This window comes from Aulonocara stuartgranti (assembly GCF_965226115.1).
Source record: "Aulonocara stuartgranti genome assembly, chromosome: 9".
In the NCBI taxonomy this organism is placed as follows: domain Eukaryota; kingdom Metazoa; phylum Chordata; class Actinopteri; order Cichliformes; family Cichlidae; genus Aulonocara; species Aulonocara stuartgranti.
Window position 1 is genome coordinate 1,208,141 of NC_138960.1, and position 71,316 is coordinate 1,279,456.

The 71,316-nt window shown below is 40.8% G+C and overlaps 4 protein-coding genes across 10 annotated transcripts; 2 read left to right on the top strand and 2 right to left on the bottom strand.

Moving 5' to 3' along the window:
- Positions 1–16,632: 16,632 nt before the first annotated feature.
- On the top strand, positions 16,633–19,841 carry LOC309713895 (uncharacterized protein). 3 transcript variants are annotated; one of them, XR_014278724.1, is made up of 5 exons: positions 16,633–16,684; positions 17,658–18,210; positions 18,347–18,414; positions 18,925–18,968; positions 19,700–19,841. XR_014278724.1 is itself a non-coding variant. In XM_082545827.1 (4 exons), the coding sequence occupies exons 1-3, from the start codon at positions 16,648–16,650 to the stop codon at positions 18,384–18,386; spliced, it is 630 nt and encodes a 209-aa protein (XP_082401953.1). In that variant the 5' UTR covers positions 16,633–16,647; the 3' UTR covers positions 18,387–18,414; positions 18,925–19,841. The 3 variants fall into 3 exon arrangements, 1 of the variants encoding a protein (XP_082401953.1); XM_082545827.1 differs by having other exon boundaries at positions 18,925–19,841; XR_014278725.1 differs by lacking the exon at positions 16,633–16,684 and adding an exon at positions 16,799–16,822 and having other exon boundaries at positions 18,925–19,841.
- A 2,650-nt stretch (positions 19,842–22,491) lies between these two features.
- Positions 22,492–28,769, bottom strand: LOC309713897 (uncharacterized protein). Its single transcript, XM_082545829.1, has 4 exons — positions 28,681–28,769; positions 23,269–23,318; positions 22,988–23,143; positions 22,492–22,754 (listed from the first exon to the last, which is right to left on the bottom strand). Exons 2-4 carry the CDS (start codon positions 23,306–23,308, stop codon positions 22,540–22,542), a joined length of 411 nt encoding a protein of 136 aa, XP_082401955.1. The 5' UTR covers positions 23,309–23,318; positions 28,681–28,769; the 3' UTR covers positions 22,492–22,539.
- Positions 28,770–28,773: 4 nt separating this feature from the next.
- Positions 28,774–31,998, bottom strand: LOC309713881 (uncharacterized protein). 5 transcript variants are annotated; one of them, XM_082545808.1, is made up of 8 exons: positions 31,462–31,998; positions 30,833–30,871; positions 30,517–30,634; positions 30,359–30,427; positions 29,822–30,196; positions 29,594–29,695; positions 29,143–29,375; positions 28,774–29,045 (listed from the first exon to the last, which is right to left on the bottom strand). In XM_082545808.1, the coding sequence occupies exons 2-8, from the start codon at positions 30,836–30,838 to the stop codon at positions 28,824–28,826; spliced, it is 1,125 nt and encodes a 374-aa protein (XP_082401934.1). In that variant the 5' UTR covers positions 30,839–30,871; positions 31,462–31,998; the 3' UTR covers positions 28,774–28,823. The 5 variants fall into 5 exon arrangements, 3 of the variants coding, with proteins under 3 accessions (XP_082401934.1, XP_082401933.1, XP_082401932.1); XM_082545807.1 differs by lacking the exon at positions 31,462–31,998 and having other exon boundaries at positions 30,538–30,634; positions 30,833–30,911; XM_082545806.1 differs by lacking the exon at positions 31,462–31,998 and having other exon boundaries at positions 30,833–30,911.
- A 1,827-nt stretch (positions 31,999–33,825) lies between these two features.
- LOC309713898 (G2/M phase-specific E3 ubiquitin-protein ligase-like) lies at positions 33,826–38,440 on the top strand. The gene is made up of 8 exons (XM_082545830.1): positions 33,826–33,917; positions 34,123–34,175; positions 34,455–34,497; positions 35,673–35,743; positions 35,946–36,035; positions 36,134–36,444; positions 37,746–37,924; positions 38,210–38,440. Exons 6-8 carry the CDS (start codon positions 36,285–36,287, stop codon positions 38,381–38,383), a joined length of 513 nt encoding a protein of 170 aa, XP_082401956.1. The 5' UTR covers positions 33,826–33,917; positions 34,123–34,175; positions 34,455–34,497; positions 35,673–35,743; positions 35,946–36,035; positions 36,134–36,284; the 3' UTR covers positions 38,384–38,440.
- The last annotated feature ends 32,876 nt before the right edge of the window (positions 38,441–71,316 follow it).

Below are 71,316 nucleotides of genomic sequence, written 5' to 3' on the forward strand. Positions count from 1 at the left end.
TTTGCCAAAGGAAAGGACGTTGCCTAATAATTATGCACACCTGATATAGGGTGTTGATGTCATTAGACCACACCCCTTCTCATTACAGAGATGCACATCACCTAATATGCTTAATTGGTAGTAGGCTTTCGAGCCTATACAGCTTGGAGTAAGACAACATGCATGAAGAGGATGATGTGGACAAAATACTCATTTGCCTAATAATTCTGCACTCCCTGTATTTTTGGGGGGTTTAATAAATTTGTCCATATTTCTAGAAATGAGAGCTGCTCCATCCAAAGTGGGATGGATGCTCTCTCCTAACAAGACCAGGTTTCCTCCAGAAGGTTTGCCAATTATCTATGAAGCCCACTTCGTTTCATGGGACACCACTCAGACAGCCAGCAATTTAAGGAGAACATGCGGCTAAACATGTCACTCCTGGTCTGATTGGGGAGGGGACCAGAGAAAACTACAGAGTCCGACATTGTTTTGGCAAAGTTGCACACCGATTCAATATTGATTTTAGTGACCTCCGATTGGCGTAACCGGGTGTCATTACTGCCGACGTGAATTATGATTTTACGGAATTTACGTTTACCCTTAGCCAGCAGTTTTAAATTTCCTTCAGAATTTGACCCCTGGCGGGTGTGTCGCCGAGTGGGGAAAAACGGTTAGACACATTAACGGGTTGGTGGTGTACCTGGGGCTTCTGTTTAGGACTATGCTTCCTCCTCACCGTGACCCAGCCGCCCTCTTTCCCCAGCTGCTTGGGGTCTGCCGGGGAAAAGCTAGCGGGGCCTACGCTATCTTCGGCTGCACCAGCTACAGGGGCCTGGCCAGCTACGGGTGAATGAAGGGTGCGAAGCAGAGTCTCCAATTCAGTAATCCTGGCCTCCAGAGTTGCAAATATGCTACATTTGTTACAGATATCATTACTGCTAAAGGAGGCCGAGGAGTAACTAAACATCTGACATAATGAGCAAGAAAGTGCAGCAGCGACAGGTGAAGTAGCCACGGTGCTAACGAGTCGGCTACGAGCTAAGCTAAGCTAGCGAAACAGTACAGAGACAGTGAGTGAATACTTTGGCTATAAATTAGGTAGTGAGTACACAGAAAGTGTGCTTCGGATGAAGCACGTGAAGATTATACTATGAAAGAAGAATGTATTTAAAAGTTTTTAATTAAATTGCTAAGCAAATAAGCTACTCAGAAACACCACTGTGTTTGAGCAGGAACAGGAAGTGATACTCTACCGCAGAGAGAGCGAACACCAAGTGACAGCACCACCAAGAGTATCAGTACGGTTTTCAATTCCATGTTCAATGGAACCGATAAAAAGAGTTGTATTCAAGTGGATCTCCGTTGAAAGTTGGAATGGAGATGTCAGGTAATAGAGAAGCTTTGTGATTCTTTACCACATACTGTAGGTGTCAAACTCTGGCCCGCGGGCCAAATTTGGCCCGCAGCCTAATTACATTTGGCCCGCGAAGCCATACCAAAAATACTATCAGAGCTGGCCTACTGGTATTATACAGCTAATATATATATTGTTTAGTATTAAGCTTTGCTTGTTCCATATTCAGTTTTTCAGCAAAACGTGTTTGAGTCCATAAGAAAAGATTCATTCTTATATCTGGAGGAATAAATACAGTATATTTCAATAAATATATTTCAATAAATATTAACGTTAGCCCGCAACTTTGTTCCAGTTTTGAATTTTGGCCCACTGTGTATTTGAGTTTGACACCCCTGCTTTACCAGGTACTCAGTGACATTAACTTGCTGAGAAATGGCTTGACACAAACTATCGAGCATAGGTTCACCAGCCCTTTCAGTGCTTGGCGCAGGCACTGTCCTTTCTTGCATTGGTGTCTGAACATCATTGTCGTCGTAGGGTACAGATGAGACGTATTGCAATGTTGGGTGGAATGTGGTTTTAATTTCAGTTTTGCCATTCTGATCATCATCTGCAAAAATGCTCATGCCTGGCTGTGTATCTTCATATTTTTGCAAAACTTCCAGTTTTGCGTCTGACTCAACAAGGGCAGTCTGCATAGCATGCATTTCCTTTTTAGCCTTTATTGCAGCCTCTCTTTGTTTTTCTTCCACCTGCAATTGAGCCTCTTTTCCTTTCATTTCTGCATACCAATCCGCTTCTTCCTTTTCTATTGCCAAACTCTTCTCCAGAGCTGCAGCCTTTGCCTTTAATGCAGCACGCTCCATTTCTACCTTTAATCTAATAGAGGAAGATGTAGAGGAAAGGTTGTGATCCAGATCTACTGGAGCGTTTGCTTGCCGACTTGATGATATGGACCTATTATCTGCCTGCTTTCCTATGCCGTCCTCTCTGTTCTGTTCAGAGCGTTTCATGACTTCATTCATCCACCCTTCACATTTCCAAAATAAATCATTCAGGGACTTGTTCTTTGGATCAAACCAACTATTTTGATCTTCCAAAAATTCATCTTCACTCATAAGTTGTTGCAGTTCAGAATTTAGGCTTGCAAAGTCTTGCTGCAAAGAGCTAAAGTCAACTCGTAATTTAGTTTTAACGAGGTCAACATTTGCATCATCTTCCATTAATTGCTCAATTTCTTTTTTCATGCCTGTTAATTGAGAGAGCTTATGTCTACGTGTGTTGACATTTCTAGTCTTGCAGTCTTCCATAACCTTCTCAGTCATTTTTACAATCCTTTTTCCACTGCTTTGTTCGTCCATGGGCAGCAAAATTCCAAACTCAATCAATACACATGCACCTCAGCAAATTGAAAAAGGGCAAGGCAATTTAAAACTTACGGTTTTCCATCTTCAGTTTTTCCTCGGTTTGGTATTTCCTTCTTACTTACAGTTTTTTCTGAATGCTTAAACCCTAACTGTGATTCCTGTAGCACAATCTCTAAAACTATTCAGACTTATAGCAAAACCACTCACTGAGTTTGCAAAACTAAAAGCACAAAAACTGCTTTGCACTCAGTTTGCAATTTTGTAACACACACTTTGCAAAACTGTAGGCACAATTCACTGCACAACACTCAATTACCAAATTTCCAACACACTCCTAGCAAAAGTATACACATGTATGGCTATCATTAACACTAACTTGCCAACAGTCTGCCAGACTTTCACACGTGAAAACTTTTTTAGATAATTAGTTCACTTTGCAATCAGCCTAAGCACTATAATACAGGTAAGCTGTGTGTGCGGAGTACAATGGAGGGAGCAGAAAGAGTGAGAAGTAGAGGAGGCCGAGGAAGAGGACGAGGAGGTGAAGAAGTAGGATGAAGAGGACGACAAGGACAAGGAGGAGCAAGAGGAAGACGAGGAGGGGGGAGAGGAAGATGAGGAGGGGGGAGAGGAAGGGTAGGAAGAGTAAGAAATAGAATTGCTGATGACATCAGAGCTACAATAGTGGACCATGTAATCAACCGTGGAATGACCCTGAGGGTAGCTGGCCAACGGGTCCAGCCTAACTCGAGCCGCTACACTGTAGCAAGTACCATAGGGACATCTTGAAATGAGAATCGGTTAGTACAGTCACTTCGCACAAAGATTTGTAGCACTGCCATATGCCAATGAGAAACACACCAATATCATTGATGTAAAAATACTGAAATTGTTACTTTACAGAATTGCTAGATGACCAGATGCTGGGGCAGAGGAAGCATGTTCACTGCAGACCAAGTAACCCATATAGTCATTATGGCGATTGCAAATAATCCTATACTTCGAAATAAACACTTATGTTTGTTTTGATGTGTGTGAATAAACAGCAGTACTTGAAGTTTGGATCCCTCTATGCTTATGGATCTATGACAGAAGTATGAGCTCAAACTGACATAGCCTACCTTGTGCACAGAGAAAGCAAAAGCCAGATGTGTTTTGTATTCATACCATCAGTGTGCAGTTGGCGCATTTTGTGCTTAGTAGATGATGGCTTGTGTGTACTGTTTGATACGGAAACACCATTTTTACGAAGGTGTGAAGAGTTAATCTAGCTGTGTTTGCTTTTGCAAGAGAACTACAATGTTTTGATTATTGGGTGACAGGTTTTCTTATTTGTGTGAAGAGTTTTGCAAAATTAGCCAATAGTTACAAAAAATGTGCTTAAGCAATCAGAAAAAACTGTAATAGTCAGGCATTTTCAAACTCCATTAATCCGTGAAGAGCAGGTTTTTTGACTAATGTAGGTTTCCTTTGAATGGAGCCTTAGCTTGACGCTCCGCTTAGTCCCTCTTTCCATATCCAAAAAACAAAAAACAAAAACAACAGTCCTTGATAGTTTCTCAATATTTATTTCAAAAGTCCAAACAGGTACACAGCAACAGAATTCCAAATTACGAAAACTTATAAAGCTCAATTCAAAATGGATGAAGAGAGATTGCGAGGTCAAAAAACCATGTGGCTCCACTCTCCTCTCGCCCAACTTCCTGTTTTTTCTGCACTATCAAAATAAAAGCATATATTTCAAATTAAACTGCATGTAGGCTTCTACAGTACTCATGGCCAATGATCAGTGGTCTTTGATCAGTGTTGGTGATCAGTGGTCATGACAATTTGCATATTAATGATCAAGATATTGACCTCACAGCCCATTGTTCACCAGTTTCATTCATTGTGCAAATGTTCTGTCTCACTCAGGAGTGGGCACACTTCCATCCTCTCGAAGCCATTCAGTGTGTCCACTCCCAAAGTATGTGGGAAAAAAAAGTATGTGAAAAAGGTATGTGAAAAAAAAATCCATGAATTCACATGGTAGGATTTGTAAAGAATTTATTCGTAAATTAGGGTGGAAAATAAGTATTTGGTCACCTCAAACAAGGAAAATCTCTGGCTCTCACAGACCTGTAACGTCTTCTGTAAGAAGCTTTTCTGTCCCCCACTCGTTACCTGTATGAATGGCACCTGTTTGAAGTCATCATCTGTATAAAAGACACCTGTCCACAGCCTCAAACAGTCAGACTCCAAACTCCGCCATGGCCAAGACCAAAGAGCTTTCGAAGGACACCAGGAAAAGTATTGTAGACCTGCACCAGACTGGGAAGAGTGAATCTACAATAGGCAAGCAGCTTGGTGTGAAAAAATCAACTGTGGGAGCAATCATCAGAAAATGGAAGACATACAAGACCACTGATAATTTCCCTCGATCTGGGGCTCCACGCAAGATCTCATCCCGTGTGGTCAAAATGATCATGAGAACGGTGAGCAAAGATCCCAGAACCACACGGGGGGACCTGGTGAATGACCTGCAGAGAGCTGGGACCAAAGTAACAAAGGTCACCATCAGTAACACACTACAACGGCAGGGAATCAAATCCCGCAGTGCCAGACGTGTTCCGCTGCTGAAGCCAGTGCATGTCCAGGCCCGTCTGAAGTTTGCCAGAGAGCACATGGATGATACAGCAGAGGATTGGGAGAATGTCATGTGGTCAGATGAAACCAAAGTAGAACTTTTTGGTATAAACTCAACTCGTCGTGTTTGGAGGAAGAAGAACACTGAGTTGCATCCCAAGAACACCATACCTACTGTGAAGCATGGGGGTGGAAACATCATGCTATGGGGCTGTTTTTCTGCCAAGGGGACAGGACGACTGATCCGTGTTAAGGACAGAATGAATGGGGCCATGTATCGTGAGATTTTGAGCCAAAACCTCCTTCCATCAGTGAGAACTTTGAAGATGAAACGAGGCTGGGTCTTCCAACATGACAATGATCCAAAACACACCGCCCGGGCAACAAAGGAGTGGCTCCGTAAGAAGCATTTGAAAGTCCTGGAGTGGCCTAGCCAGTCTCCAGACCTCAACCCCATAGAAAATCTGTGGCGGGAGTTGAAAGTCCGTGTTGCTCGGCGACAGCCCCAAAACATCACTGCTCTCGAGAAGATCTGCATGGAGGAATGGGCCAAAATACCAGCTACTGTGTGTGCAAACCTGGTAAAGACCTATAGTAAACGTTTGACCTCTGTTATTGCCAACAAAGGTTATGTTACAAAGTATTGAGTTGTATTTTTGTTATTGACCAAATACTTATTTTCCACCCTGATTTACCAATAAATTCTTTACAAATCCTACCATGTGGATTCATGGATTTTTTTTTCACATTCTGTCTCTCACAGTTGAAGTGTACCTCTGGTGCAAATTACTGACCTCTGTCATCATTTTAGGTGGGGGAACTTGCACAATCGGTGGCTGACTAAATACTTTTTTGCCCCACTGTATGTGTAATGAGAGTGTGAGTAATGTGAATGTCTAAGTTGTGGGATAAATTGAGGCAGAGGCAGCCAGAAGGGGACAAAGGGGGGGATGCCTCATCTGCACCCTGGTGACACACCCCTACTCCAAGGCCCTGCAAAGGCAAGGGCCCCCACAGCAGCAGTGCCACCGAGCCCCACAGAGCTCGAGGCAGCCTACCCGACCCCACTGCACAGGGAAAACTACACCCACCGCAGCATTCAGTCAACTCCCACACAACACAAGTTGTGCTGTCAAAATTAATGCGATAATTTATCAGATTAATGTGAAACATTTAATGCGTTAAAAGAATTTAACATAATTATTGATTAACATTCAAATTCAAATCTCAGTGAAAACAGTGAAAAAAAACAAAAAAAAACCAAACAAACAGTGAAAACAGAACAAAAATCTACCATAAAGAAAGAAAGCATGAGACAAGGCTAATCAAAAGGTATTGGCTGAAGCATTTGCTTATTACGCCAACCCTTTTCACAAAATATCTTTTTGTATGCAGCTCCTGTACACAGGGCTTGAAGAAAATAATAAAACAAAGCAAAAACCAAACAAACAAAGAAAAAAAACAAAAAAAAAAACAAAGAAAAAAAAAAAACTTTCCACCTTAGATAAGTAACTACATCAAAGCAAAAGAATCAAGAGGTTGGTTTTTTTTCTCCTTTTTGCTCTTTTCATTCTTGATTTCTATATTTTTCTATTACTCTATTTTTAAACATGTTTTTAAACAAGGAAAATGAACTACACCTTTTTAAATCACTGTCATAACTATTCCACAGGTTAACTCCTCTAACAGAAACACATCTCTGCTTTATTTTTGTCCTTATCTTGTTTTTTTTTTTTAAAGAAATCTGTTCCCCTTAAGTCATATTGACTCTCTCTGACTTTGAACAGCTTCTGAGTACTGGGGCAAAGCAAGTTATTTTGTGCTTTATACATTATCTGTGCCATTTTATATTCAACTAAATCATAAAATTTCAGGGTATTCAGATTAATAAACAAAATGTTAGTTGGTTCTATATAGTTTGATTGGTTTATAATTCTTATAGCTCTTTTTTGTAACTTGAAAATATGAAGAGTGTTCGTTTTATATGCATTACCCCATATCTCCAGACAGTAAGTCATATATGGAAGCAACAGAGTACAATAAAGTGTGTATAATGATTTTTTGTTCAGGACATGCTTTGTTTTATAGAGAATAGCAATGGTTTTTGACATTTTTGTTTTCACATGGTTTATATGAGACTTCCAACTCAGCTTATCATCAATTATCACTCCAAGAAATTTATTTTCGTACACTCTTTCAATTTCAATTCCATTAACCCTGATTTTAGATACATTTTTCATTTGTCTAGTGCCAAAAATAATCAATTTTGTTTTCTTTATATTTAATGATAACTTATTTACATCAAACCAGTTTTTTAATATATTTAACTCCTTTTCCGCTGTAGTCAGAAGCTGTTCTAAGTTTTTACCTGAGCAGTACAGAGTGGTATCATCAGCAGACAATACACATTTTAACAGTTTGGAAACACTACATATGTCATTTATATATAATATAAATAATTTAGGGCCCAGCACAGAGCCCTGAGGAACACCACAAGTTACCTTCAACTGCTTAGATTTTACATTATTGAATTCGACATATTGATATCTTTCATCCAGGTAACTTTTCATCCACTTGTATGCTATCCCTCTTATGCCATATCTCTCTAGTTTATTCATTAATATAGAATGATCAATTGCATCAAACGCCTTTTTTAAGTCTATAAAAACACCAACAGTATATTCCTTATTATCTATTGCATTAGATATCCCTTCAACAAGTTCCATCACTGCCATTGAAGTGGACCTTTTCACTCTAAAGCCATATTGGTTATCACTTAGGAGATTATGCTTCTCAATATATTTATCAAGTCTATTAACAAATAACTTTTCTAAAATTTTGGAGAACTGTGGGAGTAGTGATATTGGCCTATAATTGGTAAACTGACATCTCTCTCCGTTTTTATGGATTGGAATAACTTTTGCTATTTTCATTTGTGAGGGAAACACACCAGTTTGAAAGGACAGATTACAAATGTATGCGAAAGGTTGCACTATATATTCTATAATACTTTTAACTAATATCATGTCAATACCAAAACAGTCAGTGGACTTTTTATTTTTAAATGTCTTCACAATGTTAATTATTTCTCTATGAGTTACAGCACCAATAAACATGGAGGACACATTCTGAGTAATATGTTTATTTAGGTCGTTATTATTTCTTGACTCTGGAATTTCTTTTGCTAAATTAAAGCCAACATTTACAAAGAAATCATTAAATTCATTTGCAATGTCTTTAGTTTTATCAAGCACAATATCTTTATCTTTTTTAAAATAATCTGGATAATTCTTATTTTTTGAGCCCTTTTTGATTATACTGTTTAATATCCTCCATGTTTCTTGTGTGTTACTTCTACTTTGCTCCAATAATTTGTGGTAATATTCTTTCTTACTTGTTCTTATACTATTTACTAATCTATTTTTATATAACTTGTACTTTATTTCAGCATCTTTTGTCCTCTGTTTTATGAATCTCTTATATAGATTATTTTTCTTTTTACATGCATCTTCTATCCCCTTTGTGATCCATGGCTTATTTGATCTGTGATGCTTTCTAGTGATTTTCATTAAAGGACAGTGTTTTTCATATAGTGAAATTACAGTTGATAAGAATGCATCATACGCACTATTTGAATCTTCATTTGCAAAAACCTCATTCCAATTGTGTTCCTTTAAGTCCACCTGGAGGGCAGCAATGGCTCTTGTTGTTCTATGTCGTATCATATCAAATATTTGATTCTTTTGTTTAGTTTTAATCCCAAAATAATTTTGAAAAATTGCAAAAACAGGAAGATGATCGCTTATATCAGTTATAAGAAGTCCACCTACTATTTCATGGTCAATTTTATTTGTGAATATATTATCTATCAATGTAGCTGTATCAATTGTTATTCTACTTGGTTTTATAATTACAGGGAAAAGGGAGTTACTATACATTGTATTTATGAAATCTGTTGTTTTCTGATGTCCATTTGGGTTTAGCAAATCTATATTAAAATCACCACAAATTATTTGCACTTTTTTATCATTTAGGTTGCTAAACATAGCAGCAAGTTTTTCATTGAATATCTCAAGGCATGAACCTGGTGTCCTATAGATGCAACTTATAATTATATTGTTAGCTTTTTCAACATGAATTTCAATAGTGACACATTCCAATATGTTATCTATGGTGCTTGACATGCATTCAATCAGACTACATTTCAAAACTTTATCTACATATAAAGCAACACCGCCTCCTTTTTTATTCACCCTGTTCATTGTAAATAATTCGTATCCTTCCAGTCCCATTTCACTAACTTTCTCATTATCGAGCCATGTTTCTGATATTGCAATTATATTAAACTTTTTTAACTTACTTAAACATTCTGTAATTTTAGAAACATTTTTATACAGGCTTCTACTATTGAAATGTATGACCGACAATGCATTTGCCATTTTAATATTCACATTGAATTGGTCATCTGTATAGTACTCACAAGTATTATTGGTGTTATTGTAGAAGTGGGTATCTGGGTCAATGTTACTTTCAGGGTCATTCATGTTGTGCTCTGCATAGTTAAACGTTTTGAAGTTCGTTTTCTCAACGTGTGTGGCAAAATAACCACCTTGACAGTCCTTTTCATAATCAAAGTCTTCCTCTTCAATATCTCCGAATGGAAACCTATAATCTGTGTCCAAACTTGTCATTTATGTGTTTTTGTTGTTGTTGTTTCCATTGTTTTTGAGCCATAAGGCCAGAAACACTTTCCATACCCATTGTTCATTATCCAATCGTCACTTTTCCAATAGATTCCATAGCAGATTCCTGATTATTTATATTGCTCTAAGTCTTTGAGTTCTCTTATCATCACAACTTTCGCTTCTTCGGGATTGCCATTTAGTCTTATCATTACTTTGCAGTTCCTCGTCCATGTCGCTTGTATCTTATTTTGTTTTCTCAGGCTGCGTGCCTGTCTTGCAATTTCAGCAGTCTTTTTCGTTAAATGTTCATTTAAATACACACCAGTCCCTTTTAGCTTCTTACCCTGTTTCAGTAACTCAATCTTTGTTTTGCGACTCACAAACCGAAGAATGATTGCTGGCTTTGTTTTACTGTCTTTTCTGGGGAGCGTGTGGCATGCTGCAATATGATGGCTCTGAATACTTACATTCTTCGTTTGAAGGAATTTTATCACTTGCTGTTCAAGCGTTTGCAGCTCCTCTACCGGGGCATCTTCACCGTCTTTACCTCCGCCAGCTGTTACTCTGGCGTAGGTTCGGTGTTGCGTCTCCAGACCACTTATGACTAAATCATCCATTCTTGTGTATTGTTCAATTAATGCAGTTTTCTTGTTTTCCTGTAATCCAAGACCTTTAAACTTGTGAGCAGCTCTGAAGGAGGGGGCAGCATTGCGCTGTACTGGCATTTTGGCTTGCTGGAACAGGTTAGAAGAAGAAGTGATACCATGCTACAGGCTACAGACGCAAGCATGGACAAGAACGGACGGGCTCAGTGGTCCAGCAAGCTTGTGCAAGTGAGGAATGTCGCTCTCAAAGGAGACCACTGGACTTTGGTGAACAACGATAACTACTTGGTAACAATATTGACTCGACTCTACAATCGTTTGCACTAACGGTGAGTAAAACTGAAGAGAGACACTATGCTGAGGCGTGTGCTGGACATTTTTTGACTATTGCAAATGAATGGAAAATCAAGGACAAGTTAACCACCCCTGTCATCGACAGTGCTCGTAACATGGTTGCAGTTGGCAGACTACTTCCATTTGAACACCTGCCCTGCATGGCCCGCATTCTGCAGAGAACAGTCACAGTTTCTCTCATGACAGTGGATTTGAAAGGGTTTTGGCCAAATGTCACAAGACTGTTGGATATTTTAAGCATAGTCCAGCAAACGCTCAGGAATTTAAAGGAACAGCAAGTTGTACATGGACATAAAACAGTGTGAGAGATTATTCTCACTCTCATGTCACATCATTCAAAATAAGCGTACTTCTTTGTCCTCAGATAATGTAAACAAAACAGTCTGCCTCAGTTATTGGCTGAGTGCAAAGGACCAGGTCAAATTACTTCTTTGGAGTGAAAAATTTTCAACATTCTGGGTTTTCAGCTGTGTCTTTTTGTGTTTTAAATATTGACTTTTGTGCATTAGGATGTTACACATTTTGTTGTTTACATTTCTATTGTTGCTAGATTCTATAAGAAAGTATTATTATTAAAACTAAAATCTCATTTTAATGTCCTTTATTGTTATGGTATTCTGCTTCCACTTTTTAGGCGTGGGTTCAGTATTATTTCCTATGAGCAGATACTAGAAAGATGTCTTTAATGTGAGTCACTGTTGATGACCTTGAAGGTTTTTTTTTAAAGTTGTATTTCACAGGAGAGAACCCGTGTTAAAAGATTGAAGAAAACTATTAAAATTCTCTTTGAATTTAAGCGTACATTCTTGTGCGATTAATTAGTTTTTTTTTTTTTCAATTGATTGACAGCCCTATACATAAGACTACAGACACCCAGGTTGAGTTCATCCTCCACCTCTGCTAGATTTCTGCTAGAAGTTTAGAGTCCACCTGCCACTAGGTAACAAAAGGTCAACACTGCCCCCTAGCATCCTGGAGCACTTCCGTTGTGTTTTAGAGTTTGTACGTGTTTTGGAGTTTGTACGTGCTTTGTCTCTAGGGTACGGTAGCCCTGAAGTGCAAATCACAACAACAAATTGCTAAACACAACAAAAAAATTGAGAAGCTCTGAAGCACAAAAACAAATTAAGACGCACAAAAACAAAACTGAGAAGCACAAAAACAAAATTGAGAAGCACAAAAACAAAAGAAGAATCACAAAAACAAATTGAGAAGCACAATTACATTAAGAAAACCGGAAAGGGTAGGTACCAGTCGGCAACAGGAGACATCACTGATTGGATGTCCGATCTGTTCGTCTTTGGAACCGGAAGTTACTCTGCCTGTAGCGCATTTCGTTTGAAGAAGAACGGCGGAATGTTTTGTCCTAGCTGTGGGAAAAAGCTGGTTGAGGAGTCGCCGAACTTTTGCAGCGGCTGTGGCGAGAGGCTTTATCACGCATCTTGCATCGGAGACACTTCACTCCCATTGAGTAAGTTACAGTTTTTTACAGAAGCTAGGACACATTTCCCAATACTTAGGTCACTTTTGCAAAACACTTCACACAATCCTCCTAACTGACCGTCAGCTTGGCAAAGCAGTTCATTTCACATTCAAAATGCACTACAACTACCAAAACACTTCATTCAGGTCTCAAATAAACTCATTCTTCCAGAACACTAGCAAAGGTTGACAGCCGACAAACACACTTTGTCACCCACAAAACAATGACCTAAAAAACACTAACAACATGTAGCATTACACAGTGTTTTCTTGTGTGAAACAAGGACACATCTCTGTTTATAATTTCAATATATGTTCCTGGAATGAATCAGACATCATGCAGAATTTGTTAATATTTGTTTCTGTATTTTTATTTTTTTTGCACTAAGTAATCCCAAAATACAAGAATTTGTATACACACCATCCACTGATACACATACAATAGTAATGCTAATCTACTCGGTCTTCTCCATTTGGCCACAGGTTCTCATCCACATCACATCTTATGTCATCTAGGGCAACACACCTAGGAAAGAATCTTCTGGCTGCCAGAATTGAAGGAGTTGAACAATTGAAGGAGTAACACCTGTGTAGATGTTCATCTACAATGAGAATCAGCTGTGGCTGGTTAAACTGCATTTTTAGATTTAAAATATGTTTCAATAAAATATTGCTGTTGCATTTTGCTGTCTTTTTAAGTTTTGCATTGTGTTATTGTTTTGGCCATACGTTTAACAGTTTTGAAAACAGTATGTAAGCACATGCAAAATGTCCTGTACGTACAAAGATTTTTGGCAGTTGTTGTGTCTGAGTGAGAAGATAATTCATGAAATTTGAGAGATGTAGTCATTGAATGCATTTTGTGCCAAAACAATGATAACTGGTCCTCAGTTTAGCCCACATAGACTTCTGTTGTGCTCACTGTGTGAGGAGTTTTGCAAACGTGACCTAAGTATTGAGAAATGTGTCCTAGCGTCTGTAAAAAACTGTAATAAGCATAATAAAATGTTTATTATTTATTGATTTATTAGCCTAGCGTTAGCTGTTTCCAGACCATAGCAGACCAGAGGGCTGTTCCACTAAGCGAGCTCAGAAAATCGAGGTTCATTTGAAAATGCACGCAGCTGTCAAAATGACTGCTCAAGACCTTTCTAGTAGTGAAGGCTTGAGGGCAGTTCTGGTGTTAACAAACCTCGCAGCTAGGGTGCCACCGACCAGACTTGTCCACAAGCATATTGCATAATGAATGAGCAGAAAGACTGCAGGTTAGCCTCGTTCCTGGAACCAAATTTGGGGCAATCGAGCCTGGATTTTCAGAGTGAGCCTGGCTTTTGGGATTAGCTTGCTTCGTGGAACAGTCCTCTGAGCATTTCCACAACTGAAACGATAATAAATTAGTTCATTTATTATGTTTGGTTAACTTTAGGAACTAACACTATTATGTGTCTATACATTAAAACTTACTGGTGTAGAATTGTATTGGTCAATAGTATCAGTTGCATTGTCATTCCTTGGTAGAAATTTTCTAGTGAGATTATTCAGTGTTGTCCTTATTTGCGTGTTGTGTGGACAATGGAATGTCACATGAATGAATGTCTTTAATGTGTGACATTGTAGTACATTTTTCCTTTGTTTCCCTTTAGCATCACAGACTACCTCAAACTGCCCGACTCCAACCTTCAGCACCTTCATAGAATACAGAAAAAAGAAAAATGAAGAGAGGCAAAAGTTTTCTGAAGGGAGGAAGGGCTTAAAGAAAAAGGAAAAAAGAAAGGTTCAGGTAGTTTGGCTAGCTCAGTCTGAAAACAAGTTGAGGTTAATTTTCTAATGACATTCTTTTGTTATTCCTTAGGGGAGTTGTGTAAAAAATGTTCAGTGTAGTAAAGCTATCCAGAATAAGAACAATTGTTTAGGAGTAATTGTACATTTAGGTTGTCAGGAAGATCCCTCTTTAGCAGTTAATAAATATTCAAGTTTGAATAGATCTGCTTAGAGTCATATTAGTATCTACTTGGCCCATTGTTCATGTCTTTTTCCCAACCCGTTCTCACTCCCGACGCGTAAAATAATGACGATTTGTCACGTCCCTTAACTTCTCATGCTGACGCCTAAGGTACCCTTCCACGTTTTTATGTGACGCTGTGGGTTGTCAATTCATTCCAATATGAACCCGCTCGCAGCGATCAGAGACGCTTCGAGCAGAGGCTCCAGCCATCCATTTACTCCAATAATAACCCCGTCACGGCGAAACATGACGCCGTGAAGCACAATCTAACTGGAGAACCGGGGACCCTCTCCGCGAACGGGTTTTTCTCCCTAATTTAATGCTTTCTTTTAATGACATCGTTAACATTTCTCAACAAAAACACGTGAAAGTATCACTGATAATTCAACAATAAAATCACTTCATGTTGTGGCCATCACACAGTGTTTTCCAAACTGATTCATGATCTGAAAGTGCGCAGATTTAACGTATACATAATCCTTCGTTAGGTTTATTATTTTCATTTCACACGTAAAACACATTTATAGATTCATTCACCACTCCTGCTAGTTTTGGATGCGCTCGGCTCCAACCAATCAGACCAATTTACGCAGACGCACTAATCCCGTAACTGCACACTACCCATAATCCTCAACCGCCGTCGCTATGGAAATGAAGATAACAACAGCTTGGTGCTACCCGTTATTCCTTTATTTACTCTAAAATAATAACCAGCGATAATACGAAATTAAACTGGCCCAGTGTTTAATTATGTAATTAAAAAATGCAAATTGTAGTATTTTATTTTTTACAAATTGCAATATTTATCTACAGCGCGCCTTTAGCGACACGTCAACAGATCTTAAGCAAGGCGATTGGATGGTTTTTACTTCAATGCATCTTGGGAGTCGTAGTAAATGTATCTTTCAACTCACGGTCCTGCAGCGAAGTTTTCGACTGGACACGAGGCAGATCCTAGCTAAGTAAGTTGTGATAAACTGTGGGTAATTTGCATGTTCACTGAAATATTAATTTCAGTGATATTAAACTGATATTAAACTTGAAATGTTTTCACAGAGCAGTCTGTGTACCAAGAGAACTACTTCTGCAAAAGTTTATTTAAATTTTTTTGTGATGTATTCTCATGTGTAAGACACTTGCTTGGCCACCCAGCTAATGTTAGTACTGCTCTATTTTAGCAATGTATCTTTTCTGTAATCAATTCAGGGTTTTTTTTAACCCTATTCACGTAATTAACTCAATATTAATGACTTTAATCTCGTAATTGATTTTTTTTTTCTAAATATGGTGTAATACTGCCTCGTAATATAAGTTATTTCTTTGGTCATAAATTATTTTTGTAATCGTTTCACCAAAACAGACCTGAAATAATCCCTACATGTTCCATTTTCATTTGCAGAAATGACAAAGCCAAAAACCAAACCATGCCCTTCCTGTCAGGCCCCAAACACCTGCAACAGGAAGACATGCAGTGGATGCCTGGGCAGCCTGAACCTAAAGGAGGGATTGAAAAAAAAAACAAGAACAGTTTAAAAACAGTAACTGGGCTGCCTCTGTTAAAAAAAACAGAAATGCGAGCAGGGTGGTTAATTCAGCCCAGTTGTCAGTAAGTTTAAAAGTTCTGATCTAATAAGTGGTTGGTCTGGTAGACAATTCTTTATTAATCACAGTTGTCAATGTTTTCTTGTATATCATGAAGTAAGAAACTAACAAGACATGTATATACACATAAAATATTAATTTATAAAAGAGCATAAATAAAAAAGTTATTCACATCAGAATAACATCATCACACTAAAGACATCCAACTAGAAAAAACTTGTTAAAAACTATTTTTATTCAAGCTACTTCTGATTTTTAATTTAATTGGCTATTAACTGAGAGACAAAACATTTCAAGATGGATTTTATCATACATTTACAGGTTTGGTCACCATAAATACTTTTTAACTATCGACAACAATAAAACAACAAAGATGTGAAACTTAAAGGTTTGTTATACATCAATTTGCTTACATGAAAGACTGGCTGCATGTTTTTCTTTGTTGTTCTTGCAGGTTTCAAAGCTACATGCCCTGGGCTACCAACCAATTCTGTTTCTTGGACAGTTTGACCGTAAGGGCCGTATAGTAGGGGACGTGATCACTCAGATCAAACCAGCGGAAGGTGCTGCACGTGACATCCTCATGAAGATGAGGAAGCTTTATGAACACCTTCTGAGAAGTAAGATATGCTTTGTCCATTATCTGTAACCAGGTGTCCTTATCAGGTAGCCTATCCTAGCTGTCTTTGGGTGATACTCATGGTACACCCTAGATAAGAAGGCAGATCATCACGGGGTACATAGAGACAAACAAGATGGTGAGGATGAGGATAGTTAACAGTCACCAGCTATTCTGTTCTACTCTACTCTATTCTGTTCTGTTCTATTCTATTATTCAGCCAAGGTTCAGACCAGTAACCTTCTTGCTGTGAGGTGACAGCTGCCCTACATGTCCTGTTGCTAACATGAAAATAGTGTTATATCTGCCTTATTACCTCCCCATGTGTCGGTCACATCACCAAAGCTAGCCATACTGAACCTCTGGTGTTACCCACCTGAACAATTTTGTATGTGTGTGTGTGTATAGTATGGTCTTTCACACTCATGTATATACAAATGTAATTTTAAAAATCTTCACGAAAACCAGACCTGATAATTCTCTTTGAGACTTTCTAGTATAACAAATGTTATATAATGTTACCAATATGAACGCCAAGATTCTTAAATAATTTATATACTTCTTAAGAGGTTACCTGATTACCTCCCTGAGGTAGTTAGCATCACCACTGTACAAAACTCCTAAGTCACAGTACTAGCTTGAAGTGTCAAATGTTATTCACTACAAAGTCAGGAAAGTAGTGTCATCAGAGGAAAAAGTCATTATCTATCTGGATTTATAGTCACACTCATTAATTTTTTAATGTACAATGTAGAAAAGCACTACAGATGTCACACTACCCTAGAGGGCACTTGTACTGAATTATTTGGGTCAGTGAGTGTGCGAGATGACTTATTTGATGCCAATATTTACCAGTTGTATCTTTAGTAAAAACTTAACTGAAAACATGCAAATCACTACTTATTATGTGTTTATGTGCACTGTACATTTTTTCAATCCATTTTAATGAATGTTTAATATTTAAAATTTTTCAGAATTACAAGCTTCACCTCCTGCTAAAAGTTCTACACCAGCAGCTGGACCATCCTCTGCTGACAGTGTCGATGCTGGACCAGTCCCAGACCCAGAGGCTCTAAACGAGGAATTTATTCTTCATTTAGAGCCTGTACCAACATCTTCCCTCTGTCAGCCTCCTGCATCCTCCTCTTCATCTCTGCTTCCTCCTGCATATTCCTCTCCGTCTCTGCTTCCTCCTGCATCCTCCTCTCCATCTCTGCTTCCTCCTGCATCCTCCTCTCCATCTCTGCTTCCTCCTGCATCCTCCTCTCCATCTCTGCTTCCTCCTGCATCCTCCTCTTCATCTCTGCTTTCTCCTGCATCCTCCTCTCCATCTCTGCTTCCTCCTGCATCCTCCTCTCCATCTCTGCTTCCTCCTGCATCCTCCTCTCCATCTCTGCTTCCTCCTGCATCCTCCTCTTCATCTCTGCTTTCTCCTGCATCCTCCTCTCCATCTCCACATCCTGCATCTCCCTCAATTTCTACGGTATACACCTCGGATGTCCCAAACAAAAAAAAAGACAAGGAAAGGTTAGACGTTATGGTATTGTAAATGTACGAAACACATGACATGTTCGTTAAGTTTGTTAAGATTTCTTTTTCTTAATTTTTGCATTTTTTCCAGTTTTACAGAACTCATGTAAATATTTCATTTGTTATTTTTCAGAATGCCGAAAACACCGTACACAGAAGATTTTCAAATATGAAGAGATAGTAGACAGGAGAGTTGTAAATGTAAGTAATTTAGCCTGCTGTTGTGCAGATTTGTTTGCGTCTTTGGACTTCCCGGATTTGAACTGTGCCTGACTGAATATCCATAAGCTTTTGTATTTGATGAATCTACACTAATTCAGCCACTGAGTCAGGATTTCACTCCAAATAGGACATTAAATAAGAACAGACCACCTGATACGACCTGGTCGTGCTGCCTTCCTGATGTTTAAGTTCTTTAAAGTCCTCCTGACATCATGCTCAGAAGGAGTGATTGATGTGGAGGTGCTCCTTCCCATTCAGTAACATCTGCTTCAGTTAGTTTTGCTTGTGAGCCACAATGTAAGCAGTGTTGCTTTGCTGACATGCACTCGATGCTGGCAGTACAAGCATTGTAGTGGTTCTTATGTTTTTGTAAACTAATTGTATAATATATTGAGCCATTCAATAGTACACAAATGTTTATAAGCTCCTTTTTGTATGCAACTTGCATGTCTTTCTTAATTAATTGTTTGTTTATATCATGTTTTTCAGGAAAAAGAAGAAGTTAAAGTCAAGTGGAAGCCTTGCTCAACATGGTATGTAGTAACAACTTTGTTGGAGGGGAACAGACATTCATATTGTTGATAAATAGTTATCAACTCAATTTGAATTCATGTATTTGGACTAAAGTAAATTGGGAGCTTTTAGCTATCGAGCTCCTCTTCTGTGAGGAGCTTGATAGCTGTCCACCTCCAAAGTCCATTATGAGTTTTGGAGGTGGACATGGTCAACACTTTTAAGAGTAGGCATAAGACTTTACTTCTTTATAGAGCTTATAGTTAGGGCTGGTTCAGCTCAGCCCTTAGTTATGCTGTAATAGGACCAGACTGCTGGGGGTTAGTGTCCCCCCCCCCCTCTCTCTGTCTCTTTTAGGGTTATGCAGGCTCAGTATTGGTTGGAGATGCAGTCACGTCTCCTTTTACTGAAAACTCTCCCCCTCTTCCTCACCACCATCTGTAAACACACATGTCTCAGTAATGCAGTTCATGCATGTTACTAACTAAACTTCTTCCCTGGAGTTTCTGTGCTCTCTCATCCAGCAGGTTCCAATGGATCGTGGCTGCTGCTGTGGTCCTGCTTGACATCTACTACATATATTAATACTCTCTGACTTGATTTGATTAATTTATATTACAATGAAGGTGTATAAAGCATGACATGAATATAGAAGATATTTCATCCTAAAAAATTGTCATATGTCACAACCTAAATTGTCCTATTTTGTGTGTGGTTGTCGTTGTTGTTTGTTATGTTTTTCTCCTGACAGTGGCAAAGTGTGGGATGACACATGGGAACCTGCGCAGTTTTACACACAGTAAACCAGGCACCACAGGTCGCAGAGATCGCACAGTTCACAGCTTGTAGTTCAGCATAAAAGTTCAAAATAAAATATTTACTATACATTTCAACCAGTGTCAGTCTCTGTTTCACTCTCTAATTGTGGCTTAAGTACCTAACATATTCATGAATCTGATCGATCAATAATATCTTCCCTGCACTCGACATCTCATAGTTTTACATATCAGCCAACATTATTGTCTACATCCTCATAAATATAGAAGTGACTTGCTTATTATAACATATTACTGCACGTATAGTAAGTAACACCTACTGTGTATGGGAGCCTAAAGCAAAGTTAACTGCACCAGTACCAGCTTCAGAACATATTGTATATTATATGTTTCTACCTTTTTGTAATATGTCATGTTTAGATGCAGTGACAATTGCACATTTGGAGTTGTGGTCATATGTGGTCTTTATATACAGGGTATTAAAAAAAATTGACATTTTTTGCTATTTTTCTTGTTTGTTTGCACAATATTATTGTGTACATATTACATATGTAACATTATTGTTAATATTATTATTAGATATCAAAGATACAATTTGATTGAGGGTTTTCCTGTCATAATTTCAATAAAAATGCAATTACACACGTAAACAATAGGATCAAAATAAACTTTTAAAAAGTCTGTTGATCAAATGCTGATTTTCAAAACATTCTAGAGGAAAACAGAGATAAAATAATCTGAACAGTAACAGTGATTGTGGATGATGATGGAGGCTTCAATGGATTATTCTGTTTCAATCAATAGGTTCGTATCTATGACAATAATTTGATAAGTTTAACAGGTTGGTTTAGGCCTGGCAATACAGCAAATATTCACAAACTTTTGTTTTTGAAGAATGTTTATCTTTTTTGGGATGAAGCTATCTGGCAAAATGAGACAACCCTTTTAACCTCATCTTTATGTCTTTTTTGTGGCTATGATACTGGATTTTGGTTTGATGCATATGCAGGTTACAGCTGGGGAATGGCAGTATGTTGTGGATTGATTTGGCATGTTCAACCACTGTTACACCAAACTCTCTCACTTATAACATGATAAAGGCCTCTTACTCAGTGTCATGGATTTTCTATACTTTTGGGGACACAGGGCCAAAGTCTGAGGCAATAAGTCAGATCAAAGAAGGCAATGATTCTAAAATGGGAGTTTACTTATGTCATTATATATATCCAGGAATATGTGCCAGAGGATAGTTGTCATGAAATCAATATTAAATCAAAGTATTCCTTAATTACCACAGCTGACACGAGTTCTCCATAGCTGCCTGCTGTCTCAGGATCTGTCTCCAAAAAGGACCAGGGAGCGCTAACATGTTATGTTCTAAAATGATGAAGAAAATGTACATTAAACATAATATAAACTTACTGAGTGAAGTAATGTCAAGAGGATTCCTTTAGCTCCTATTGGGTTGGTTCCTTGATCAATGCAATACAGAATCATTAATCTGGTTTTATGTAATGTCCTCAAAACATGTCAAAATGAGGCTCACTAGTCTGTGTGGCCTCCACATGCCTGTATGACCTCCCTACAACACCTGGGCATGCTCCTGATGAAGTGGCAGATGCTCTCCTGATGGATCTCCTCCCAGACTCCAGGACTAAAGCATCTGCCCACTCATGGACATTTTGTGGTGCAGTTGGTGGATGGAGCGAGACATAATGTCCCAGTTGTCCTCAATTGGATTCAGTTCTGGGGAATGGGCGGGCCAGTCCACAGCATCAATGCCTTCGTCTTGCAGGAACTGCTGACACACTCCAGCCACATGAGGTCTAGGATTGTCTTGCATTAGGAGGAACCCGGGGCCAACCGCACCAGCATATGGTCTCACAAGGGGTCTGAGGATCTCATCTCAGTACCTAATGGCAGTCAGGCTACCTCTGCCGAACACATGGAGGGCTGTGCAGCTCCCCAAAGAAATGCCACCCCACACCAAAACTGACCCACTGCCAAACTCATGCTGGAGGATGTTGCAGGAAGCAGAAGGTTCTCCACGGCGTCTCCAGACTGTCACAAGTGCTCAGTGTGAACTTGCTTTCATCTGTGAGGAGCACAGGGCGCCAGTGGCAAAGTCGCCAATCTTTGTGTTGTCTGGCAAATGCCAAACATCCGGCACTGTGTTGGGCTGTAAGCACAACCCCACCTGTGGACGTCGGGCCCTCATACCACCCTCATGGAGTCCATTTCTGACCGTTTGAGCAGACGTGCACATTTGTGGCCTGCTGGAGGTCATTTTGCACAGCTCTGGCCTTTCTTTCCTACCCCACAGTACCTTCCCTTACCATTTGTTTCATACTCTTTTACTTCTTCTTTGATGACGGTTGTCTTTCTAGATAAGCAATTTCATTTGCTCTGGGGCGAGTCAATGGCTCGGGTGCATTCTGGGACTGTCAGTTCACCAGTGTGCTGGCATGCTTCTTAACAAACACACCACTACAGCAAACATCTCAGTTGTACTTGTTGATTTCTTCGACAAAACACTGAACAAAAAATTTACTTGTGAGTGTGCTGCCTGGTGCTTTTAAATTTTGTGATAATTTGAGCAGCCCAGAAAGCATCCCATAAATTAAATTATGTTATCGTATCTGAACATGTACACTAGTCATTAAATTAGATGGGAAATAATGATTCAGGGTAAACAACTGCACCAAGGAAATTCCATTTTTCTTATCAAAATGTAAAATGTCTGTTGAAAAATCACATTGAACAGAGATGTGATTAACTTTTTATTTTACCAAACATAACATCAATGATGACACAATCAGTCTTCATCAGAAGTGCTCAAATCACTCTCAGTGGCATCGTCTGGAATGTCCTCCTCCTCCTCCGAGTCCATTTCCAGGAGTGGTTGGTGGCTGACGATTCTCTTGTACACGTCCTTTACTTTGAGCATTTCAGCTTTCAGTTCACTTTGTTTTTTTAAAACCAGGCTACAGAGTCCCTTCTGTGCATCCTCCGACATGCCAACAAAGGAGGCTGTAAAAAGAACAAAACAAATAAATATGAGAAAAGTAAAAAAAACAAACAAAAAAAAACCTCACCTCATAAACACAAGGAATTAGGATGCTGTAATTAAACATTTTTTTAAAAGGGAGAAGGCAGTGTTAGCTAGCAATCTAGATATAGGTAAAAGATCCAGTAAGACTTTAGCATCTGCTCTTATTTTCAATCGATTCATCAAAAAATTAATAAATAAATAAAGTGCTTACAGTCTGAGGAGATTGTCCCCAACACCACAGAACGCATTCGCAACACTGTCCAGTGATGCCGCATCTCCCTGCAAAGGATCATCTCCTCCTCTCTCAGGCGCCTCACAGCCATCACCTTCTCAAAGACCTTTCTCTTTGTCCGGAGGTCAGCAGCAGCTACAGTTTAACAACATCAGATGGGAAAACATAGTAGCATATTATGATTCAAGAACAAAACATTCAACTACTGCTCAGATACTGGGAGTTTGTTTAAAAAGGATATTTATAAATCAAGAGCTTACGTTCACTTGTGCTCTGCCAGGGCCAAATATCGGTCTGCATGAGGGCATCACTGGATACGATTTGCTTTGTTGGTTCAGCGAGCTTGTTGTAGTCGTCAACAGCAGCCGCCAAGCGTTTCTTCTCAACTAAGATGACCTTGCGAATTCTGTGTCGCCTCTTGTTGCTATCTGTAAATAATCATAAAAAATTCACACCTTCACATAATGTATATAGTTTCATTTTAATCTACACTCATCAATTTGTTTGCTAGAACAAATCACATCCAGCTCAAACAAACCTGGATCTGATTTGATTCTGTTTACAAAGTAGCTGCACAAGCTGTACAAACTGAGCATCAAACGGTCCGTTTCAAAGAAACTGGGACGTACCATTTTGTCTGTAAAGACTTTGTGTTCGCACTCTGATGATGACGACAAGCTCCTCTATTCGTGCCTGCAACGCTCCAAGGCTGCCATCAGTTTGATCACTTTCTAAGTGAGAGGAATATTAATCAGAGCACAGGATGAGTAACAGTCACCAAACTACAGTGGACTCTGTAATCACTGACTTGATGACATTCATTATAAGACATCTGGAGCCTTCATGTGCTGCTATCTCATGATAATCATGAGATAACAAGTATGTTGGTGTTCAGGTTTATAAAACCAACTAGTACGACATCATTTCAACCCAGGTTCTATCCAATTTGATGAAACGCAACAACTCTGCCATAAATTTGCTTTTACAAGGCTTATTTTTCATTGTTTGTTGACACTGTCAGAAAGATCTTAACTCTAAGTTCTTTAATGAGGCCATGGTGGGTCCTATTGTTATACATGAGTGCATTATATTGAGACTCACCTTCAGCCCATTTCTGCACATCGGCCACCCATTGCTGCAGTGTGTCGTCATCCACACCCAGCTCATTTCTGATCGCATTCAGGCTCTCCACTTGTTCTCTAAGGATCCTTATGATCTAAGAATGCATTCATAAATGTCATTCATATTGACATTAAAAGAGTACTGGTGTTTTCCCCCCATTACCACACACATTAAAATGGGTGTTGAAAAAATGACCTTTAGATATCGCTGGCTCAAAGTGCGGCCCAGTTGTTCCATTTTCCTTTTGTTCCACCCCAAAGCCAGGAGGGTCAGCATGTCTGTTCGCCCTGCATTTCAGTTAGTATACAAATTAGAATTAATGAGCAGGAGACTGAGTGGAATCTCAGACACGGACACACACCTGCTTTAGACATGTACTTCGTTGTGATGGCCGCCCTAGACAGGAAACTGTTTACTTGTTCCACCTCTTCTCCAACTGTTGAACCGGCCCCATCCTAAAACGCACCTCCCCATTTGATCTATAGAAAGGAGGTCACAATACATGACTGCTGAATTCATTCAACCTTATAACAAAATGTCTCAAACTAATCCAAAACTACAAGCTGCAGTATACCTCGCATTTCCAAGTGTGAGCCTTTGCATGCATGACTGAGAGAAAAGGACGCATTGACAAGAGGTTCCTCAGCTCAGGGCACTGCTGAGCCACCTTGGTTAAATAGGGGAAATATTTACAGGCCACATCGGAGCAAAGGAACGTAATACAGTGGGGCAAAAAAGTATTTAGTCAGCCACCGATTGTGCAAGTTCCCCCACCTAAAATGATGACAGCGGTCAGTAATTTGCACCAGAGGTACACTTCAACTGTGAGAGACAGAATGTGAAAAAAAAAATCCATGAATCCACATGGTAGGATTTGTAAAGAATTTATTCATAAATCAGGGTGGAAAATAAGTATTTGGTCAATAACAAAAATACAACTCAATACTTTGTAACATAACCTTTGTTGGCAATAACAGAGGTCAAACGTTTACTATAGGTCTTTACCAGGTTTGCACACACAGTAGCTGGTATTTTGGCCCATTCCTCCATGCAGATCTTCTCGAGAGCAGTGATGTTTTGGGGCTGTCGCCGAGCAACACGGACTTTCAACTCCCGCCACAGATTTCCTATGGGGTTGAGGTCTGGAGACTGGCTAGGCCACTCCAGGACTTTCAAATGCTTCTTACGGAGCCACTCCTTTGTTGCCCGGGCGGTGTGTTTTGGATCATTGTCATGTTGGAAGACCCAGCCTCGTTTCATCTTCAAAGTTCTCACTGATGGAAGGAGGTTTTGGCTCAAAATCTCACGATACATGGCCCCATTCATTCTGTCCTTAACACGGATCAGTCGTCCTGTCCCCTTGGCAGAAAAACAGCCCCATAGCATGATGTTTCCACCCCCATGCTTCACAGTAGGTATGGTGTTCTTGGGATGCAACTCAGTATTCTTCTTCCTCCAAACACGACGAGTTGAGTTTATACCAAAAAGTTCTACTTTGGTTTCATCTGACCACATGACATTCTCCCAATCCTCTGCTGTATCATCCATGTGCTCTCTGGCAAACTTCAGACGGGCCTGGACATGCACTGGCTTCAGCAGCGGAACACGTCTGGCACTGCGGGATTTGATTCCCTGCCGTTGTAGTGTGTTACTGATGGTGACCTTTGTTACTTTGGTCCCAGCTCTCTGCAGGTCATTCACCAGGTCCCCCCGTGTGGTTCTGGGATCTTTGCTCACCGTTCTCATGATCATTTTGACCCCACGGGATGAGATCTTGCGTGGAGCCCCAGATCGAGGGAGATTATCAGTGGTCTTGTATGTCTTCCATTTTCTGATGATTGCTCCCACAGTTGATTTTTTCACACCAAGCTGCTTGCCTATTGTAGATTCACTCTTCCCAGTCTGGTGCAGGTCTACAATACTTTTCCTGGTGTCCTTCGAAAGCTCTTTGGTCTTGGCCATGGCGGAGTTTGGAGTCTGACTGTTTGAGGCTGTGGACAGGTGTCTTTTATACAGATGATGACTTCAAACAGGTGCCATTCATACAGGTAACGAGTGGGGGACAGAAAAGCTTCTTACAGAAGACGTTACAGGTCTGTGAGAGCCAGAGATTTTCCTTGTTTGAGGTGACCAAATACTTATTTTCCACCCTAATTTACGTATAAATTCTTTACAAATCCTACCATGTGAATTCATGGATTTTTTTTTCACATTCTGTCTCTCACAGTTGAAGTGTACCTCTGGTGCAAATTACTGACCTCTGTCATCATTTTAGGTGAGGAAACTTGCACAATCGGTGGCTGACTAAATACTTTTTTGCCCCACTGTATGTCCTGGGACGTTAGCTGCCAACTTCCTCTGGAGAAAAAGGGGGTAAGCAAAGATCTCCCCTCGAAACATGTTCAATGCAGCTAAGAGGACTCCGTGGCGACAAACAGCTATTTCCATGCCCTCCTCATCCAACTTCCCAGTGGACTTTTTGGACAACTCCTTTGCTGCAGTCCAAGATGAAGATCCGCACAACCCTTTCCCCGGGACCTATACACTCAAAGATTTTAACATAAAAGATATGACATGATTAAGCCCTATCAGGGACAAACTTTTTAAAACAAATGCATAACAATTAGCTGAATTAGCCTCGAGTCACACAAGACCTCATATCTCCCCAGGACAGCACTGATAACACAAAATAAAAATCATGTTGTTTTTTTTAAATACACATGGTGACAAAATTAAGTACACATTAAGATAAAGTAAAGTAAATAGTATTACGACAACACCAAGAGAAAAATAAAAAAAAATATCGACCCATCCATATACAGCGGGGAAAATAAGTATTTGACACATCAGCATTTTTATCAGTAAGGGGATTTCCAAGTGGACTATTGACACAACATTTCCACCAGATGTTGCCATCAAGCCAAATATTGAAGTCATACAATCAAATCAGAACATATAAGTATACAAGTTAAACCATAATAAATAAAGTGAAATGACACAGGGAATAAGTATTGAACACACTTTATTCAATACTTTGTAGAAAAGCCTTTGTTGGTGATTACAGCTTCTAGACGCCTCTTGTATGGATAGACCAGTCGTCTGCATTGCTCAGGAGTGATTCTGGCCCATTCTTCCACACAAACGGTCTTTAAATCTTGAAGGTTCCTTGGGCCTCTTTTATGAACTTTAATCTTCAGTTCTCTCCATAGATTTTCTATGGGATTTAGGTCAGGTGATTGACTGGGCCATTCAAGCAACTTGATTTTCTTTCTTTGAAACCACTTCATTGTTTCCTTGGCCTTGTGTTTGGGATCATTGTCTTGCTGAAATGTCCACCCTCTTTTCATTTTTAGCTTCCTGGTAGATGGCAGCAGATTTTTATCCAGAATGTCCCGGTACATCTCTCCATTCATCCTGCCTTCAATAATATGAAGTCTGCCAGTACCCCTTGCTGAAAAGCAGCCCCAAACCATGATGCTTCCACCCCCAAACTTGACTGTTGGTATGGTGTTCTTGGGGTGGTGAGCAGTGCCATTTCTTCTCCAAACATGGTGTGTAGAATGACTGCCAAAAAGTTCAATTTTGCTTTCATCTGACCATACTATAGTCGTCCAATAATCCACAGGCTTCTCCAAATGCTGTTGCGCAAATTTTAACCGAGCCTTGACATGCTTTTTGTTCAGCAATGGAGTCTTGCGTGGTGAGCGTGCATGGATGCCATGGCGGTTCAGTGCATTGCTTATAGTTTTCTTTGAAACAACAGTACCTGCTGATGCAAGGTCTTCCTGAAGTTCTGTCCGAGTGGTTCTTGGCTCTTGGAGAACCCTCCTGATTATTCTTTGGACTCCTCGGACAGGGATCTTGCGTGGAGCACCTGATCGTGGCAGGTTTATGGTGAACTGATGCACTTTCCATTTCCGGATAATGGCCCCCACAGTGCTCACAGGAACATTCAGCATTCTGGAAATGCACCTATAACCATTCCCATCAAAATGCTTTTCAACGATAAGATTACGAAGATCTTGAGAGAGTTCTTTGCTTTTACCCATCATGAAGTCTTTCCTGTGTGCCTTCTGGGTAATGAGGAGCCTTTATAGGCCATCAATTAGGACTAAAGCAGCTGATATCAATTGGTACTGATAGGGGACAGGATTTCTCTATCAATACTGACAGATTTCAGGTGATCTCCTGGCTTTCTATGTCATTTTGCCCCTTGTTATCTCCATGTATTCAATACTTATTCCCTGTGTCATTTCACTTTATTTATTGTGGTTTAACTTGTATACTTATATGTTCTGATTTGTTTGTATGACGTCAATATTTGGCTTGATGGCAACATCTGGTGGAAATGTTGTGTCAATGGTCCACTTGGAAATCCCCTTACTGATAAAAATGCTGATGTGTCAAATACTTATTTTCCCCGCTGTATGTCCACACACACACACACACACACACACACACACACACACGTATGTGTATATGGTTACGGCATTAACGTCATTTTAACAAGATTAACGCTAACAGCACTAATATATATATGTGTATCTTACATGATTTGTGTGTCTCTGGATGTATTTCACAAACTCAGCAACTTCCTCATCTTTTTCAATGAAGACACCTTCAAAATTCCCCTGCTGTGTGCTGAACGAACACAGTGACAGTTGTTTGAAAAGAAACATTAAAATACATTTTTCTACAAATCCATATTTGACTTATGTACACAATGCATAACGTACCTTGCATTAGACTGAAAGCGATAAAGCTTGCGGTTTCCATCAACTGAGACGGCAAGCATGTCTGGAGTGCAGGCAGGGCAGCTAAAGCATGGCTCCTTGCACATCCTGTCCACCTCAAACTTTACAGCACTCCACTCCAAGAAACTTTTACTGAAGGCATCAGCTGATATTCGGCCATTCTTTTACATAGAGGACATACAACAGAATATTCAAGGACAGTCATCATAAACATTGATTTGCACAATTTCCTTAAACTTAGCAAATTTAGAAACTCACCCTTCCAAAATGGGCTGTTCGTTCATCCAGCATTTTGACAAATGCCTTAAGTGACATCCCTGGTGCAGCCTTCTTAATGTCATAGAAAGACTGAAAGACATCCATTGAAAACAGGGTGCAGAAATTTAAGGTGCCAGGCCAATATCCACTACCCAGGATGTCCTTAACTGAGGGGGACCACATTAGGCCACAGCTGGTGCAGCTCACCACTGGCAGTGCAAGGTTATAACGGCCTTTAGAAAGGATAAGGATAAATTCAGTCATGGCTCAAAGCATTCATTTTTTTCATGTTGTTTTCAAATCGGTCTGGTAAATCCAAATGACCTTTGACAGGTTCCCACATATACTGCGGGCCGAGAGTAATTAAAACCAAGATAGCAATGCACAATTTGCAATAAAACCTCCAAACACATCTATTGTGTATGTAGTGTGTGACAAAAGGGCAACTTACCATTTATGGTTACAAGAGCCACAATTGCACCGGGTGAAACCTCAACGTTACCTGCTGGGCAGTCACACACATGGTCTGGCCTTTGCACAGGCAACAGCCGAACTAACATTAAAACACACAATATATATAAAAAGAATTAGAAATTAACTGATACACAATAAATATACAATAACAGCACCCACTCATACTCATACATAGCAAGAAATGCATAAGACTTAAAAACTGTACCTATTGGCTTGTGAAACTCTGATGAAGGCTGCAAAAACTCTCCTGTTACTGCCTCTCTGTTGTGCAGGACAAAGCGTGTGTGAACTGCAATATCACAGTCAGCACAAAGGAATGGAAGAGGCAGGCAGTCCAGACACCTCACAACTACTTGTTTGCCACACTGACACACACGGTGTGACTGTGGATCCAGAGTAGCTAACATATTGTCTATAAGACAAGGCCTGGCCTCTTTCCACTTTTGCGAGGACACCATATTTCTGATCGCCCAGTGAGTAGCAGCTGACTCAGACGACATCTCACAAGTCATGGCTGTGTCCTCTTCTCCATCCTCCAACAACTGAAGGAGCTCCTGACGAAGCACCTCAGTTCCATACACTAACAGAAAAAAAATAAAGAAAGGAAGAAACTCTTCCACAAAGTGAAAAACACTCTGGGCAGTATGTTTCTTAGGACTGCACAAAAGCCCTGCATAACTCAACTATAACAACAAATATAAAAGTAAACAGAAATCACAATATATACAAGAAGGTAAAGTACCTTTTGTTGGGTTGACACTGGCAACATAACTAGGTTCTTCACGTGGACATTGATGCTGCTCTCTGGACACTGGGGGGGGAATGAAGAATATTTACTTACTGAAATTCTTTGGTGAAAACAAGTTGTGAGATAAAATCAATGGTTGTGTGAACACTGACCACGTGGCATGCAACTAGTACTTCGACTGGTTGATGGTCTTTGAGGAATAAAATCTCCCTGTCTGTCACGTTTTTTCCAGCGCACTGGTCTTGGCTGAGGTTCACTCTGTGCATCATTCTACGCAATTAACAAGGAAAAAAGGGAACACCTAAAATACAGTCTATGGTTAAAGCAAAGATTATCAAACATCTTAAGTTAACCAACTTAATTTGACATAAACTTTAAAAAAAATTCAAATAACATAACGTTTACTCCGTACAAAATATTAGACAAGCGTGTTCCCTCTTTAACAACTGTTTCCACTAAAAATGTTACCTGCATATCTTGAAGGAGTTCGTCAGCAGCCTGAAGCTCTTCCTCCAGCTCGGGATCCTCTAAATCACTCATTTTCAAGCTAAAGAGGAAAGAGATTTTTGCAGAACTCAGTGACATAAACACATAACTAACGCAATTCAAATGATTTTCAGTCTTGGCGCTCCGGTTAATGTTAGCAATTAACGTTAGCATCATCAGTTTGTAAAGAGCTAGCAGAACTCTTAGCGCAAAAACTGCTTTACGCACCATGTGAGGGTATTTTGCAGCACACAAGTCCTTTAACGTTTGTAATAGATTTAATCCATCATCGTTGGATTAAATGGCTAATGCTGCAGTAGCCACGTGTAGTCGTTACCTAGCAAGCATGCTGACGGTAGCTGTAGCCATTTTTAAATACATTACACCGTTTCCGAGATCAGTCACCTCTGTTTGTTTGAAGCTTTTATGAAAAAACAAACTTTGAAACACACATCAAGGTATTACTTTAAATATATGTATTTTTTACATACCTGCATTAGAATCAATCAGTTCCGCCTCATTTTCTTATTCTTATAAATGGGTCTCTCCGTTCTCCCATCAGGCTTTGCTTACACAGGTTGCGTCTGATTGGCTGGAGCCGAGCGCGTCCAAAACTAACAGGAGTGGTGAATGAATCTATAAATGTGTTTTACGTGTGAAATGAAAATAATAAACCTAACAAAGGATTATGTATACGTTAAATCTGCGCACTTTCAGATCGTGAATCAGTTTGGAAAACACTGTGTGATGGCCACAACATGAAGCGATTTTATTGTTGAATTATCAGTGATACTTTCGTGTTTTTGTTGAGAAATGTTAACGATGTCATTAAAAGAAAGCATTAAATTAGGGAGAAAAACCCGTTCGCGGAGAGGGTCCGCGGTTCTCCAGTTAGATTGTGCTTCACGGCGTCATGTTTCGCCGTGACGGGGTTATTATTGGAGTAAATGGATGGCTGGAGCCTCTGCTCGAAGCGTCTCTGATCGCCGCGAGCGGGTTCATATTGGAATGAATTGACAACCCACAGCGTCACATAAAAACGTGGAAGGGTACCTTAGGCGTCAGCATGAGAAGTTAAGGGACGTGACAAATCGTCATTATTTTACGCGTCGGGAGTGAGAACGGGTTGCTTTTTCCTTACAGATAAATGTCGGCTTGATGACCATTAAAAAGGGTGGTTTGAAGCCATACCGTGGAAAAACTATTTTCCTAACAACAGACCCTGACGTTACTGCCACAAGTCTGCTCAATCAAGCTGTTAAAAAAATGAAGGCCTGGGGCTCGGTCACTCAGGCACAGCTGGCTGCCGGCGGAGCTCACGGGCGCGTCACTGCAACTCCCCCTGGCTTCTGCTCCGCGGCTGCTGAGTGAGCCCTCATCTGGGACTCTCCTCAGCTCTTACTGGGACAGTGGCGCGGCTGCCCCTCTGTTGGTCTTCCTTGGTCTCTTGTGTTCTGGGGGCCTCTGGATGTCTGGAGTTTTGATCTCCTCCATACCTGCTTCATACCCTGGAGGACGGGGCTGTGGCTCCCCACACTCCCTAGCAGATCGTTACATGGAGAAACCTTTGGAATGCAAGCATGCTGATCCACACAGGTATGCACACAGGTGTACACACGGGTATTCACAGACGCGGACTACAGCTTTCTTGGCTGCTGCCTCAAAGCACATTGTGCGCTGTCTATCTTGCGTGCTGCACAATATCGTTTATTACTTAGTATCTACTGATATTTACTGCTAGCTAGTTTATTGTGATGGTGCCGTTTTTTTTATTATGTTGCTCTTTGTTGTTTGCTTTCTCTTCTGTTTTTTTTTCTCCATACAGGTGACCCAGGTGTTTTGTTTTTTTTGTTTGTTTGTTTTTTTCTTTCTTCCACCCCTTCTCACCGTCTCTTCTCCCCTTTGGTTTTCTTTCTCTCCCTCTCTTTCTTTCATTCTTTCTCCCTGTCCTATCCCCCAGTCATGTCTGTCCCGTTTGTAGGAACTGAAAATAAAATAAATTCATAATTATAATAAAGGTCAATCAAATGGACCAATATGGCAAGGCCATGATCATCCACTTGGTAAAATAAATCCGCTTGGCATCTTTCTTGGCCTTAAGACAACAATTCTGATGGCTAAAGATCCAAACGGGACACAAAAAAAAAAAAAAAAAATGAAGGACTTTAACAAAGATCTAAAAGATGGACCTTTCCTTCTTCTGTATCCGGATGGCACTGAGGTCATTACTGTCCCTGGAACACAAAGACCATTTGCACTTGAGGCTTATAAGGCTGAAGTTGGCAAGCCTTATCAAAGAATCACTGTTTTCATCTGCTTGAAGAGTGACTTTGAAGATGGTAAGCTGCTAATGTTTGTTTGGATTTTGACACAGATTCCCTTAGTTTCAACAACTGCTAATTTTGAAATTGTGAAATGTTAACATTATGCATAAAGCACCCAAGTCAATAGCATACCTACATTAAAATGGTGAATGGCCTGTATTTGATATAGCACCTTCTAGGGTTCTACAACCCCCAAGGACACTTCACAACAAAAGCAGTCATTCACCCACACACATTCACACACTGCTGGTGATTAGCTACAATGTGGACACAACTGTCCTGGGACTCACTGACTGAAGCAAGGCTGCTGTACACAGATGCCACCTATCCCTCCCACTACCACCACCTGGCATGGAGGGTGAAGTGTCTTGCCCAAGGACACAACAACTGCGACAGACTGAGCAGGGCTCAAACCTTCAACCTTTTGATTACAGGGCGGGCTTTTAACTCCTCTGCCACCATTGCTCCCTAAATTAGCTTGTATATGTTATGTTTCTTCCTGGAAACATGAAATTCAGCCATTTTTGGATCTACTGAGTCATGAGTTTTCAATGCTAACTTTATGCCTTTCGTATTAATCTATTATTGATGATCAAATAAAGTTTCATACATTAGTATGAATTTAGTTAGCTTAGCTTGATTTGTTTTCATGTTTTGTAGTTGGAGAAAACTCAGAGTTGTCTGACTCTGACCCAGAGATTGTTATTAAAAGGCCCTCTGAGTTTAATCTTGCTGATACACTGGTAAGTACAATTTAACATTTTTTATAGAGTTTTCTTGTTGTTTAGCCACCACCATTTGCCTCAGTTCAGTAAAACAGTTAATAGTTATATGTGAAATACATTTTGTGTGTGTGTGTGTGTGTGTGCGTGCTTGCGTGCGTTTGTTTGTTTGTTTGTTTGTTTGTTTGTTTGTTTGTTTGTTTGTTTGTTTGTTTGTTTGTTTCAGCCATGGGAACTTCAACATGAAAGCAGTCCTTTACAGAAAGCGGCAGAATATGAGTAAGTGATATTTTAAGAACATGTAATCTTTTACTGTTTTTTGCCAACACTTTGTATTAATGAGATATACTCTTTTGTCAAGGTTCAAGGTTCTTTATTTGTCACATGCATAGTTATACAAGTATAACACACAGTCATTCAGTCTGTATATGGTTTTTGGAACATGGACTACATAATACTTGTATTGCTTGTTTGTTAATCAAGATGCTTAAATATTTTCAAAGTGTCAATTAATATTTTCACAGTACACAACAATAATGCTTTTCTTTGTTCTCTAAGGAAGGGTGCTGGGGATCTTGTGCTTGCTAATGAAGTACAACAGGTAAAAAACTATTTTATTAGTAAAAGAGTGCAGCAGACAATCTCCACCGCCTTTACTTTGCAATTAGATAACGATTCACTGTTTGCTTATTACATTCATTGTTATTATACAATGCATTTCACATCATCAATTTTCATACTATCAATAGTTTATAACATTCACCCCTTAAAGGTACAATAAGTCATACCGGTACATGAAATAATCACAAAGCAGTCTAATGTCTCAATCATGTTGGAAGGAAGGTTACATTGAAACTAACTGTGTATGACTCGTCTTTGTCATCTAGAATCTTCTGGCGCTGATCCGTAGCCATGAAACTCATGGAACGGGAGGAGGGAGAGTCACTCGTTTGTTTATAAAGATAGACTGCAGTACACAGATTTGACCACAGGATGTTCTTCTTATTTCATTCTTACTTACTTATTGTACCTTTAGATAATCTATTGGGATAGGGAACCTAAGGTACATCCATCTACTTCCGGACCATGGGTCCCCTACTGCTAAAAAAATAGGAGTCTATGAGCCAATAAAAATTATTTTCTGATCCCGTTTGATGTGTGCCATGGATTTAAAATATGATGTCCGTGAAGTATATAAACACATTTTGATGCCAAAAAGTGCTTAAGCGACAGGTGGCAAAGGTTATTTTAGGTTTTGTTTGAAAAGACGTGGCGAAATGTAAATGTTCGTCTCACAAAATTGACATCATTGAACCAGACACAGAGAAGAGGACAAGCTTAGTTTTGTTTAGCGAGCTTCGAATCCTTCTTCCAGGATGATGTGGAGAAAACCACTATAAATCTGGTCATGTGATAATTTGCAGTTATGCTGGGGGAGAAAAGCTTCTGAGGCGACGTCATATTTGCGACATCTGACTTGTAGTCATTTTAATGACGAATTTTTACAAGCTAACAAATCTCAAATTACATTACAGACATAGTCGAAACACAATTATTTATTATTTAAATTGAAGTACAACATATGTGTGATTCAGAGAGTAAGGCAAAGCAGACCAGAAAATAACTTTTATAGCTCCATTCACTTCCATTCATTTTTCTTTTGTTCAGGGACCCACGAGCAGACCAGAAGGGGAGGAGACTTAGGCTCCCTATATTAAAATAATTATCAATTGGTCAAATATGAATTTTCATTCATCCTCATTTCTGTATTTCCAGGTCATAGATTTGGAAGAAGAAAACGATACAGGCACTACTGAATGCCTCACTGTCGAGAGCTCCTGTTACAGGTGCGTTGTATCTTGAGTAATTATTCCAGAGGGTTGCACAAAATATATACACACAATTATTATAAATGTATGTAGTTTGACTCTTTTACATTTGATTCTTCAGAAAAAAAAAATAGTAGAATCGTTCTATAAAACTGGAACTGCATGTTTATGCATTTGTCTTTTTGCATCTACACTTTGTGTACATGTTTTCACTCTGCAGAAACTACACACAGCTGTTTGAACCGATTGTGATTGATGATGAAGATCCTACTCCTAACGAAGCCAAAGCTGAGCCCCCAGAAGAACCTGTGTTAGTAATTTAAACATTTGAATCCAATTAACCGCCATCTTGTTCTGTACAAGACATCATGCAATCATGAGAGAAGTATATACACCCTTTTTTCTTAGAGACACCAATTTGCAGGCACATGAAATTATTGCAAATTTGGCACTGGAACTTGACCACAAGACGGTCAGCAGGTTCAATATATCAAGGTCAGCTGTATGGGATGGAGCTGTTAGAGGATTTCGACGCAGCACATACTCTGACAACTACGACATGTTCATCAAGTTTAATGATGATGCTGGCAGCTTTGAAGAAGGTTTGGATACAGGTGGCCTGGGGTGTGAATTCCTCACACTTCTTATGGGCAGTCTGACAAATCGCCCCATCTTTGATGGACCTCCAGAGAGCCGTTATCTTGTATATAATTCAAGAGGTGGATGTTTTCTCCGTAATTATTACAATGGAAATTTTAATAAAAATTGGCTTATTTTTTTCATTAGCATATTTTTTTTTTTTTTTTCTAAATGACATCAGAAACAGCAGTATGCGACATTACGTGATGGCAGAGCTTCAGTTCATCCTTTGTCTTTTTTTTTTTTTTTTTTTTTAATAAATAGGACAGGGGGAATGAATGAGAGAAAGAGGGGGAGAGAAAGAAAGAAAACCAAAGGGGAGAAGAGACGGTGAGAAGGGGGGGAAGAGAGAGAGAGAAAAAAAAAAGAACTCCTGGGTCACCTGTATGGAGAAAAAAAAAAAAACAAACAAAAAAAACAAACAGAGGAGACAGCAAACAACAAAGAGCAACATAATAATAGAGAAAACAGAGCACCATCACAATAAACTAGCTAGTCATAGATATCAATATTTACTAAATAATAAACGATATTGTGCAGCACGCAAGATAGACAGCGCACAGTGTGCTTTGAGGCAGCAGCCAAGAAAGCTTTAGTCCGCGTCTGTGAATACCCATGTGTGCATACCTGTGTGGATCAGCATGCTTGCATTCCAAAGGTTTCTCCATGTAATGATCTGCTAGGGAGTGTGGGGGGGCCACAGCCCCGTCCTCCAGGGTGTGAAGCGGGTATGGAGGAGATCAAAACTCCAGACATCCAGAGGCCCCCAGAACACAAGAGACCATGGAAGACCAACAGAGGGGCAGCCGCGCCACTGTTCCAGTAAGAGCTGAGGAGAGTCCCAGATGAGGGCTCGCCCAGCAGCCGCGGAGCAGAAGTCAGGGGGAGTTGCAGTGACGCGCCCGTGAGCTCCGCCGGCCCCCAGCTGTGCCTGAGTGACCGAGCCCCAGGCCGAGAGGCCGGGGGCACCCCACCTCCAAAGGGGCCCGAGCGAGCCCCAGGCCCCAGGCCCCGACAAGCGGCCGCCAAGGAGTGAGCCGGTGTGTACCCGGACGCCCACCCCCAGACACAAAGAACCACCAACACACCGACACCTGAGGGAGTCCGCCACCGGCAGGGGAAGTGGTGGTGGGTGGAGATAGGCCTCCAAACCTTGGAGGGCCTGAGGTGTCCCCAGAGAGGTGGCGTCTGATACCCACCCTGACATATAGACACAGACATACAGGCACACACAGACACAAACATCCATTCCCACCCTCATGCTCTCATATGCACTCACTCCACACTCAACCAACGTGGAGACAGACATAAAGAGACGCTGTACACACATTAGCATATTTAATAGCAATTAACCATGATAATTATGTGCCCTGTATAACAGCTGCCAGGCAAGATGAGTACTTTTTAGCAGGAAAGATGATCGCTGTATCCATTGTGCATGGGGGACCAGCACCACATTTCCTCTCCAAGAACCTGGTCAACCACATCACAGGGAATCAGAGTTTCAGCGCCACTGTAGAAGATGTGCAAGATGAGGAGATCACAAAAGTTCTACATCAGGTAGAAAATTACCTAGGCTCAGGGAATGGGTTTACTTAGAAGACACTTGGGGCCAGTTTAAAAGATTTAATCAGGATAAAAGTTATCCGGGTTGGATCATATCTTGAAAGTAGGTTCAAGGCAGATTCTGTAATCTGAAAGGACAGATTTCCACCTCCCAACAACACAAGTGAAATAACAAATTGATTATTTTTTTAATCCAATGTTTGAATGAATCGTAAAAGTAGTGAAAATTATTTTTGCTTTTCTTACAGTAAATCTTTTTTTTTTTTTTTTTTTTTATAGGTCCTGAAAGCTGAATCAGAGGAGTCTTTGCATAATCTTATTTTGCAAAACAGCACAATCTTCCAAACTGCTGGATGCCTCAGAAACGTCAAGCCTTGTGAGAAACAAGCATTTGTGGAGGAGTACCTCAGATGGTACATCCTTGAAAGAAACCAAAGTGTCATTCATTGGTAAACTCATTACTCCTTTTAAATTCAGGATGGCCAGATGCTCATCACAGCAGCCACTGACATTTTCAGACCTTCAGATGTATATGAAAAAACTGATTCGGTAGCATCTGTGTGATCTGATGAACAACAAGTTAATTCCTGAGCCACTGTCGCACGCTATTAACCTTTTGACACTAGAACTCTAATTTAGTATACATTTATTGTTCACAATGACCCATAATAATCATAGTCATGCAACATGATTAATTTTTAGTTATTTATAAAAAGAGGTGATCCCTTGTTTGACACACTTGTTTATTCCAGTGTGAAAGCACTGATTTTTTTTTAAAAGCTGAAATCCCAATGAGCTCTTCTTTTTTTGCTGTCACAGTTAATTTCTGAGCACTATGAATTGTTTTTGTGTATGCATTTGAAATCTGTCCAAATTTATAATGAAAGATCTAGTAGGTAAAGACATTTAAACACAATTTAGAAGACTGCAATAGTTATAGCTATAAACCAATTATTAGTTATTTGTCTATCCTTTGCAGATTTAAAGATGGACTGGAAAGTCTGAATTTTTTAAGTGCACTGCAAAAACATTCCAGTGTGCTGGCCCCACTCCTATGCTTCTCTGCCAAGGCCCTGACTGCTTCAGAACTGGAGAGCATGTTCAGACCAGATCTCAGCCCAGCAGGAAGCAACAAGCGGCATAAGGAGGTCCTAACACTTGGCTTTTGGGCAGATTATCTCCTTGATTGTGAAGGTTTGAATGGCCGTTTTTAATTGTTTATAGTTTTATGAAAGGAGAGGTAAGGAAATTAATTTTCTGTAATGTACTACAGTGTTTACTTTCTTCTTTCAGAGAAGGCAACAGCAGTGTGTCTGGAAGATTTGATGATGTTTGCCACAGGGCTGATGGCAGTTCCACCGGCAGGAATGACACCACCACCATGCATCCAGTTTTTAAGTGATTCGCCTTTTCCAGTTGCAAACACCTGTGCAAATACTCTGAAGCTACCCATCTGTGACTCATATGGCATCTTTAAGGCCAACATGGACTTTGGAATTCAAAATGCTCCAGGATTTGGATGTTCTTAAATCAGCAAGGTCATCAAGTTACAGTTACTGAGTTACCCTGTTAGGTTCAGCTGCCGTTGGCACACTACTTAACACATTCATGTGACAAGCAACTTCCATATTGTTAAACATTTAGTTGTTTTTTCTGAATATTGTGTATGTTGGAAAAGTGACAGAAATGCTGGACACTATTTGTAAATGGTTTTATTAAAGAAAATTTTAAATGTTTCCTTGTGGTTAAATGTTAATATTTAAATCCATGCCAGTTCCTGTATATTATGAACAATATTATATTCAATTTAGCAAGAGGGAAAGGAAACACTACTAACATTAAAAAATGAAGGAAAAACAGAAGGGCTGGAGCACTCAAGTAAGTCCAAAGGTTTTATTAGGTGCAAAAAAAGGAAAGAAACTAACGTTTCGACACCGTGTGTGTCTTCGTCAGAGTAACTCTGACAAATGTCATTACAAACTGAAGTTCAGTTGGTATCTAAAACCCAGCTATGTCCTTCAGGGCCAAATACAGTTCTGTGGCCGATTCCCAGTCTTGTGGCTGCTGCAGTGTGTTTTGTTGTACAACCTGTTGTAAATATTCCTCAATGTTTGGATCACCACACAATCCAACCAGTAGCCCCTCCTCGGGAAACACATCCAGTTCCCTCTCCTCAACAGCAAATCCACAGTCTCTTGAACCATATCTGCAAAATGAAAATAGAACAGTGAAGGATTTTTTGCTGACAATATGGAACTATATAAATCAACGCATGCAGTGACATGTTATAAACTGCTCTATCATACTTATGTGTAAAATTATGAATATATATTAACCAACTTAAGCAATAACAACACCTTGCATTTAGTTTGATGCAAAAGGTTAATTCATTTTGTTAAGAACTCAAATACCTGTGAGGCAAGAGAGAGTTTGTTTGGAATCCCCCCTGGACACGATGCAAGTCTGCTTGGCCGGATCCTGTGTTTGTTCCAGAGGTCCTTGCATTCATCCAGGTCTTTCTGTAGAACCCCTCTGAAGCAGAATCTCAGCAAGCATTGGTGTTCGTGGCTTCCATTAAGTTTCGAGAGTCTCTTAGGTCTCCAAACAAGTCCATCCAAAACTGAGACCTGGGTATATAATTAATATTTAAGAATCAATTTAGCTTTGTTCTTGGTCATTTTATAGGGTTTGTTACATTTTGGTCCTATTTAAAACATGCCACAAATGGATGTCAAACAAAGTAATGCATATTAGTTTTCCATAAATATTGAAGCGACCCTGCAGTAATGTTCTTGTTAAAAATGCCGTATTCTTTTCACTCTGTTCTGTGTGTTGATTGTGAGGAGTGGAGAGTTTGGTCTGAGTTTTTCATTTTGTATTGGCGTCGTTAAATCTAGGCAAGCATGCTCATTTCGGCACAACAGCTGACGGTGACCATTTTGAGTTCCTGCAATAAAGTGACGGCTGTTAACGTCTATCTCATCCAACTTTTCAACACGTCCAGCAGGACGCTACTCTATTTTCTTAAATGCATGTAAAAAAAAACGATCTGATCAGCTTTCACTGTAGCTTACACCTACCAGACACAAATGTACCCACCTTCCTCTTCTGAAATAAGACCACCATGACTCGATGCGCTGATTCCCAGTAGATGATCCATAACTGTGGCTTGACGATCCAGCATAATAGTCCGTGTGCGCGTGACGGAGGGTACACTGTATGGCTGCCATAGTCCCATTCTCAGTCCCGAAGTCTGTTCGTAATCTCATTGGTATCACACCAAGACTCTTTACACAGTTTATATAATTGTGAGCTATAACAGCCGGGTTGTTGTTTGTTGCTCCACACACAAGCCACATCAGTCTTCTTGAAAAGCCATCTATACATCCTGACAGGGCCAAGCCAAAGGGTTTCAGTTTATCATAGCCATCTACATGCCATATGTAATTGGGCCCCATGGAGTGATACGTGCGTCTTGTGAACCTCCTTCGAGTTCTCAAAGCGATTCCTTGAGGATTTAGTTGTCTCAACAGCCTCATAACTACATCACGCTTGACACGCAGCTTGTGTTTTTGTTTGAGAACTTGCCACATGGTCCGATATCCAAACAATTGTCCTGGTCCTCGAAGCTCGGCCAAAATGGCACGCCTCACCTCAGGAAGTGGAGAATAGTTGCCTCGTCTGTGCAGTCCAGATTCTTTTAAATGCGTTTTCAGTGTACGCATACTAATTGAGATGTCACGATTACACTTGAGCATATCCAGTATCACCTCGTATGTATGTCCTGAATCAAAATATTCTCGCATAGCGACAGCTATGTTTGGGTCACCGGTAATGTTCATGTTTGAAAAAAAATGTGCTACAGGCAGAGTAACTTCCGGTTCCAAAGATGAACAGCGCGGACGTCCAATCAGTGATGTCTCCTGTTGCCGACTGGTACCTACCCTTTCCGTTTTTTTTAATGTAATTGTGCTTCTCAATTTGTTTTTGTGATTCTTCTTTTGTTTTTGTGCTTCTCAATTTTGTTTTTGTGTTTCTTAATTTGATTTTGTGATTCTCAGTTTTGTTTTTGTGCTTCTCAGTTTTGTTTTTGTGCTTCTCAATTTTGTTTTTGTGTTTCTCAATTTTGTTGTTGTGTTTCTCAATTTTGTTGTTGTGTTTAGCAATTTGTTGGTGTGATTTGCACTTCAGGGCCACCGTACTAGGGGCCTCTGTAAATACATTTTTATTTATTCACCCCGCATAAAATGTAATAAATAAATTATAAAATACAAAAAACAACTATTTACATTTCAGCTTTTAACTATTTACATTTTCAGCTTTTTTCTTTTAAACAAATTTAAAGTGAAACAACACAAAACGCTGCAAACCACAACACAATTAAATATAAATTAAAATATGCAAAACAAAAAGAACATGCACATTCTCTGTCATATGGGCCGGGGATGATTTTTTGGGAGAGTGTTTTCCTGCTTTGAATTGCACTTTGAATTCACTGCATGAATAAACTTTCTGAATCCTTTATCATCTGCAACTTAAAATAGTTGTTGATGATTATTATACCTTTCTAATGTGACGTTGTTGTCCCTGGCTCTCTTTCTCTCTCTTTCCCTCCGGCTCTGTTCCTGTGCTACTGAGAGTGTAACTACTGCCCCTCCCCCCACTGCTCAGCACAAAGCACAAGGCTCGCGTGCTGAGTGAAGCGGAAAGAAAGTGCGAGAGAGAGGGCGAGAGAAAGAAAAAAAACCCGATGCCTCCCAATAAGGAGTCGGTTCGCGTCATTCACTTCAAAGAGCCGGCTCTGATGGACTTCCGGTGTCATGGTGGCGAGAGTAGCAGCATAAACAGGAGCTCCTGCATCGATAGCTAAAATAATCCGCAATTCAAGAATATAATTCATTAAAAGCGACTTTCCCTTTAAGAATAATGAGTGGAGATAAAAATAAGAAGGGACGAGCCCCAGGCCGAAGCTTAGAAACGCGACTTGAGAGTAAGACATATGAAACACGCTCCGAGCAAGAGGGCGAGAAGATGGCAGCGGAGGCCGCAACATCAGCGCTAGGCCCCCTCAGACAAGTGGTGAGTGAAGTAGTGGCGGAGGGCATGCAAGACCTTAAGGCAGAGATGAAGAAGGAGCTATCGCTCGTGAGAACAAGTTTGAAAGAGGACATGAAAGCCCAAATGAGCGAGTTAACACACGAGATAAATCAACAGGTTACCGCCGCCACAAGCAGGATCGAGGAGGCGGGGAAATGTCTGGAAGAAATGGAAAGAAACATGGTAGGGAAGGAGAAATGGGACATTGGAGTGAGGGATGCCATTGTTCAGCTGCTGGATAACCAGAGGCAGCTCCAAGAGAAGGTTACGGATTTGGAGGGGCGCTCACGCCGTAATAACATACGGATATATGGCATCCCTGAGAACATAGAAGGCACCTCCATGCTAAGGTATGTGGAAAGCATGATGATATCGGAGTTGGGGGACGATGTGGACTTGGGCAGCGAGAAGAACCTAGGGATAGAGAGAGCTCACCGGGCGCTGGGAGTGCAGCCGCCGCCGGGGGCGCCCCCTCGATCAACGGTGGTGCGCTTCTTAAAGTTCAATATTAAAGAACAAATCCTATGCGCTGCATGGAAGAAGCCTGTATATATAAAGGAGAAACGGATTTTCTTTGATCACGACTATGCCGAAAACATACAAATGAAGAGAAAAGAGTATGGCCCGGTTAAAAAAGTACTTAAAGAAAACGCCATCCGGTTCCAGACCCTGCTTGCTAAAATGCGGGTTCATTTTGACTCGGGAATGGTCCTATACAATAACGCGGAGGAAGCTGCGGCGGATCTAAGAAGACGCGGATACACGGTGGGACCGGTGGCCACAAGAAAGCCCAAAGGCATTACGGCGGAGATGATCAGCAGTATCCTACCGACGAGCGTGGGTGGGCCGCGACGCGCCGGGAATACAGCTGATCTACGCGGGAGCGCACGGGAAAAGCTGAAGGTTTTCCAGCGCACGGAGGACGTCGGTACGGAGGAGTAACACCTGCGCCCCACCCGCCCCGTTTCGCTGTTAAGATGAACATAAGACCAACGGAACAACAGGTGCGCTGGGCTGCTGATCAATACAGGGGGATATATGGTTGGATGGCCTCCTCCCCTGGCCGTGATGGAATATGGCACGTCGATACCCCTTTGAGCATAGAGTGGTGAGGGTCCGATGCAGGTGACTCACATGTTTTTTGTTTTTGTTTTTTAGTTTCCCTTTTTCTTTTAAAATAGGAAACGAGAGGGGCCCCACACTGTGGCATTTCCCCCAGACTGAGAGGAGAGAAAAAAAACCTCTCTTATGGAAGACCTGGTTTATTTGGTTAAGACAAGTTCTGTCTTTGTTCATGTGTGTTTATTATGTGTTCTGAGGGCTGGGAGTATTGTTATGTTGGTGCAGGAAAATAAGTTGGAAATATATAGAACATATGCGGTATTATAAGGTATTGTCTTTGAATGTAAATGGTATAAAGAATCCCATTAAGAGGAGTAAGATAGTTTCAAAGCTAAAAAGGGAAAAAATTGATATTGCATTTCTACAAGAAACGCATCTCTCAAAGGAAGAACATGAGAAGTGGAAGAGAATGGGATTCAAAAATATCTATTATGCCTCACATAGATCTGGCAAAAAAAGAGGAGTGGCCATCCTGATACCGAACAAGGTTGGTTTTGAGTTTACTGGAGAACATAAAGATAAAGAGGGAAGATTTGTGTTGGTGAAAGGGAAAATGGAACAGGAGGACGTCACGCTGTGTAATATATATGCACCCCCTGGTAGTAGTACAGGGTTCTATAAGGAGATATTCAGTCTTATTGCTGCAGAAAGTGTTGGTACATGTATATGTGCAGGAGATTTTAATTTACTTCTCCATCCAAAATGGGATACAACTAGCCGAGACCGGAGGGGAACTAAATTAGAGAAACAAGTAAAAACAATGTTGTCTGAGTTGGGGCTTATAGATATATGGAGATATTTACACAAACATGAACACAAATTTACATTTTATTCAGCGAGACATGATATGTACTCGAGGATTGATTATTTCTTTACTTTTAGTAAAGATCTCCACAGAGTGAAGGATTGTATAATAGGACAAAGAGATTTATCTGATCATTCGGGACTAACTATGAAGATTGGGTTTAAAGCTAGCCCCAAAAACACCTTATGGAGGCTTAACACAGGTCTGTTAAATAATGACTTGTTTAAAAGAGAAATGGGACAGGAGTTAAAAACATATTTAGAACTCAATGACAATGGAACAGTTAATCCTACGATTTTATGGGATGCGGCTAAGGCATACCTTAGGGGTAAAATTATTGCAAAATGTGCAGTCCTAAAGAAGGTCAGAGCAAAAAAGCTGTCAGATTTGCAGGAAAATTTGGGAAAATTGGAACAATTGCACACCGTTACAAGGTGCCCCCAGGTATTGGAGCAGATGAGGCCGGTTAAACAGGAGATCCACAAAATTTTAAGTGAGGAAATTGAAAAAAAATTAAAATATCATAGACAACGGTGGTATGAGGCAGGACCCAAAGCTGCTAGGCTATTATCATGGAGACTCAGGAGGCAACAACAGGAGAACACTATTCATAAAGTTCGAAATTTAAAAACAAATAAGATAACTAATAAACTTGAAGAAATTCAGAGAGCATTTGAAGAATATTACACTGAGCTATACACACAACCGGACAAAGCAGATGAGCATAAGATTCAGAATTTCTTATCCAGCCTAGATCTACCATTTATAGGTAAGCAGCAGAATGAAAAACTCATCAGAGAAATATCAGCAGAAGAGATTAACATTGGGATCTCAAAACTCCAGACTTTTAAAGCCCCAGGATATGATGGATTTCCACCAGAGTGGTATAGGCAGATGAGGGAACCCTTAATCCCACTACTAAAGGCCTCTTTTAATTACTCTCTGAGTGGGGGGGCACTCCCACCATCGTGGCGGGAGGCGTATATCTCTGTCATACCAAAAGCAGGGAAGGATAAAACTGACCCCAGAGGTTATAGACCTATTAGCGTGTTAAATATAGACTATAAACTATTTGCCGCGATTTTGGCTAGGAGGTTGAGTACATTGATGCCCACGCTGATAGAGGAGGATCAAACAGGCTTCATTGGTAACAGACAAACACACGATAATATCAGAAGGGCCATTCATATTATTGACCGGATACTTAAAGGGAAAACTGGAACAGTTCTCATTGGGCTTGATGCGGAAAAGGCATACGATACAGTTGGGTGGGAATTTCTGTTTCATGTGTTGAAGAGATTTGGGCTATGTGACAGGTTTATTCAGTGTATAAGAATGATTTATATGTCTCCAACAGCGAGGATCAAAGTTAATGGAAGCCTCTCAAATCGGATAACGCTACAACGTGGCTGCAGGCAGGGCTGCCCGTTGAGCCCACGGCTCTTTAACCTTTTCATTGAGCCGTTGGCTCAATGTATCAGGGAAGATACTCGATTGGAGGGGGTTACAACGGGGAATGTGGAAAATAAAATTTGCTTGTATGCAGACGATGTGCTGGTAGCGCTAGGAAACCCGGAAGAGGGAATTCCTCTGCTTATGGAAATACTGGAAGAATATGGCAGACTGTCTGGTTATAGACTGAACATTCAAAAAACTCAAATCTTGACATTCTTCTTTAACCCCTCAAGACAATTGGTAGCAAGATATAGATTCGGATGGCATCAATCTCAAATGGAGTATTTTGGGATCCTGCTGACAAAAGACCCTGCATTGTTATATGAAGTTAATTATAATCGGGTGAACAAGAAGATATATGAAGATCTGGAGAGGTGGGGTCTGCTCCCCCTCGATCTGGGCAGCAGAGTTAGAGCGATAAAGATAAATATCCTCCCAAAGCTGCTATATTTGTTTGCAGCACTTCCAGTTGAGGTTCCAGCAAAACAATTTAGGGAGTGGGATATGCATTGCTCAAGATTCATATGGGGAAATAAAAGGCCGAGAGTGAAATATGCAACAATGCAGCTGCCTGGTGAGTGGGGGGGGCATGGCTCTACCGTGCTTTGAGGCTTACTATCTGGCAGCCCAGATCAGACCTGTAGTGTGCTGGTGTAACTCTAAGTTTGAGGCAAAATGGAAGGACATTGAGCTTTCTTTGATGAATTTCCCAATGCAGTCTGTTCTGGGGTCTCTTGAGAGTTTGCCACAGGCATATCAGATGCAAAATTTATGTGTAAGTTTTTCCCTGAAAAAATGGGCAGATGTGATTAAAATTTTTGGTCTTAATAGGGAAATAGGGTTGCTGGGATGGCCAGCGTATCTCCCACGCTTCCTTCCAGCATTGTTAGACCATAAATTCAGGGAGTGGTCCAGGCATGGAATCACTGCGATCTGTAAGATAGTTAAGCATGGGGAGCTGATCAATTTTGAGGACGTGTCAGATTTACGAGATCGGCAGGGAAGATTTTTATCGTTACCTGCAGCTTCGGAGCTTCTTCCGGAAGGAAATTAGAATGCTTGACGCAGATGCTAGTGGGGTGATCCAAATATTTATGGATGCTTATGGTGAGAACATTATAAGAGGTACTATAGGCAAAATATACAGAAGTTTTACAGCCATGAAAAAGACCTCAACAAGATATGTCAGTCATCGATGGGAAAAAGAAGCAGGTATAACTATCTCAGAGGAAGATTGGTTGCGGATGTGGAAGAATGTGTTGTCTACCACAAATTCTTTAACATGGCGAGATTTTGGATGGAAGAATTTAATTAGATTCTTCATCACACCAAAGCAGAAATCCAAAATAAGTGGTTCAGGCGCTTCATGCTGGAGGGAGTGCGGGGAGGTCGCTACAGGTTGCTTCCATGTCTTCTGGTCATGCCCTAAACTGAAGACCTTTTGGGAGGAGATTAAACAAATGGTGATGGATGTGCTGTAAGTAACACTGGACTTCTCCTTTAGTACCATGTACCTTGAGAATATCCCTGAGGATATAAATAACAGAGACTCATACTTGCTGAAAATAATTATGGTTGCATGCAAAAAGGCAATTACTAAGTGTTGGTTACAGACAAGCCCCCCCACACGGAAGCTGGTCATAGACATTATTAACACAATTCATCATATGGAACTGATTACCCTCTCACTGCGGCTACAGAAGGAGAAAGGAGAGAGACTTTGGGAACGATGGGATCGTTATATGTCAAGAGACTAGAAACTGATACCTCTGTGATGCAGAGGGACAGCTGCGAATTTGTTTGAATGGAACATGCACCTGTGTAATGTGTAATATGTGTAAGTAAAACAAGGCGTTGTGTATTTTGGAATATGCGAACATATGTGACTGTGTTGGTTTCCCTTGCCCTCTTTAGTTCTGTATGTAAAATAAGATGAAAATCAATAAAGAGAAAGTATTAAAAATAAAATTAAAAAATTAAAAAAAAAGAGCCGGCTCTAAGAGCCATTTCATTTGAGACCGACACATCGCTAGTGACGTGGGCCAAAAGTGGCCCCAGGGATGCGAGTCTGAGACCCGTTTTAGACAATAACTTGGGTGGTTGAGATAAAGGAATTGTACCACAGTTGGTGGTGTTTGTAACTTGATTAAGCCTAAATTTATTTTTTACTATAGATTTAATTTATTGCTATGCTAAGAATCTGTTCTTATTGATCCCATACTCTGTAACTAATCTGTCAAATGGAATATATGTTCCAAGTATTTAATTCCTTTACAACTCCAATCTGTGAAGCTAATCATGTTATTGTTCTGTAATATGTCAGGATTGCTCCACATAGGTGTATGTTTGCATGAGATCAATAAAGACTCGGTCATTTTTAGAAACTCTCACCATGCAGTCAAAGAAGAGCTGATGTTGATGCTTTTAAAGCATTCATGTGGTTTGATGTTTGAGCTGATAAATGGTAGGTCTGAAATCTCTAGATTATTGCATAGTGCCTGTTCTATATCTAGCCAAGGTTCATCTGAGAGGGTGTGTTTTAATCATCCTGAGATAAATTGAAGCCTGTTGGCTAAGAAGTAGTGTTGAAAGTTACGCAGATCTAGTCCTCCTTTATCCTTGGTAGAGTGTTTAACTTAATAAACAGGGTTTGTCTTTCCAAAGGGAAGATTTTAGGCACCTACTTAGTTTCTATCTATACCGACAGACTAACATGCCCAAGGGTAAAGAATGCAGACGACAGACTGGATTGGCCAGGCAATAATCAGATGACCCCCTCTGCTCTGCTCTCTCTTTCTAGTTCCTGTCAGTATTCTTGCTGCAGTATTTTGGATCAACTGAAGGCTTTTCAAGAATTATTATGCTATCCTGATAGCAACAAATGACAGTAGTCCAGCCTAGAAGTAATAAATGGTTTTAAGCATCACTCTGACACAGGAAGTACATATCGTGGTTAAAAACATCAGATCTATCAGATTTATTCTGATGTGAAAGAGAGTGTAAAAACAGATCATGTTGAAATGAATATTCATGTGTGACGGAGCAAATGTTAAATCTGAGAAAATAATAAAATCATGGTAAAATAGCATAAAACTGAAAGAAATATGAAGGAAACAATATGCATTTGGGTTTTAATAGTTGCAACGGAATTCATTATTAATTCATTAATAATTAATTGTGTTAATGTATAACATAGAAAAAGTGTTCTCTGCAAATGTTAGCCCATATGGAAAAAAATAGAAAAAACTTATAAAAGACTTGCATCAGATTTGGCTTGCTTCATATAGTAAATCATATAAGGCTTATATGATTTACTCATGAAAGTAGCCATGTTCTCATTACTTTCATATATTGTTTTAGGAAGTATCCAAAACATACAAGTTTTATTTATATAGTTTTTCAAGCGATCTTATATCTGTTTTCACTCTTGTATGCTTTTCATACAAGTTTCACACAAGACAGATACAAACTTTGTGGATTTATATATATCTTTTCTATATGGGAAAGTTTAGACTGTCGACTTTGATTTTATGTTTTGTGGCTTTTTTGTGTTCACTTTTGCTGTGTTAGATTGTAAATTCCACTATTTTCCTGTGGATTGAATTTCTAAGGGATGCTGCTTTTCTGTCTCTCTCCTCTCAAGATCAGAACAAAAATCAGCATTGGCTCAGAGTAGGTTAATTAGGTGATATGTTTTAGTATCCAAGTGATTTGTGTCTGTGAATATTAACATTATTTTATTTGGCTTTTGCTTTGCTTCTGTTAAATTCTTTTAGTAAAATGCCGCGTATTCAAAAAGTTGAAATTGTGGACACATGGGCGGTGTGTACAAAGGGCAGGGACTTAATCAACGCGAGCTTATGACCCGTGCTTACTGGGAATTCCTTGTTCATGGGAAATAATTGCAATCCCCAATCCCTTTTAAACCTTTTGTGAAACAGTAAAGCCTATGTAATACCTATGTATTACAATAGCAACACTCATAAGCCCTTTTGTGGATTATTCTAGCCTTAAAAATGAAGGGATCCTTGGAACTTAGTTTTCCAGGCCACTAAATTAAACCCAGTTAGTTACCAAGTGCATGGCTTTAAATAGACCTGCTGATAATGGGTGTTGCTGAAGAGGGAGAGGACTTGGCCAGAGGGCCACCCTGGTCAAGAGTGCCTTCAGAGGACATTGCATCGACATCTGGAGGGCTGAGTAGCAGTTAGAGCTTTGCAAGTCTCGTCCCTGACTCCATCTAAGCTGTGTTTGCCTACTGGATAATACTTGCAGGATCAGATATAGAACTTTTTTAACAGAGAGGCAGTTCCAGCCTTCCTGTATTGGAGGTACCTGTTTGAACATCAATAACTATTCAGTTTAGTTTGACTTTCCAAAGCTGTATTGAGTTTGTGCTTGCTTTTCCTGGGGGAAGGCTAAAGTAATCCCTCTAAAATGACTTATTGTATTGTGCTTTACAGACAATGTCATCATTTGTTTTAATAGAGAGCAACTCCTATTAACATGCCTCTGTGAAAAGGTCTATATTGCCTCTCTGGTGTGGGCTATATGAGCAAGAGCCCAGGAGGGCTTTGGAGAAATGAAAAGGGAGAGAGGGAGAGAGTCTGCCTATTAGCATTCATGAATAATTGAATTCTGCGTATCTGGCTGAAGTCCAAGTGCATAATTCACTAATTGCAATCAGAGAGGGAAAGCCAGGGAAGCAGAGAGCTCTGTGGTATTGTGTATATGAGTGTATATGTGTGTGTGGCTTGGAGATATGAAGGTAAGGGAATTGGCTTTCTGGATTTAAAAAGGAGAACTGAACCTTCCATGCATGGTAAAACCTCTTCTCACCGGACCTGCTTTGCTATTATACAAGCAAGCAAGGGGCCTGTGTGTGTGTGTGTGTGTGTGTGTGTGTGTGTGTGTGTGTGTGTGTGTGTGTGTGTGTGTGCGTGTGTGTCACTGATCCAGTGTTTATTGTAATATTAAGTAAAATACTATCAGAAGCATCATAAATCATTTTAATCGTTTTTGCAGTTTTTAGGGAATATATGGATAAGAATCATGAGCTAACTGAATAGTTTGGTTATCTTTCCATTCAGACAGTGGTGAGGTATGGTTGGAGTGATGGGTTCAATGGGGTGGAATTGCATCAGGGTTAGCAGTCTGAGAGCAAAGTGCTTTAAGATAAGATGGGGCATAGCTGTACAAGACATTGTATGTGAGTAAAAAGACTTTACATTTTATTCTGGATTTAACAGGGAGCCAATGAAGGGAAGCCAATATACTGTAGGAGTCAATACCCTTGATGCAGCATTTTGGATTTTTCAGGGAGTAGTCCAGCCTACAAGCAATAAATTCATGAACTAGTTTTCATAAGACCCTTATGAAAAAGACACCGAGGGAACAGTTTACCCTGCCCGGGATAGGGTTACCGGGGCCCCGCCCTGGAGCCAGGCCGGGGGAGGGTGCCCGAGGGCGAGCGTCTGGTGGCCGGGCCTTAGTCCATGGGGCCCGGCCGGGAACAGCCCGAAGAGGAGACATGGGCCCATCCTCCCGCAGGCCCACCACCCGCAGGAGGCGCCATAGGGGTCGGGTGCATTGTGTGCCGGGTGGCGGCCAGGAGCGGAGGCCCTGGCGGACTGACCCCCGGCTGCCAAGACTGGCAATAGGGACATGGAATGTCACCTCTCTGGTGGGGAAGGAGCCTGAGTTAGTGCGTGAGGTTGAGAGGTACCGGCTAGATATAGTCGGGCTCACCTCTACACATGGCTCGGGCTCTGGAACCAGTCTCCTGGAGAGGGGCTGGACTCTGTCTCAGTCTGGAGTTGCCCCTGGTGAGAGGCGGCGGGCTGGGGTGGGTATCCTAGTATCCCCTCGGCTTGCTGCCGGTACGTTGGGGTTTTTCCCGGTGGACGAGAGGGTTTGTTCCCTGCGCCTTAGGGTCGGGGAACGGGTCCTGACTGTCATCTGCGCGTATGCGCCGAGTGGCAGTTCAGAGTACCCAGCCTTCTTAGAGTCCCTGGGCGGGGTGCTGGAGGGTGCTCCACCTGGAGACTCTGTTGTCCTGCTGGGAGACTTCAATGCTCACGTGGGTAACGACAGCGAGACCTGGAGGGGCGTGATTGGGAGGAACGGCCTCCCTGATCTGAACCCGAGCGGTGCTCTGTTATTGGACTTCTGTGCTAATCACAGTTTGGCCATAACGAACACCCTGTTCGAACATAAGAGTGTCCATAAGTGCACGTGGCACCAGGATGCTCTAGGCCGTAGGTCGATGATCGATTTTGTAATCGTATCAGCAGACCTGCGACCATATGTTCTGGACACTCGGGTAAAGAGAGGGGCTGAGCTGTCAACTGATCACCACCTGGTGGTGAGTTGGATCAGGTGGCGGGGGAAGACGCTGGACAGACCTGGTGCACCTAAATGCGTAGTGAGGGTGTACTGGGAACGTCTAGCAGAGGCCCCAGTCCGCGAGATCTTCAACGCACACTTCCGGCAGAGCTTCAACAGCATTCTGAGGGAGACTGGGGACATTGAGTCCGAATGGACCATGTTCAGCGTCTCCATTGCCGAAGCTGCTGCATTGAGCTGCGGCCGCAAGGTGGTTGGTGCCTGCCGTGGTGGTAATCCCCGAACCAAATGGTGGACACCAGAGGTGAAGGGAGCCACCAGGCTGAAGAAGGAGTCCTATCGGGCTTGGTTAGCCTGTGGGACTCCGGAGGCAGCCGACAGGTATCGACATGCCAAGCGGAATGCGGCTCGGGCAGTGGCTGAAGCAAAAACTCGGGTGTGGGAGGAGTTCGGAGAGGCCATGGAAAAAGACTTTCGGACTGCCTCTAAGAGATTCTGGCAAACCGTCAGACGTCTCAGGAGGGGAAAGCGGTGCTCTACCTGCACTGTGTATAGTGCTGGCGGAGCGCTGCTGACGTCGACTGAGAAAATTGTCAGGCGGTGGAAGGAATACTTCGAGGACCTCCTTAATCCCACTGACACGTCTTCCGAGGAGGAAGCAGAGTTCTGGGGATGAGGGGAATGACCCGCCAATTTCCGGGGGCGAGGTCACTGAGGCAGTTAAACAACTCCTTGGTGGCAGAGCCCCTGGTGTTGATGAGGTCCGCCCCGAGTTCCTGAAGGCTCTGGACGTTGTAGGGCTGTCCTGGTTGACACGCCTCTGCAATGTTGCGTGGAGATCAGGGGCAGTACCTGTGGACTGGCAGACTGGGGTGGTGGTCCCCATCTTTAAGAAAGGGGACCGGAGGGTGTGTTCCAACTACAGGGGGATCACACTCCTCAGCCTCCCTGGGAAAGTCTATGCCAGGGTGCTGGAAAGGAGAGTTCGTCCGTTAGTCGAACCTCGGATACAGGAGGAACAATGCGGTTTTCGTCCTGGTCGCGGAACACTGGACCAGCTCTTTATCCTCTCCAGGATACTTGAGGATGCATGGGAGTTTGCCCAACCAGTCTACATGTGTTTTGTAAATGGCCTGCATTTGTATAGCACTTTTCTAGTCCATAGGACCCCAAAGCGCTTTACACTACATTCAGTCATTCACCCATTCACACACACATTCACACACTGGCGATAGCAAGCTACATTGTAGCCACGGCTGCCCTGGGGCACACTGACAGAGGCGAGGCTGCCGGACACAGGCGCCACCGGGCCCTCTGACCACCACCAGTAGGCAAACACGGGGTTAGTATCTTGCCCAAGGATATTTGGCATGCAGCCAGGAGGCAGCCTGGGATTGAACCACCGACCTTCTGATTAGTGGCTGACCTGCTCTGCCACCTGAGCTACAGTGGACTTGGAGAAGGCATTCGACCGTGTCCCTCGGGGTGTCCTGTGGGAGGTGTTGCGGGAATATGGGGTGTCTGGCCCATTGCTATGGGCCATTCGATCCCTATACAACCGTTGCAAGAGCTTGGTTCGCATTGCCGGCAATAAGTCGGACTCGTTCCCGGTGGGTGATGGGCTCCGCCAGGGCTGCCCTTTGCCTCCGGTTCTGTTCATAATTTTTATGGACAGGATTTCTAGGCGCAGCCAAGTGGCGGAGGGCTTTCGCTTTGGTGGCCTCAGAATCTCATCTCTGATTTTTGCAGATGATGTGGTTCTGTTGACTTCATCGGGTGAGGGCCTCCAGCTCGCACTGGAACGGTTCGCAGCCGAGTGTGAAGCAGCGGGAATGAGGATCAGCACCTCCAAATCTGAGGCCATGGTTCTCAGCCGGAAAAGGGTGGAGTGCCCACTCCGGGTCAGGGATGAGTTCCTGCCCCAAGTGGAGGAGTTCAAGTATCTCGGGGTCTTGTTCGCGAGTGATGGGAGAAGGGAGCCGGAGATCGACAGACGGATTGGGGCTGCAGCTGCAGTAATGCGGACGCTGCACCGGTCCGTCGTGGTGAAGAGGGAGCTGAGTGTAAAAGCGAAGCTCTCAATTTACCGGTCGATCTACGTCCCTACCCTCACCTATGGCCACGAGCTGTGGGTAGTGACCGAAAGAACGAGATCGCGGATACAAGCGGCAGAAATGATCTTCCTCCGAAGGGTGGCTGGCCTCTCCCTTAGAGATAGGGTGAGAAGTTCGGCCATCCGGGAGGGGCTCAGAGTAGAGCAGCTGCTGCTCCACATCGAAAGGAGCCAGCTGAGGTGGTTCGTAAATCAGGGTGGAAAATAAGTATTTGGTCAATAACAAAAATACAACTCAGTACTTTGTAACATAACCTTTGTTGGCAATAACAGAGGTCAAACGTTTACTATAGGTTCTTTCCCTGACACTGTTAGGAATCTGGGTGTGCTACTTGACAGCTCATTTAAACTTGACAAACAAGTATCTGCTGTCGTCAGATCTAGTTTCTACCAACTTCGCCTTATTTCCAGGGCCAAACATTACATCCCGCACAATGACTTGGAAAAGCTTATCCATGCCTTTGTTACGTCACGACTAGATTACTGTAATTCACTTTATTATGGTCTCCACTCTACCCTTTTACATAGATTACAGACAGTCCAGAATGCCGCTGCACGCATTCTAACTAAAACTAGGAAGTTTGCTCACATCACTCCCGTCCTTGCTGATCTGCACTGGTTGCCTGTGAAATTTCGTATTCAATTTAAAATTCTGTTGTTTACTTTTAAAATTACTAATAACACAGGGCCAAGTTATCTTAAGGAACTCTTAAATTCATATCTTCCTACGAGGGCCTTAAGATCTTCCTCACAGTCATTGTTGGTTCAGCCCAGATCTCGCTTGAAGTCTAGAGGTGATCGAGCGTTCGCTCTAGCTGCACCTGAGCTGTGGAACAGTCTCCCGATTGGCATCCGGGCGTCTGATTCTATTCAATCTTTTAAATCACGGCTAAAAACATATCTGTTTGAACTTGCTTTTTCTACCAGTTAAATTCTCGCCTTGCTTCTAGTGTGTTGTTCTAATGTTCTAATGTGTCTGGTTGTTTTGCGTTGTCCTGTGCTGTCAATGTTTTCCATCACTGTGTTTGATGGTTCAGCTTTACAGCTTTACTCTGCTATAGCTCTGTGCTATAGTTTATTCTTATTAGTGGTTTTTACCTGTGAACATAATCTCACACTTATATGACTCTGACGTTATAGTCTTAATTATTTTATTATTTTATTGTTGCGTTGCCTATGTCCTCTATCACTGTGTATGATGGTACAGTTCTCTTTGCTACAGCTGTGTGCTATTGACTGTTCCTATTAGTGGTTTTTACCTGTGAACATAATCCCACACCTATATGATTCTGATGTTTTAGTGTAAATCATCTTATTGTTTTATTGTTTCATGTAAAGCACTTTGGCATGCCCCTGGCTTTTAATGTGCTCTATAAATAAAGATTGTTGTTGTTGTTGTTGTGTTGTCTTTACCAGGTTTGCACACACAGTAGCTGGTATTTTGGCCCATTCCTCCATGCAGATCTTCTCGAGAGCAGTGATGTTTTGGGGCTGTCGCCGAGCAACACGGACTTTCAACTCCCGCCACAGATTTCCTATGGGGTTGAGGTCTGGAGACTGGCTAGGCCACTCCAGGACTTTCAAATGCTTCTTACGGAGCCACTCCTTTGTTGCCCGGGCGGTGTGTTTTGGATCATTGTCATGTTGGAAGACCCAGCCTCGTTTCATCTTCAAAGTTCTCACTGATGGAAGGAGGTTTTGGCTCAAAATCTCACGATACATGGCCCCATTCATTCTGTCCTTAACACGGATCAGTCGTCCTGTCCCCTTGGCAGAAAAACAGCCCCATAGCATGATGTTTCCACCCCCATGCTTCACAGTAGGTATGGTGTTCTTGGGATGCAACTCAGTATTCTTCTTCCTCCAAACACGACGAGTTGAGTTTATACCAAAAAGTTCTACTTTGGTTTCATCTGACCACATGACATTCTCCCAATCCTCTGCTGTATCATCCATGTGCTCTCTGGCAAACTTCAGACGGGCCTGGACATGCACTGGCTTCAGCAGCAGAACACGTCTGGCACTGCGGGATTTGATTCCCTGCCGTTGTAGTGTGTTACTGATGGTGACCTTTGTTACTTTGGTCCCAGCTCTCTGCAGGTCATTCACCAGGTCCCCCCGTGTGGTTCTGGGATCTTTGCTCACCGTTCTCATGATCATTTTGACCCCACGGGATGAGATCTTGCGTGGAGCCCCAGATCGAGGGAGATTATCAGTGGTCTTGTATGTCTTCCATTTTCTGATGATTGCTCCCACAGTTGATTTTTTCACACCAAGCTGCTTGCCTATTGTAGATTCACTCTTCCCAGTCTGGTGCAGGTCTACAATACTTTTCCTGGTGTCCTTCGAAAGCTCTTTGGTCTTGGCCATGGCGGAGTTTGGAGTCTGACTGTTTGAGGCTGTGGACAGGTGTCTTTTATACAGATGATGAGTTCAAACAGGTGCCATTCATACAGGTAACGAGTGGGGGACAGAAAAGCTTCTTACAGAAGACGTTACAGGTCTGTGAGAGCCAGAGATTTTCCTTGTTTGAGGTGACCAAATACTTATTTTCCACCCTAATTTACGTATAAATTCTTTACAAATCCTACCATGTGAATTCATGGATTTTTTTTTTCACATTCTGTCTCTCACAGTTGAAGTGTACCTCTGGTGCAAATTACTGACCTCTGTCATCATTTTAGGTGAGGAAACTTGCACAATCGGTGGCTGACTAAATATTTTTTTGCCCCACTGTATGCAGAAAATGGGAAACAGCAGAAACTCTTGAAATCTACTACATACTAACTATTACCCCTGATAGTACCCCCTAAACCTGAAGATGGTGCTATATGTGTGAAAACTGAAAAGAGAAGATATAGGAGTGACAATTGTTCAAATTACTAAGCAAATATGACAATTAATTTCTGAAGACCACCTTAACTAATGTGACCAAATAGAAAAAGTGGCACTTGAAGAAGTGGCATTAGATTCAAGAGAAACTGCATGTTTTGTGTATGAGATTCAGGAGAGGGGAGGATGCAGTTGTTTAAAAGACAACGTGCAAAGAAATAAAGTGTTTTTTTGGCTTCTGAGTTTTACAGCTGGAGTGGACGAGGCTAAGCATCAGGCTTTCAAATGAATTAAAAGTCTGTCTGGGTCTTTGGTTGATTAATAGGCTGGTGTGAAAGATTGCTGCCACACCGCCCCCTCGGCCTGTGCTTCGAGATTTCTGGTAGTTAGAATGACTCGGGGGTGTTGATTCATTTAAACTAACATAATCATCCTGCTGCAACCAGGTTTCTGTAAGGCAGAGTAAATCGATTTGTTGATCAATTATTAAGTCATGTACTAACAGAGACTTGGAGGAGAGAGACCTAATATTTAATAATCCACATTTCATTGTTTTACTCTTTGGTTCAGATGTGGATACTGTATTGTTCTTTCTTTGTGATTTTTTATGTTTAAGTCGATTGTTGCTGGTTTTTAGTTTGTTTGTTGTCTTTTTGGGAGCTCACACAGTTACACACCGATTAAATACTGATTTTAGTGACCTCCGAATGGCGTAACTGGGTGTCATTACTGCCGACTTGAATTATGATTTTACTGAATTTACGTTTACCCTTAGCCAGCAGTTTTAAATTTCCCTCAATGTTGCCTGCTCTGGCCCCTGGAAGACAATTGACTATGGTTGCTGGTGTCTCTAGCTTCACATGTCTGAGAACAGAATTACATAGTTATGCTGTGTATTGCTTTGTATAGTTAATATATGTTTTATGAATTAACTATTTCCAGTGGCATAACCCTTTAGACATAGTAGCTATGTCATTTGTATTTCAGTTTTACTCCATGAGAAAAAACATGTACTAATTAAAAGGAGTTGGATGCTACATCCTGACTTTGCGCGGTATTTCAAGAGGAGTTTGGCTACTGCTGAATTGTGTAGCATACACACACACAAGGAGAGCAGGATAGTCTATCTAAATAAAAAAACGTTTCTGGGGGAAAGCTAGAATGACTAGGGATCCAAGAGAAGGGGAAGCAGCTAAAGGCATCTGCATTTGCATTTTCATCCAGTATGCCTCCAAAATCACAGTGTTCCAATAACTGTCTCAGCTCTGCCATGAAAGCAGCCACTGAAATGGGTGTGGAATTTGAAACTGAACAGTCATGGATGGTTTCAGGCAGTGATGATTTTGCACCAACATTACCAGTTCTTTGAAGCTGAAGTCTCTGGGTTTCCAAGACATTGTTATGTTTCAACTTGGACACTCTCGCCCCGCACGCGTTGAGAGGAACTATCCTTTTCTTGCCTTCATTATCAGTGTGGTTTGCCAAAAAAAGTGTTCCAGCCTGGAGCTAGCTGAATACAAAGTGCACCCCGACTGGAAACTCCCTAGAAAACACTCACAACTGTCTTGGTTTGGCTTTTATCATCATTGTCAAAAGGTGTTAACCTCAGGATAAAGATAGTCAACAATTAGAGCCCTTATTAGGACTTTTAATGGTCTTTTTTTAGACAGTTAAGTTGGGTTAAGATAGTTTCAGTAAATAATTCTCAGTCCCTTCTGCTGCATCATTTTACACACCTCCTGCTGTTCTTGTTTTTTCTCTCGCTCTCAGTAAAAGATTTTAAGGCAAAGTTTCTCTATGACATGTATGGAAGCCCGTTTCCGCCACTGAAAAAAAAAAGGATACTTAACTCGAAATTTCGACTTATTTTCTCAAAATTTCGACTTATTTTCTCGAAATTTCGACTTAGCAACTCGAAATTTTGACTTAATAACTCGAAATTATGAGAAAAATTACTCAAAATTTTGAGTTATTTTCTCAAAATTTCGAGTTAGCTCTGCCAATCAGTAATCTATGTGAATGACGTCATTTCCTTGTTACCCGGAAGCTGAAGCCCTCAGCTACAAATGCTACAGAAATGCTAACAGTATTACAGATACGGATCATGAATTCACAAATTGCTGAGTATTTTAAGCGTGGCTTCACAAATGAGGAGATTCTTGCATTATTAGCTGAATCACATGGCATTACTATCAGCCTCCGTACACTTGAAAGGATTTTACACAACAACCGACTTTGGCGCAGAAAGAACAAAACAGAGGTGGGAGAGGTGGCAGCTTTTATACAAGCACAATTGGCAACCTCAGGACAGTGTCATGGGTATCGTTGGATGCACCAGAAGTGTTGGATGAATGGCATTGTTACTGACAGAGAAACCGTTCGTCTTCTGCTCCGTTTATTCGATGGAGAAGGTGTGGATTTGAGGTCACGTAGACGACTGTGGAGGCGAGTGTATCATAGCAGAGGCCCCAACTATGTGTGGCATATCGACGGCTACGATAAACTGAAGCCATTTGGGATTGCAATCAGTGGATGCATTGACAGATTTTCAAGGAGTGTAATATGGCTAGACGCTTACAAGACAAATAATGACCCGAGAGTAATTGCTGGCTACTTCATGGATGCCGTGATTCAACAAGGTGGTTGCCCTGATCGAGTGAGATTAGATCTAGGAACAGAAAACGTCCATGTTGCTCACATGCAATGATTTTTGCACTTTACAGACAATGAACCAGAAAGAGAGCACGTCATATTTGGAGCAAGTACAGGAAATCAACGCATTGAAAGATGGTGGCTAATCTTACGAAGCCAGTGTATCCAGTACTGGATTGAACTATTTGACAAACTAAGAGAGGATGGCCACTTCTCAGACTCTTTCTTGGACAAATCATTGGTCCAGTTCTGTTTTCTTCACATTATACAGGTGAGTTTACATAGGTGATTGTGTAAACGACATGTATTGTAACTGTTTAATTTGTAACAACTCACACGGCCTTTGTATATTATAGAAACATCAGATATATTAAAGTACACGTGAAAAGTAGTGCTTTTTAAAAAAAAACTGTTTTGTTAAAAAAAAAAATCCACATATATATCAAGGAACACAATTATACATTATAACACATTGATTATTTATGTGTTTAGGCCTCTCTCTGTACTCGGTTAGCATTTTTGGTGGGGCAAAACTAAGTAAATAAGTATCTGTCTGTTCATGATATATATATATATATGTGTGTGTGTGTGTGTGTGTGTGTGTGTGTGTGTGTGTGTGTGTATAGGTATGTGTGTATATATATATATATACAGATAGATATCATTAATGTAGCTCAAAGCTACATTAATGGTGTGTAAGCTAAGAAAATCAATGTTGTGCTTTTGTACATTAACATTTTCATACTGTATGCCTGAAAATGTTTCTTTTGTTCATTTTGTTTTCATCTAGGAAGAATTAAATGAAGTTGCTTTGGCCTGGAATGACCACAGAATGCGCCCAGTCCACAACTCCTGAAGTCCTCATGGCCGACCATCTTTTATGTATGCCCTCCCAGACATTTATGGCGCGAGGGACTGTCTCAAACATGTCAATATGGACAAAGTTGAAGCCTGCCTTGAAGAATGCGTGTTCAAAGACTTTCCATGTGAAGAGGATGTCTTTCATCTCTGTGTAGAACTCATGTCAGAACATAACCTGGACTTCTCAGATGATGTGTTTCATACAGTGGATCTGTATGTAAAGCTAAGGCAGTTGATGCTTACTGAGTTGGAGCTTTTGCCTTAAAGGTTAGACATCGTTATGCATTTTTAATGCTGTATTTTCATATTTAAACTGTAAACTTTTATGAGTTATTAATTTTTGGATGGTTGTCGTTTTTGGGGCACACATACATGGGTTTTGAGGGCCTGAAAATGTATTTCACAAACAGGGCCAATTGAAAAAGGCTATAAAAATTGTATTTAATTTTTGGAGGGTTTTTTTTTTTTTTTTTTTTTTTTGGATGGTTTATTTCAATTAACAAACCAACTTTTTGTTTTAAAAGCCTTATTATTAAAACATATGTAAACATAATGTCTGTTAGACCTGCTATTTGGAGGATATGCAGCGCATGTCACCTTGGAATTATGATTTCAACTTTTTGTAAATATGCTTTTTCATCTTTCTTTTTATTTGAGTAATTATTGATGTTTTGAAATATCTGGTTATGTAGCAGTAAAAAAAAATTTTTTCACTGTCATTTTTTTTCACTGCTGAGACTTTTTATATATACTGACTGTTTTCCTGATTATGGGCAGTATAATTATATATTTTTTAGCATATGGATAACCTAACTAAGTGAGATTTATGGGCCTATGGTTTTTATTTTTGGATTGCGCCTCAGAATAATAAAAACCCAGAAATTACCAAAATGAAAGATGTAATTTGTCTCATTGAACACTTTATTATAAAACACAGATCTTTTGCCATCATCTTATCTTAAAACAAAATAACTGTACTGTATTTACAGTAACATAAAAAACCTTAAAGTATTCTTATAAAAAGCTAATTGCCAGCACAAGACTTGGAAAAAGTACGACAATACACTCAACAAAAATATGCAATATGTTTTGCAAAAATTCAATAATTATTAAAAATACAAAAAGAATGGGACAATAAAAAGAGATTGAGGATAATATGGCAAGATCTGATAACAATATCCTACAATTAAAGAATAAGAACGTGTGGTCTAAAACCACTATGAAGCAAATACATTAGGCTCAAACATGAAAACCAAAATATAGGAAAATATCTTTTAAATAACTACCCCATTGGCTATGCAGTTTTGAAAAAGGGGGCTATGATACACAAGGGTTTTTTTCCATTACAAAAATCAGGAAAAGCCAACCAAAAATCAACCTTCAGCTAAGCAATTGCTGATTTCACAGAAATCCAAAATAAAAGCATATAGGTGTGCCTTATGGCCATTCAATTTAGCAAAAGTCACCATAACCCAGATGGCTAAACAGAACTGTACAAACATAACTGTAATAAAATACAATGATATAGTAAAACCTGACTTGTAAACTGTAAAATGTGTGCACGATGATAAAACATGTAGGAGATATTGCATATATCTCCTACATGTACTATATACTACATATTGCAGGGGTCTCAATCTCTAATTTTCTGGTGAACCACTACAATACATGTCATCTTGTGACATTACATTAATAAAATTTGACAAATTAAAATTAACCTAATGCATTTTTTAAAGTTGATTTTGGATTCAAATAATAGAAAAAATGAATAAAAGGTGGAAAAACTGCTTTCATTGTTCACATGCACACATGCTGACTGAGGAAATGGGAATGCTTATAAATGGTCTCCAGACTCTGAGACCTCTGCAGAAATGCATTTCACAAGTGTTTAGAAAAATATTGCCTCAGTTGTAATAGGAAAACACAGAAACACAAAGAAGTACCTCAAATTGCATTACAGTGGTATTTCACCAAATACTTTTTCTTGGAACTCAGTTTTTAAACACCTGAAACCTTTGCTGTGACATTCACATGGGAACACTTTAGTCTTAGTTCACAACTCAAATATAATCTGTTGTAAAACAACAATGGCTTTTAAGCCATTGTCCGTGAATCAAACCTTTATATAATGTCCATAACCCACACATTTGATTCCAACACACTGTTCATCTCCGATCTGAAGTCAGGATAGCTGTCATAATTTATCGACAGCTCCAGTACACACCCACATGTGTGTGCCACAGGTCGTCTCTGGAAACCTTTCAGTTCGTTAAACCCAATGATGATGTTCTTTCCCAGATGTAAATCTGAACCTGTGCAAAACCTGAGGAACAAACACAAATGTTCCTTCTCAGCATTCTTCACATATGTAGTTAGATATTTCTGAATCAGCTTCTGGTGAGCCGTCATTGTTTCAGGGAAAGTGAGACACTTGAGAACTTTTCTCAGAGTTGGTTGGAGGGTTTCATAAACTGAAGATAGATCACAAAGGCTTTCCCATGCAGTGCTGAGTGTTCTTGCCCACTGTTCAATAACATAGGCAGGCTCTTGGACAAGTGTTTTGTGTGCAAGCTCCAATAGGACTTCAGTGGCATTGCAGGCTGTTGGTATCTTTCTGCAGCTGTGGTTATCAAGTATGTCTATAAGTTCTTCTTGGTCCACGGTGCTAAAGTCTGATCGCCTCGCCTCTAACACTGTACGTCAGAGTCAGGCATGAACTTAAGGAAATTCTCCACAATATCACTCTTTACATATCCAAAGGCAGCTTGTTCCAGAATGGCAGGTGCAATTTTCACAGGCAGATATTTCTCTCTAACCCATCCAAATGCAATGATTCTGCCCACACTCTCCCACTCCGGTTGCCCAAGATCATGCCTTAAGAAGGGCACTTTTTAAACGTTTCCAGTGGTGCACTGGCCATAGAATTCTTTCCAGAATTCTGAAAGACAGTCTCTCACAACTCCCCCATCGTCATGGGCCATTTCAGGTGTTCCATCAGGCAGTAAGACCTGGATTTTGATGTCGACATCTTCAAGGTCCTTATCACTAAAATGTGAAATGAGCTCTGACATTACCTGCCCTCTGTGGACCACCACTACTCTCCTCACTCTCTCACTGGATGGACCAGGTTGTGGAGAAAAAATCTGGGTGTCATCCAAATTTATTGGCTCACTGTCAGAAAAGGGGCCAACAAAAATAATGTCACTGCTGTGAGAAGTGTTAGCGCTTAGAGACTGCGTGGAAGATTGTGGAAGGTTATCGTTTGGAGTGTCTTCAATGTATGTCACATCATGGCTGATTGTTTCAAATGGAGCAGATGTTTGGACTGTAGTGACAGTAAAAGAAGAGGTTTGGTTTTGAGGACTCGCTTCAATTTCTAAAGATGGATGCAAACCTGGGTTGGAGCTCTGAAGGCTGTCATTTTGTTTTTTCTTTGTGGTGAGGTAGAACCTGAGGATATTAAGTTTTGTGACATGATAAAGTTCTCCTACTGTCAATGCATCATCGACTATCATCTCTTGATAATCCTTCAGATCACAGTCAAAATCTGTTAAGGGCCCCTGAATGTTTCCTCCATCTGGAAAGAACAGGCCTGTTGCAGCCGTTCAAAAAGCGCTGACTTGCGGCTGCTGCCCCTCCGTCTGCAAAATCCAAATACTGCTAGACGATCACCGTATGATGGCAAATAAGTCTTCAGCTCCTCATCTGTCATTAGACTTATGACACTGGCATCAATCTAAAGATGGAAAAATAATTTAATTTATTGATACAACCAGCCTTGAAAATACAATCCTATTTTTAACTTAAGAACAATGAGGAAAAGTTGCATTTCAACCAGTATCTTGTTGGAATTAAGTACCTTCTCATTCTCCAAGGTCTGTATAAAGTCTCCCATGCTGTAAGGAAGGATGTAAATTAAAATTACAAAATTAAAATAAAGCCACCATATTATCATCAAAGTATCTGTGCCTACCTACATTATGAGCTCTGACTATGGTGGAGAAGTGGGAACTGCATTTTTAAGTGTCCATTTGCATTGTAACTACAATCAGCATCACAATACAGTCAATCCCACATTTTCTCAGTTGTCTGGTTACAGTTTCATTGGTTTTGTTCCTTTTTTATATAGTTGTCAGTCATATTCCCTGTTTTGGGTGATTTGTGATTTTGTTTTATACAGTGCTGTACACTTATTACGCATGTTTTCAGCAAAACGTCTGTTTCATCAGACATAACAGGTGTCATTAGCGTGTAACAGAAACCTTATAGGTACCTTTGGTTAACCCTGACGTTGCATGCTATTCAACTTTGTACGTAACAATCGCGGTCACACTGTTTTTGTATACCTTTTATCCAGTTATCATTTGTAGGAAGGCATTCAAAACTGAAGAACCTGGCGCCATTTGTTGTTAATACAGTAGCTCATGACACGATCCAGTTTTGAGTGCGCACCCCTTTGCGCCATATCCTTCCGGGTAACAAGGAAATGACATCAGCCACGTAGATTTCTTATTGGCAGCGCTAACTCAAAATTTCGAGTTATTTTTTCAAAATTTCGAGTTAATAACTCGAAATTTCAAGTTAATAAGTCCGAATTTCGAGAAAGTAACTCGAAATTTCGAGAAAATAACTCGAAATTCCGAGTTATGGATCTTTTTTTTTTTTTTATGGCGGAAACGGGCTTCCATAGACATGACATAGAGACACTGAAGTCAGTCTGAGTCTTTGAGATTCAGTTACTGTAAATATCACTTTTCCGAATGTATAATGAACTTCGGTAACATGTTAAGATTGAGCAAGGGTTGACGTTATCATAACACGTTCATATCCTAAAGGCTAGCCAATGTATCCTCTGCTAAAGAAGGCTATTAAGGAAACACTGGAGAATTTTCCTTTGTAAATTTCTCAATAGAGAAATTGATAGCGGTCGTAGGGAAAACTGATACAAAGTCAATATAATATGAGGGGACATCAATGTCAAAAATATACATTTAATGTTGTGTAATATACTGGGATATCTATAATTAGACCTATTTTTTATTACAGGCATTTTGCAAAACATTGTATCCTTGTTGTGTTAATATAGTTTAGTTGGTTACTGTTCTTACTATTTTGGAGCAACTGTGAACACATAAAATAAATAAAATAAAAGTAAACTAGCTAATTCTAATAAACAATGAAGACATAATTCAAACCACAGCATTCCTACAACTTCTAATCTGTTAGAATAATAAAGGCATTAGAAAAAGAATCCTACATCTCAACTTACAAAAGCATTAGAACAAAAGCTCCAAGCAACTCCAAGGATTCCAAGCTCAAAAACAACCCAAAGCCATAGGATCATGTGATAAAACTAAATAAAATAACATAAAAGCAGCACATTGGTGTCATGGTCCTGGGTTGTGTGACCCAGTGTTGAGTTTTATGTATCTTTTGTATTCATTTATGCTTTAGCTTAGTTTGTCTAGTTAATTTCTAGGGTGCTGTTTAGCCCTTTGTTTCTTAGTTGTTTATGTCATCTCCCCCTGTACTCAGTCTCCCTGGTTCGTGCGTCTACCTGTCATGCGTTATATCTGCGTGGTTATGTTAAGTTCATGTCATGTCTCCATGTTTCCTGTTTTACTTTGAAAGTCTGTATTCACTGTCAGTGTATTCAGTTTCACTTCTCCTGTCCTGTCGTTAGGTTCATGTGTGTCAGCTGTGCTCCCATGTGTGGCCACTTCCCCTGATCATCCCTCATGTGTATTTAGTCTCTGTGTTTCATGCAGTCTGTGTTTCCCACCCTCCATGTTTTCATGCCCAGTCTTTTGTATTCTTAGCCATAGCTTTCTGAGTCTTCATAGTTTAACAGTAGTGATGGGCAGATGAAGCCTCATGAAGCACTGAAGCTTTTCATCCAATTGGTTCACCCCAACGCGAAGCTTCTTGAAGCTTCATTTGCTCTAGCAGAACACCTACTGGACGTAAAAATATTAGTTGGCATGAATTTGAAGAGTGTGGCATTTTGCACACAGCCTGTAAATGTCAACAACAATGGGAGTGTGTAAAACATCTATATTGTAGTGATGGCAGTATACTGTGTATATTTATGCTGGCAGTACGGAAAGACAATAAAAACAAAGCACAAATATAAATATCACACACGTCACTTATTGCATTGTATGATATTGTTATATCATTTAGTAACATTACAGCATGCTATATTATCATGGCATTTGATGGCTCACCTGGTCTTGCTCTACAATCGGTGTCCCCCTTATTCTCATGCAAAGCTCTGTAGTGCCTAAGCATGGATGAGGTGTTGTTGTTATATCCCAGCTCCCTGGCACATAGCAAACACTTCACCTTGTACAAAAGTAAGGACAGCTTAACATAAATTGTATTGCACCATCAGTATTATGAAAATACATCTTCTGTAGAAATTTACACACCTTGTTGGGAGATATAAGCTCAAAATGTTCCCACACAGGGGAGGATATCCTTCTCTTCTTAGCTGGCTCCATTCTCTCCTGACTTTCTCTCCTGACTCTCCTAAACCTCCAAACTCTCTCCAATCTGTCTCTAACTCTCACTAACCGCAACTCTCCATCAAACACCCACATTTTGAATGGGGTCTGAGGGGTTTATATCGCTGTCATAGCTCGCGGCAAAGTTCGAACCGCTTCCTGAACCAGTCACGTGGTACAGCCGGGCAGCGAGGCTTCGGACGTCATCATTTTCAGCTCCTCCCATAAATGAAGCAAGCCTCGATACGCGCTTCGCGGAAACGCCCCCTCCATTACTCGACACACACTTCGAAGCCTCGATACAGAACGTCACATCACTATTTAACAGTATCCGTTTCCCAGTTTAATTTAGTTCAGTTTTGTCACGGTCTTTCTGCTTTGTGTGAGACCTGTCTTCAGCCATAATAAAGGCTCACTTTCAGTTTAAGGTCTACTCTCTTGTGTTTGCACCTGGGTCCACCACACGCACCACCGCACGGTCTGTCTCCTCAGATCGTGACACATTGGTATGTAAGAAGCATAGTAACCTGTCAGTAACCTGAGCAGAAATTGTGCTTCCTTTCTTAAACACTGCCAGTTAAAAATCACGCTCATGCATTTCTTTGCTTGTTTTGGTATTATACTCGTAACCTTACATTAAATAATTGCAAAACATCATAGCCTAACATAAATTTGCTGAACACTCAGTTCAGTTGTTTGTTAGATTTAGTGAACTGAGATACGTTACACAAATAAAGATGTGTTGCTATAGCAACAGCGGAGAAACAGAAGGAATGGTCCACAAAATGAAATTCAGTCACCGCTGGAAATAACTTCAAGTAACAGAATCTTTCTTTCTCTTCACCCCTAACGCCCACCATCACTGAGTCCACAACAAAACGTCTGTCCTTGCATCACCTCTCACATGTAGCTTTGTTGCAACCTGCAGTACAATTTGTTGGCTGTCACTTCTACAAGCTTTTTCTTCAAAGAAGGAAACAAAGGAAACCATGACAACAACATTCAATGATGTGCTCTTTTCAAAAGAGGTGGTGGAGCTGTGGACCAATCTCTCTAGTAGTGAGAGCTTACTCTTCCCTATTCAATATTTCTGCACAATTCCTATCTCTGATTTGTTTAGTTAAAAATTTATGACACCAATTGTGTGGAATGGGTGACATATGCAGTTTTTTGGGCCAAAAATGTTTTGTCTTAGGACAAGGATCATTGCTGCAAATCAGCTGCAGTTTATCAGTACATGGATCATATGTGAAGTGTATGGCATTTGTGATGTATGTGCCTACACATGCCATGGCATTGTAAAGCGCTTTGGGTGCCTTGAAAAGCGCTATATAAATCCAATCCATTATTATTATTATTATTATTATTATTATTATTATTATTATTATTATTATTATTATAACCCATGCCAAATCCAACCTCATGGCTTTTGGGCCACGTCTGACGAACACATTTGTCAATGCCATAATTTAGCCATAAGAGCCAAACTAGCTAAGATTAGGAAGCTAAAGAGAATTCTCAGGTACTTTTAAAGGAAGCATACTAGTATATAATTATTTTTTTTTAAATATGTGGCCCCACCTTGTAGCAAGAGGAGGGGTTTGTGTATACGTGGTCCTCCAGTGAATGTGAATAGAGAACAGTGAGATCCCTATGGCATAACAAAGAAGAGCCAACTCCACAGGACAAGACTCAGCCATACATCTGCACCTAAAGGATAAAGGTCACTCTTTCGAGGATGCCAGTGCTCACCTTTGGACAGAAAAGACAGTGGGTTTGAAAGAGGATTAAAAAAAGTAATCTATGTCAACTGTTAAAAACTATCTTTGAACAGAAGGGGTGGCTTACGACACCAATCGCCTGTCTTCTACAATCTGAGTTCTTTGGTTGAAACACCCTGTCTTTGTGTGATGCAGAAAAGGTGAACGGTTGGTCTCTACATGCATGGAGGAGGAGGTGTGATGTTTTGCTGGTGAAACTGGCACACTGAACCAGCATGACTAATACAGCATCTTGTAGCAACATGCCATTCCATCTGGTTTGTCTTTAGCTGACCCATCATTTATTTTTCAACAGGACAATGACCTCAAACACACCTTCAGGCTGTGTAAGGGCTATTTGACCATAAAAGAAAGTGATGGAGTGCTGCACCAGATCACCTGCCCTCTACAGTCACCTGACCTAAACCCAATGGAGATGGTTTGGGATTAGATGGACCGCAGAGTTAAGGCAAAAGGGCCAACACGTGCTCAGCATCTCTGGGAACTCCTTCCAGACTGTTGGAAAACCATTTCAAGTGACGACCTCACGAAGCTCATCCAGAGAATGGCAAGAGTGTGCAAAACAGTAATCAAGCAAAGGGTGGCTATTTTGAATAATCTAAAGTTAGTTAGTTATTTCACCCTTTTTGTTTACTACATAATTCAGTCTGTGTTCATTCATAGTTTTGATGCTTTCAGTGAGAATCTACAATAATAAAGAAAAACTATTAAATGAGAAGCTGTGTTCAAATTTTCGACTTGTACGGTATATATACCGGTTGTACTTGGGTTGTACTAGAAATGATGATATCTCCACCAAGAGACCTGATGTCTTGTCTCCCCCTTGCCATACCATTTGTTGTATCGCATCAATCTCCAGTTGTGATAGCAGTGGAAAACATCAGGAGTTTCACAGAAGGTTCAGTCATTACTGTAGAGAAGGAAGAGAGGGGGGAAACACACCCTCTGGGGGAGGCTGGCGTTGATTGTCTGTTTGTGGGATGTGGTGCTCCTCAGCCTCACCTGCTGCTTCCTGTCCATCATGTGATGGCCACAGTAAGCTTGGTGAGCTTCTGGTGGAGGATGTCTGGGTGACGGTGTTGAAGCCCAAGCTGAAGTCCATGAACAGGATGGCATATGTCCCTGGTTGGTCAATGTGTAGGATGTAGTGCAGACTAATACTGACTGCATCCTGCAACTTCTACCAGGTGGGTCAGCACCAGTCTTTCGTAGGACTTCATGATCACAGACGTCAGGGTGACAGGCCTGTAGTCATTTAATCATGTGATGGTGGACTTTGAGACTGGGATGATAGTGGAGTGTTTAAGCAGGAGGGCACGTCACATAGCTTCAGAGATCTGCTAAAGATCTTGGTGAAGATGGGGCAAGTTGGCTGGCAAAGAATCAGGTCCTGGAGCCTTCTGGCTTTTCTCTTTCTGGATGAGCAGACACACATCCTCACAGATCCAGACCCCTGTAGCTGGTGATGTGCTGCAGGCCTCTCTAAACTGATGTCGAGTCAGAGTTAGCTGAAAAGGCTGTTTTGTAGGTTCTCACTGTAGCTCTTCTTTAAGTTAGATTATCCGGGTTGATGAGAACTAGGGAAAAAATACCTAGAGAGGATTGTCCAATGTTTAAGAGGTCCTCTCTATTGAAAGTAATAAGAGGATAACGAGAAAGAGAGATCCCCATGCTTGATTTCTTGTATCGCTCATCCCTAATTTTATATACTCTGATACAGTGAGCCCTCCAGCAGTGGCTTATGGTCATTGCATATTTTATAAGCTGTCCTTTTAACGTGAACAGTTCTGTATCTAAGAGACACAGAATCTATCTAT

Coding starts and splice junctions, on each gene's coding strand:
- LOC309713895 (XM_082545827.1), top strand. CDS start 16,648: ATGAAGATGAGGAAGCTTTATGAACACCTTCTGAGAA. Junction 16,685..17,657: donor TTATGAACACCTTCTGAGAA/GTAAGATATGCT, acceptor AAAATTTTTCAG/AATTACAAGCTTCACCTCCT. Junction 18,211..18,346: donor AAAAAAAAAGACAAGGAAAG/GTTAGACGTTAT, acceptor GTTATTTTTCAG/AATGCCGAAAACACCGTACA.
- LOC309713897 (XM_082545829.1), bottom strand. CDS start 23,308: ATGCAGACCGATATTTGGCCCTGGCAGAGCACAAGTGAAC. Junction 23,144..23,268: donor CTGGCAGAGCACAAGTGAAC/GTAAGCTCTTGA, acceptor GTTAAACTGTAG/CTGCTGCTGACCTCCGGACA. Junction 22,755..22,987: donor GGGGACAATCTCCTCAGACT/GTAAGCACTTTA, acceptor TTCTTTTTACAG/CCTCCTTTGTTGGCATGTCG.
- LOC309713881 (XM_082545806.1), bottom strand. CDS start 30,904: ATGAGTGATTTAGAGGATCCCGAGCTGGAGGAAGAGCTTCAGGCTGCT. Junction 29,696..29,821: donor AGAGTTTCACAAGCCAATAG/GTACAGTTTTTA, acceptor TTTTAATGTTAG/TTCGGCTGTTGCCTGTGCAA. Junction 29,046..29,142: donor GAACAGCCCATTTTGGAAGG/GTGAGTTTCTAA, acceptor TCTATGTAAAAG/AATGGCCGAATATCAGCTGA.
- LOC309713898 (XM_082545830.1), top strand. CDS start 36,285: ATGTTCATCAAGTTTAATGATGATGCTGGCAGCTTTGAAGAAGGTTTG. Junction 36,445..37,745: donor TCTTGTATATAATTCAAGAG/GTGGATGTTTTC, acceptor CCTGTATAACAG/CTGCCAGGCAAGATGAGTAC. Junction 37,925..38,209: donor TCACAAAAGTTCTACATCAG/GTAGAAAATTAC, acceptor TTTTTTTTATAG/GTCCTGAAAGCTGAATCAGA.